This window comes from Haliotis cracherodii, unplaced genomic scaffold, assembly GCF_022045235.1.
Source record: "Haliotis cracherodii isolate W230 unplaced genomic scaffold, xgHalCrac1.p SCAF_4, whole genome shotgun sequence".
NCBI lineage: Eukaryota > Metazoa > Mollusca > Gastropoda > Lepetellida > Haliotidae > Haliotis > Haliotis cracherodii.
The window spans coordinates 7,735,485-7,798,985 of NW_027266297.1; the positions used below are offsets into that span (position 1 = coordinate 7,735,485).

The following is a 63,501-nucleotide window of genomic DNA, read 5'->3' on the forward strand; positions in this document are numbered from 1 at the left end:
GTGCTTGTCAGGCCTTTATATTTCCAGTAATCCCCGTCAGTATGTATTTATAACTTGCAAGCGATTGATACAATGCTAGTTTAGGATCCAACGAAATTACTAAGAGCAAGTATCAACTCGCGACGGAGCTTGGTGCACGAAGACATAGTCCTCACGCAACGGCATCACGCAACGGCGACTCAAACAGAATAAATACAGCCTAGAATGAGTTCTGGTTTATTTTTCAAATATTTTCCACAAGACAATGTTTCATTGAAGAGGAAAAGTAAGGATGTGTTCTGAGTAGGGGAATATCCTCGTAAATGGGCCTCAGCTTCATTACTTTTAAAGGAATGGAGATAATGACGTCACAGATGTGTGTTAATTCAGTTTCGGCGTCAAGACCACGTGACATTCCTCGCTTCCTCCTTGGTCCGTGTCAGGCTTGTGGGTGAGTGTTACGTATATATTGGCCTTGTAACGTTGTTAATGTAATATTTTCATGACTGACAACATTTGGAAGTGTATAGCATGTACACAATGGAGAAGGGGGGTTTGTTGGTTTGCCAGTATTTACCTGTCAATTACTTTTTCGTAGTATTGTGTAAATAAACTCCAAATGTCACTGGAAATCATTATATGTTACCTTTCAAGTGTATTGTTTGTGTAATTTACTTGTTTTTTTGCACCCGTGACGATCCGGGGTTAGAATAGGCCTTTGGCAACCTCTGCATGCCGTAAAACGCGACTAACGGGATCGGGTGGTCAGGTTCGCTGCATGTCATCGTATCCTAACTACGTAGATCGATGCTCATGAAGTCAGTCACATGAATGACTGGTGCAGATGGATTATTTACAGACCGCCATCATATAGCTGGAATATTGCTAAGTGTGGCGTTAAAGTGATGCATTGGCTTGTACTGTAAAACTGACATAAGTTCGGACTGCTGCGTACGAACGCTATATGAGTGAAATAATCTTGAACGTTAGGCCCCATTTCAATTCATCTCATCTCTGACAAATGGCCGATGTACTTTAGTACATAATAGAACAACGTACATGGTCATGGCTATTGTCACTGATGTAAACACGTAGCTCCCCACCAGCACTACAGTGTATGTGTGGTTTTCAAGAACGGTACCGGGTGTTCCGGACGCCTTACTGTCCCGAGTCATCGTTAATGGATGGGAGATACAATCTTCTTTGTGCTGAGATCGCTTTCTGCAACTGGGCCCAAGACCTGGTTCGAGCGAACGATTTCAATTAGCACTACCACTGTTCCATACAAATTCCATACTGCTGCACTCACGACCGTCTTAGTGCTGAGATCGCTTTGTGTTACTGGTCAAAGGACCTGGTTCCACGAAACGACAAACGTCGCTGTCATGCTCGCTGCGCTAAAATCCCTTTTGTGGAACCAGACCCAGCTGGACGTGTGATGATCCGACTTGGTGCCAGTCGAAGTTGTAGGTCAAGGACAATTAAATAAATTCACAGGGGGTAAGTGCTGTCCATGCCATATCGGAAGTTGGTAGGTAGCAGCTACCATTTTCTCGCTGGACAGTAAAAACTTTCACGCGAGCACATGAAGCATGGTTTTTTGGGAGGTTTTTAGCCCTTCTCGATAATAGATCGATCTTATATCATGCACCGAAGGGCTTCCGGATCACAATCGTAACAGTATTTATATGCAACAAAAAGAGTTTGATATTTGTATCTTTACTTTTGATTTCATCTGGAGCTTTAGCGACGAGTCGAAAACGAGGTACTTTTGAACCTGAAAAGGACATGATTATTTAGTTGTACGTACTTTTGTGTCAATTTTAGCTATTTTTAGGATTTGCATCAAGGTATGACCTTTGTGTGATGAACATATGCTGAGATATTTATCAAACCAAAAGTGTACGAGTTGACGGTAGTTGATTTAACACTGTCTAGGTTGTTCATTTTCTATATAAACTGATAGAAATGATAATATTGTTGCTTAATAACATCTCATTTATACCTTGTCCTGCCTTTCAAATTGCAGAAAAGCCGAAAATGACGCCATCCTTAAAATATTTATCCTTCTAGGAATGATGGAAGACAATTTTCATTGCTATTACTGATCACATTGAATTCTGTTTGTGCGCAGTGACAGCCATAGCGATAAACTTTGGGTGGATAATGCCTTAACTTAAGGAAGTGGTAAACATGACTTCAGACTGTGTAGATGTCGGCGAATAGACTCACTGTGACAGGTCACAGGTCTTCGTCATGCTAAATACTACCCATCCTGCTTCAAAGGTGACATTTACTCAGGGTGGTCTCATTTCCCAAGATCACATCTGCATGACTTTCCCTTCCATGTGTTTGTGGCGAGTGTCAAACACCATTACTTCACTGTTTTAATTCTCTTGTGGATACAGGGGATGTTCCACACTGGTTGTGCAAAGGGCGAACAATACTTCTCCCAACGAAAGGTGGTTTGACTGACCCTAAAAACTTCCGCCCTATTACATGTTTGAACACACAGTACAAACTATTTACAGGGTGTCTTACAGAACTCGCGTCAGCGTACTGCGCTTCCAGTGAAATTATCTACATGGCGCAGAAAGGAGCCATAAAGGGATGTCGGGGTTGAAAGGATCAATTGCTGGTTCAGAAAATGATTCTTGAAGTGGCTAAAACTTACCAACGTAAACTCTCAATGTGTTGAATAACTACAGAAAAGCTTATGATTCTGTATCTTACGAACGGAATTTGAAGTCATTGGAATGTATTGACCTCTCCGAGCGCCTTCTTGTTTTACTCAAGTAGGTAATGAATTGCTGGTCAACTCAACTTGAGACGTATTCGTAAGGGCAGGTGGTGACTTCGGAACCCATTTCTATTAGAAGCGAATTTGTTTCAGAGCGAGTCTGTTAGTCCTCTGCTTTTCTGTTTGTCACTATATCCTTTAAGCATTTTGCTTATCGTCCCGGTTCAGCACAGATCCCCAACACCCTTACACAACTCCTTCACATGGATGACCTTGAACTTATTGCCAATGGAGGATCCCCACTAAAAAATCAGATTTTCATTGTCGAGTCCTTTTCTAATGATATCGGCATGTCCTTTGGACTCGACAAATGCAACGTTCTTCATCTGAAACGTGGCAAGGCAAAAGTGGGAGGATCAGTCGGTTTACCTTGAGTGGAGGGGTTATTGATCATCTCGTGGAAGGTCAGGCCAGTTCGTACTTAGGGATGCAGGTTAGGGACAAACTCCAGAATGCTCATGATGAAAACATGACATTCCACAGTTTTCGTAAACGAGCTAAGGGTGTGGGGCATAATTTCAATGTCAGTGTCGATGAGTATCAACCAAGCGAATTTTCATATCAAATCGGCCCAGGCCCAGGTTTTCAAGGAGTGGCTATCTGAACGACTACTGCATCGAGTTTATATACGGTGTGTTGAGAAGATCAGCAACCCTGCAGAGTCCTAGGTTGGATGAGGTCGGCTGGCCTGAAAAGTGAAACAGAAGGCTTTCTGTTTGCTGCTCAGGACCAGTCACTTCCCACTCGTCAATGTGTGATTTTGCATCAACATGTAAAAATGAAATGTAAAAAATGCAATGGATATTATGAGACTGCCCAACACATTGTCAGTTGATGCCCAGCTTTTGCACAAACACAGTATTTAAAGCGACATGATGGAATAGCTCGATCATTTTATTACGGTCTTCAGCATGTTCATGGTTATGACACAGAGGTCAATCCATGGTACGACCCAGCATATGTAGAGGGCGTCATCGAAAATGATAACTACAAAAGTCTTTGGAATATGGCCCGTATACAGCTTCAGACCTAACCATGCTAACAATCCTGATCTTGTCGTTTTTGATAAATCCAATGAAATTATTGATATCACTGAATATCCTGTCCCTTGTGATTGACAAGATTCAGGAATAACATGGCAAATATGCAGACCTCGCTTTCAAAATATCATGCTTGCATCCCAAGTACCAAGTTGTCCGACGCCCCATTGTTCTCGGTGCCTTAGGTTTGGTACACAAAATATGTTTACTGGAATTGGGAGAGTGCCCGGGTTAGCTGCAAAGAAATGCAGCCCCTCTGACAATCTGGTTTATCTAGAATGCTGCATTGTTGGGTAGTCTTCATATTTTCCGAAAGGTTCTGAGGGGTTTGCGTTTTCTGGAAGGAGTCCCATATGCTGTCTGGGCTGCGTTTACAGGGAGCAAGGGCCCTGAGCTTATGATGAGTCTAACCAGCCTGAATGCGCCAGGATCACCGAACCCCTCTTTGCTGTATGTTTAATCTGTAGAAACACTGATCTAATAAGAAATGACAATTGACTTTTTCAACTGACATGATAGTAGGTGGAGAGGAGAGCCGTACATACTTGATATCAAAATAACATGTAGTGTCGACATATCTTTCAAACTGGGTTCGCTTATCCCCACCAACGTTCATGTCCTCTCATCGTCGATTACAATGGAACGTCGTGAGAGGAAGACGTTAGCTGTTAACGTATCTATGGATAATTACAGTAAATAACATGATCTTTACATTTACGCTGACTCCGTAAATAGCGCAATTACTCAGACATCAGAAGCAGACATTAGTCCCAACTACCATCTACTCGTGTAGCCGGCTACAATTGATGCCATGATGACCACTTAGTCCTCTGTAACTTCACTTCGCCACTGACAAGCCTGTGGTATTGGACTAGAGGCCGTGGACAAATCACTGCTACTCTGATCAAAAGAGCCAGCAAATTGAGTACAACTTCATACTATTAGATATAAATGGCCCGGCGTAACCAGGGGCATCATGGCGGCCGAGGTGTTGTCCAGTCAGTATGTAGAATACATGAGTGTTGAGGGTATAATTATTGGAACGGACTTTCTTCTGGGAAACGGGCTATGACGAACGAACGGAGTTTTTTCTCCCTGCATGGACAAAATAATTGAAACGGACATGGGCGACAAGAAATATAAGACTGTATTTTGCTGTGACAAGGTTCAAAATGATTTGGTAACATTAGAAACGTTAAAGAAAACTATCAGGAAACCAGAAGGAGACGACATTTGTAGGTTTTGTTTGTTTGTTGTTTAACGCCGCACTCAGCAATATTCCAGCTATATGACGGCGGTCTGTAAATAATCAAGACCAGACAATCCAGTGATTGGCATCCTGAGCATCGATCCACGCAATTGGGTTACGATGACATGCGCCAACCAAATCAGCGAGCCTGACCACCCGATCCCGTTAGTCGCCTTTTACGGCGAGCATAGTCGCCTTTTACGGCGAGCATAGTCGCCTTTCGGATGTACGAACAGACACCCAAAGTAAACCTGGCATAAACTGACCCGAAACAAGTTGAAAGTTTTTTTTCGCGGTTCCTGAATGTTAGTTTTTTTTAGCAATCGCACTACGATATTACAGTTCTATCATGCCTCAAAGTGAGATTGACCAATCAGAGAGCAGAACTACTAACCCCGTGAGCCCGTATACCGTCAGTAAAAATCCAAGTTGTTTGTTACTCACCTAATATGAGACGGTATACCGTCAGTAACAGCCATTTTGGATTTTCCAACACCCATCTCACGTATTTCACATGGAAATTCTTGTAGAGAAAATCCTTATTTGACACTGTTTTGTGTTTTAGTATCATTGATTGTGATGCGCAAAGACATTTTTTTATGATGTCCTTAGTTGCCGTGTACGGTGTCATATTAGGTTAGCAGAACGCGCCTCGCCCAATATTTTTCTGCTAACCTAATATGACACCGTGCCACGCCTCGCACAATATTTTTCTGCTAACCAAATATGACACCGTTTTCAGCAACTAAATACACCATAACTAAAACTATGACGGCGGTTTGTACATAGTCGAATCTGGACCAGACGATCGAGCTGGAATATTGCTGCGTGCGGTGTTAAACAACAAACAAACAAACAAACAGCCAAGTCAACATAGGTTTTCGATATAAAATAAATCTCTGCAAACAGCAAAGCTAATGTTAACGTCTAAGACAACTAAATACTTGTTATGATACAGATGCTTATCTCTCTCCTACACACTGTAGTAATTATATTGCTAACGTGTTTATATCTGCACCGAATATAGCGAGGTCTCTTGTATGGTTTCATTTCCTAGCGATGGTGGGGTCCTCGCATTAAACCTCTTCAGAAGCATTCGTCTCATCTCCATGTGTATGGGAGGCTGATTGTCCTTTGTTGTCCTTCATCTTCCATGTGTGCCATCAACATCAGCAACTCCACGGTTGACATTATCTTGGAAATATATGGATATCCCACAGCTTGACATCAGATGTCGTTACCAGAATATCAAAGAGATTATCAGTACGATGCAGTATCAAGTTACCTGAAACCGCAGGTATCCGAAACTTGCAATTTGCATATGGTTGGAGTGTTGTGATTGCTAATGACGACGGAAATTTACATACTGCCTTTTGTACTTTCCTTGGCCAGACCGCGTGTAGACAGTGATACTTGGCTCCTAAATGTTTGTGGAATTTGATACATATCAGGCCTATCGGGACAGCTTCTTTCACCATCCTGTTTGCAGACGCAGCAGGTTTCATGGGAATGATGAACGACTTCTCTGTGGAGAATCCACCACCTTAAGCTACCTATCTGCGTCTTAATCACTTTGTCTACTCGGTGGAATTGCTAAAATACGAGCTATTGTTTCAAAATAAATCAATTATGGCTACTTTTACCACGCCAGTTTGACAGCAACTCGATCGCGATCGTGTTGAGGTATTGAAGCCATGCAATTGATAGACCGTCGTTTCCGCTTCTGTCGGTCAAAGAAGATGTGACACTGCACGTGGTAGTTCTTAGGATTATTATCTACTTTGTGAAATCTCTTCATTGGTTTTTATCCCTCATTGGGGCAATGAAAGCGTTACCCATATAGCTTCAAACATGCTCTTTCTCTCCGTCTACGTCAGTTGGAATCTCCGACACAGCAATTGTCTTTTGGTGTTGCTTTGAAGAATACGGGGTTAATGTGGTGGAATTATGCAACAAATGCACGTTTAGTGCAGATCTGTAATGTCACGACAAACAGCATCTAATGACGCAAATCATCAGAAAGTTAGCACTTCATTGGCACTGTTTGGCGGGTTGAAGATGGCGCTGGATGGCTTGTAACTTGCAGATGACACCGTATGGTCTGTAACTTGTAGATGAAACTGTATGGTCTGTAACTTGTAGATGACACTGTATGGTATGTAACTTGCAGACGACACTGCATTGAATGTAACATGAAGATGGCACTGTATGGTATGTGACTTGAAGATGGCACTGTATGGTATGTAACGTGAAGATGACACTGTATGGTCTGTAACTTGTAGATGACACTGTATGGTATGTAACTTGCAGACGACACTGCATTAAATGTAACATGAAGATGGCACTGTATGGTATGTGACTTGAAGATGGCACTGTATGGTATGTAACGTGAAGATGGCACTGTATGATATGTAACTTGAAGATGACACTGTATGGTATGTAACTTGAAGATATCACTGTATGGTATGTAACTTGAAGATGACACTGTGTGGTATGTAACGTGAAGATGACACTGTATGGTATGTGACTTGAAGATGGCACTGTATGGTATGTAACTTGAAGATGACACTGTATGGTATGTAACTTGCAGATGACACTGTATGGTATGTAACTTGCAGATGACACTGTATGGTATGTAACATGAAGATGACACCGTATGGTCTGTAACTTGAAGATGACACTGTATGGTATGTAACTTGCAGACAACACTGCATTGAATGTAACATGAAGATGGCACTGTATGGTATGTGACTTGAAGATGGCACTGTATGGTATGTAACGTGAAGATGACACTGTATGGTATGTAACTTGAAGATGACACTGTATGGCATGTAACTTGCAGATGACACTGTATGGTATGTAACTTGAAGATGACACTGTGTGGTATGTAACGTGAAGATGGCACTGTATGGTATGTAACTTGCAGATGACACTGTATGGTATGTAACTTGCAGATGACACTGTATGGTATGTAACTTGCAGATGACACTGTATGGTATGTAACTTGTAGATGGAACTGTATGGCATGTAACTTGCAGATGACACTGTATGGTATGTAACTTGTAGATGGAACTGTATGGTATGTAACTTGCAGATGACACTGTATGGTATGTAACTTGCAGAAGACACTGTATGGTATGTAACGTGAAGATGACACTGTATGGCATGTAACTTGAAGATGACACTGTATGGTATGTAACATGAAGATGACACTGTATGGTATGTAACGTGAAGATGACACTGTATGGTATGTAAGTTGAAGATGACACCGTATGGTCTGTAACTTGTAGATGACACCGTATGTTATGTAACTTGCAGATGACACTGCATGGAATGTAACGTGAAGATGACACTGTATGGTCTGTAACTTGTAGATGACACTGTATGGCATGTTATGTGAAGATGGCACTGTATGGTATGTAACTTGCAGATGACACTGCATGGAATGTAACTTGAAGATGACACCGTATGGTCGGTAACTTGTAGATGACACTGTATGGTATGTAACTTGCAGATACATGTAACACTGCATTGGATGTAACGTGAAGATGGCACTGTATGGTATGTGACTTGAAGATGACACTGTATGGTATGTAACGTAAATATGACACTGTATGGTATGTAACTTGCAGATGACACTGCGTGGGATGTGACTTGAAGATGGCACTGTATGGTATGTGACTTGAAGATGGCGCTGGATGGCTTGTAACTTGAAGATGACACCGTATCGTATGTAACTTGAAGATGGCACTGTATGGTATGTAACTTGAAGATGGCACTGTATGGTATGTAACTTGAAGATGACACTGTATGGTCTGTGACTTGAAGATGACAGCATATGGTCTGTAACCTGATGATGGCAAGGTATGGTATGTAACTTGAAGATTGCAGCGAATCGTATATAACTTGAAGATCAAGCTTTATCTTAAGGCACCCTTCCACCTGTCTTTTGCATCCGCCAGTTGTGGTAATGTTTTGCACCCGTACTGAGTGATTTCATGCTGCACCCCAGGCGTTGGTACCTCTTGCACTATAAGGTGTTAGTGCTTCCTGTACTCCATCAAACGTCATAGTTATGGACTTGTTGATGCTCTTAAACATTTTTACTTCTAGTTAGTCGCATGTTAAACGTCGAATTACACTGTTTGGAAAAGCAAAAAGCATCAACAACAGAGTGAAATAAACAACACAAGAAAATAACTTGCATGATGCAGTTGCAAATTCAAACTTGCAAAAAACATTAAGTGCTCGACAATAAATGTTTGTGTGACGGTTTTTTACACATCATTAATACATCCAACCTTTTTATATATAATTTCAAGAATCGCCTTTCAAAACCTGTTTAGAGAGGATATACAGTGGAGAAAAACGGACGTTTTTGGTCGTGTACGTGAAATACCTCCGAGGTATAGCGTGTTAACGTACCGTATGTAGCAAGCGTGGAGTCTCCACGCGTACACATGGTACTTAAAGTTGATAACGTCGTTGTTTAGCAAGGAGCGGGAAGGCGTTAATGGCGCTAGTGGTGTGTGTCTCCCTCAAAACCGGCATATTTGTAGCCAAACCGACATATTTGTAGCCGAGAAGCTGTTACATTTGTTACATTTGACCACTTCCTAAATTGCATTGTGTGTTCACAGTTGAAGAAATCCCGTATGTGCGTCACCATGGCGACTTTGTTGATCCCTAAAACTAAGAAAACATTTTTAAAATTATATATTATGGGATCATATAAATTTTCTGAAAGAATTCATAAAATGGTCACATTCAAAGGCACCTGAATGAGAAGTATTCCCGGTTGAAGGTACATAATTCGTGATAAATGCAGAAAGCATGGCTTAGTCACCCATACATCACCACGTATCCTGTAAGTAAATGGGCATTCATTGTTTGAAATAGTTGTTATTTTGTTTGTTTTGTACACACCTGTCGTCACGGCAACAGACATTTTGCCGATCTATTTAATCTCTGCAATCCAAACACCTTTCAGCGAAACGGCGTCTCGTAATGAACATTAACGCTGACTTTGTTGCACATGTCGTCAGGAGCTCACCTAGCAATCAAAAGCTTTGCATCTCAATCTTCGTTTATTTTCAATTGTAAATGATGATCATGGCGGGAACATAAATTCGTTGCAGGCTTATCTTTCGGCGAATATGTCTTGATTCATCCTCTGTGCGGCGGTTATTTAGCTGTTAAAGTTACGTTATCACTTCTATATATCCGTAGTATTCCATGTGCGCTTGGGGTTTAAAATCCAAGCGAACATTCATAAAGTCTCTCTATGGATATACCTCAAGCAAATGTTCATATTCAAAAGCATACGCTTGGTCAGGCTGAAAGGTTGAACAGCGACCTAAATTCGAGAAATATGACTTACATGATAGGCATTTTGGGGCTGTTTATTTGTTGCCTAACGCCGCACTCAGCAATAGTCCAGCTTTATGACGGCGGTCTGTAAATAACTGAGTCTGGATCAGACAATCCAGTGACTGACATCATGAGCAGTGATGTACGCAATTGGGATACGATGACATGCATTGACCAAGTCAGCGAACCTGACCACCAGATCCCGTTAGTCGATTCTTAGAAGCATCGGTTACTGATGATTAATTCTAAATCGGATCTACTTTTTGTAGGGCTGTCGGGTAGCCTAGTGGTTAAAGCTTGGGCTCGTCACGCCGAAGACCCGGGTTCGACTCCCGACATGGGTACAATGTTTGAAGCCCATTTCTGGTGTCCCCCGCCGTGATATTGCAATCGTATGCGTATCGTAATGCGTATCGTAATTGCGTCACGTGTTGCTTTAGGTCTTCCAGTCTTTTGGAGTGGGTCGATAACTATCTTTCTACTGATGGCAGCGTGATTGAACGCCGGCAGAGGTAAAGGAAACCTCCTGATGTTGTAAAGCCACTAATGTTAAACGGAAGTTCAGTAATAACAAAACCAAGAGAATCAGTGTAGGGCTTTAATGTCCTGTCCAAGCTTAATCCGTGGTTAACGACTCCTTCCAGGTCACAGTATCCGGATAGGACGCTGTACACTTACAGGTCTACAACAGTCGCTATCGATCATCTGTTGTGAGTAGGGTCTTTAGCGTAGAATGCATACGCCATTCGTCCATCCCGACGCCGTTTAAAGCATTAGCCATACATTATTTTAAGAAAATAACAAATCTTAGTATACATGAGAGTTGGGGATGAACCGGTGGTATAGGCGACTAAGGCGCTGCAATTCGCTGTGCAGAGTTGCGTCCCTTAGGCGGGCCAGAATAATGTGATCTGTGGTTCGATTACAAGTACCCTGATTATGGTACTAGTGGGTTTCACCAAAGCGTTAAACATCTAACACCTGCACTATTTCGAGTTTTCCGCCCACAATACACAAGCCGTGTAGTAATGGCCAAAGCGGTGTTCAGTCGAATCAACTCAAAATCCCACCTATTCCTCATTATTTTCATACAACCCATGCTTGTCGGAAAAGGCAACTATGCTTGTTGAAAGAGGCGACCATGGGATCTGGTTGTCGGGTCGCCGACTTGGTTGATGCATGTCATCGTATCCGAATTGCGTGGATCGATGCTCATGATGTCAATCACTGGATTGTCTGGTCCAGACTCGATTATTTACACTCCGCCTTCATATAGCTGGAATATTGCTGAGTGCGGCGTTACACAACAAACAAACATGCTAATTCTCAAATTTCACGTCACTGCCTGAGGAAAAATGGACGAAAGTTGCGTTGTCAATATGGCTAACTAAATATAGAAACTAATACAAATCGTATGTACCCAATTTCAAAACTATATCGTTAAGATTTGTTTACGGAACTGTACTTGACTGTGTAAGGGTATAGTCATGAATTACTAGCCACCCCGTTTGGTTGACTCGTTAGTAAAGGTCCAAAACGTGTGCCTGTCGTACGAGACGACGATGTGAACTGGATGGTCAGGCTCGATGACTTGACTGACGGGGGCACGGGTAGCCCAGTTGTCTAAGGCGCCGCGATTCGCTGTGCAGAGTGACGTCCTTCGGGCACGCGAGAAACCTATGATTGTGGGTTCGAATCCCGGTTCGCCCCGATTATGTTTCTAGGTTTGTCAGCACCATACCCGTGCTCGTGGGTTTCACCGAAGTAGCAAACGTCTGAGACCTGCATCACTTCGGGCTTTCCTCCCACATTAAGCTGACACGCCGCGATATGACTGCAATACTGTTAAAAGCGGCGTTAAACCCAACTCACTCACTCACTTGATTGACGACGGTCATCGTACCCGTCGGCGTGAATCGTTGGTGAAAATATCAATCACTGGATCATACTATAAGGTGTATCAATACCACTCGGGGGTTTTACGAGTCCCGCGTGAGGTTTAAAACACCATGTACCCCGACATGTAACTCCAACGCATTTATCCTACTGGCATGTTTCAATCTGCTAATCGTGAAGATCCGGGGTAGAATAGGCCTTCAGCAACCCATGCTTCCCGTAAAAGCCGCCTATGCTTGTCGTAAGAGGCGACTAGCGGGAATGGGTGTTCATGTCATCGTATCCCAATTGCGTGGATTTGACCCCACACTTGCCAGAGTGAGGCACCGATCGCGAATCAGCGATCTAACCCACTCAGCCACCGAGGCTTCCAAAACATGAAAGTCCGACAACTGGTAGTCTAGATCACGTACTTTGAGTACCCCTCTGACAAGTGTAAAAGCTAATTGTAAAAGAATATAAAACTGAAAGAATACAGCTGTTCGATTCAGCCGGGGTGAGGCTGTGCTATGTGACTCGTAAGGTTAAGTTTTTTTGCTTCGTGGTGAGGAAAAGTGGATTTATTCTCCCGCTCAAAAATGTATTTCCCTCCCAGGGGATACGTATTTTTTTTATCAAGATCACGTGAAGGAGTCAGATCGCAGCATTTTGACCTGGGGGTACGATAATTGGTGACACACAGACCGAGTGCGGCGTTGAATAACAAACAAGTTATTATCAAGAAAAAGCATGACTGGCTGGGGTGCTGTGTTTGACCAGGAATCATCGGCAACATCATTCCACATATAAACCGAATTCGACCTACAAAAGGTATTCGACCTACAAACAGTATTCAATATAAGGCAGTGTACTGCAAAGATTACACCAACTAGGTCTTAACTGTATGTTGTGCGGTTTAAAATGATTTTATTATGCGCCTATAGATCAATGGACGGTACTGCATAGCTAACAGATTGGGATACAATTGCGCTGTGACGTCATAGCTAACACATTATGATACTCTATTGTGTTTATAATTGCATTTATTTCTTTTGTGATTTCTCCGTGCCGCCATGTGCTGCACATGGAGCACACGTGTTTAACGATTACACTGTTTAGAATTGTTTGGAATCTTAGCATGGGATTTAAATTATTCTAAAAAAATAATCTAAAACGGACATCAGAGGCCCAGTCGTCTGAGGCACTGCAATTCGCTGTGCAGAATTGTGTCCCTTTGGCATGCCAGAAACCTCTGATTGTGGGTCAGTTTAACCTCTGATTATCGCCCGATTATGTTTCCAGGTTTGTGAGTTTCAAAATCTCTCTCAGACAACCAGTTTCAACCACACACGGAAATGAGAGCTAAAAGGGAAAAAATCTGACAAAGTGACTTTGTCCCTTTTGAAACTTGACTTTGGCCCTTTTATAGAATTTTAAGTAGCTATATTTCAAAAACGCATCAGTGAAAACATACAATATTTTTTCTACAGGTACACAAGATCTCATAGATGTTATTTATGCAATAATATGCAAAAAGGGCCAAAGTGCATTTTGGCCCCTTTTAGCTCTAAGCTCTTAATTTGAATTGCGTGGGTGTAGAAGGCAGATAGCCGTTTGAAGTATCACAGTGACACAGATTAGAGTGGGTTCCCAGTGCAGTATTCATAATTTATATCCCTGGCTGGTCTGGTTGAGACGTTTTATAGGCTGCAGTATCAACAACAACAAAAACAACAACAAAAACAACAACAAAAACAACAACAAGAACAACAACAACAAAAACCCAAATAAGACAGCCTAAACTCCAAGTACGTCCAACTTCGATACACTGCCGGGCAAAAGAAAGTATGTTCTTGAATGTTGGATTTGGCCAGTAGTACATACGTTATCATCGGCTGAAAAACAATCGCCAAAACACTGCAGACGTAAGGTCTTAAACACAACCATGATACCCGTATCAAATCACCGTCGAATAACCATTTCTTGTATGTTTCATTTTTAGCCACCATCAAACATTGGTGGATACCTTCTTTTGTCCGGCAGTTTATAATTGTAACCATCCGGTAGTTAAAATCCGTGATCAGGTAATCGATTTTCAATATGAGTATTTCAGTTTGTAAATAAATGAACCGAAAAAAATACACAGTCAAGCCTTATAATTAAATTTGACAACGACAACATGTGTTTTGTGTGATAACGTATTCAAAATAGGTTGTATAAATCAAAGAAGGCAAAAACGTCGATGTCGCTAAACATCCAGGCGTAGGAATACATACCGTGGCGTGACATGAATTCGGCATTCGTGACCAACTCGTGTTATTCCGGGACAAGCTGAATAGCGACTCGTGCCCCTCTCGTGGCCATTTTGCGACCGGGTTCCGTCTTAGCGCAAACGGACATACCTAAAACAATTGTCAACTCGTTGCGGAATGGTTACACATTTTCCCCAGATATTATATATATTTCAGATGCAATTCAAAGCACATCGGGACGAGCGGAATTAAACAGCATGATTGAATACATTTAACTGTGTCTTTGGGATATTTTTAGATGCAAGGCATATGTAAAATCAAAAAATATTTCTGAGTGATTCTTTGACGAAGAACTTGAAATCATACGCGCATTCTGATTGGTTTGTCGTATTTTCGAATATAACATTCATCGATAGGGGGACGAGTCTTCTTGTAGTTTACGGAAATGGGCGAGTGGTGACGAATGATGAATTCGGGTTATTTTTTTAATTATGCACATAACTTGACACGCCCACAAATCAGTAGCCAATCAACGGAAAGAAGGATCAAAACAAACTTCATAGGACCTGTCAATCAAGGCAAGAGGCGAGAAGCACTGCACTGTGTTGGGGAGAAGGCGGCTTTTTTTCAAAACACATGGTCAGATACCGCCAGATTCAAACATTAGTTCCATGAGAACGGGAAGACACAGTTTGAAATATGCGGGTTAGAACAAAAAACCCAAAGACATGAAATTTTGTGGAACCAAAACGAGCGGACAAAAAACAGGCGAACGAGCCTGCGCGTTTGCTGTTTCATTCCTTCTCGGCCTTCGGTCTCAAACGGTTGTTTGGAAAATGAAAATACACGTGAGCAGAAAGGAAATTCCCTTGTCTGTCATATTAGGATTCCCCGACATTCCGTATGTAGTAATAAAAGTAGTCCGCTTCGGTGGGCGTGGCTTAATGTATTACATTCACTCGGAAATGATTACAATAACACGTGACCACTTCAGCTAATCAGAATGCAGGAATTACAATGAACACAACAAAAATATAATAATTCAGTCATGGCATAATATGAAAGAGGCGGTATCTGGAAAACAGGACAGATTTACTATAGTTATGTTACATAATCGGGTGTTCTTAACTGTTTTTGAGCAGTATGTATTGTAAGCGATGCTTAACTTTATTCCAGATTTATTTAAGGACAGTTATACCAAACCTAAGTCTAAATGAATAACCAGAAACACTACTATCAAGTCGAGTTACTAAGGAATTAGACCCGTGAAGGTCCGGGTTAGAATAGATCTTCAGCAACCCATGCCTGCCATAAGAGGCGACTGTGCTAGTTGTTAAAGGCGACTAACGGGTTTGGGTGGTCAGGCTCGCTGACTTAGTTGATGCATGTCATTGTATCCTAATTGCGTGGATCGATGCTAATGATGTCAATCACTGGACTCGATTATTAACAGACCGCCGCCATATAGCTGGAATATTGTTGAGTGCGGCGTTAAACAACAAACAAACCAACTACAAAGGAGTTCCTCAAATGAAATAGGTGACCCACCAGGGGAAAAGGGACCTAATGGGTGCTAGGATACAATCGTGCTGTGACGTCATAAAGAAATACGTTTGACGTCAACTTACTTCCGTAAAAATCGCATCGGACTGTACACAAATATCTTTTATAACTTCTCCTGTTAGTTCGTAATGTGATAAAGACATTTTTTCAAAACATTTCAGCAAACATGTCTATTTCAATTAATCAGATAAATATAAAAACTGCAATCATGACGTAAACAGTTATGAAAATGGGAATTTTTACAAAGCGAGTCTAATTGTTTGATGCTATGTATCACTGGAATAAATATGAATTGAAGCTTATGAATTGCATTTTTGTGGCCCTGAGGTACTGTAGTTTTAAGATATATAAGAAGTCAAAATGTCCTTTTTTACCCATCAGGTCCATAATCTCATGGTGGGTCACAATTATTTTTTTCATTATGAAAATATTATCCACTTTTGTGAACATGTATCTCATTAACATGGACGAAATTCACAAAAGAATAGGGTATATTTTGTTTCATTCTAATTACAGCAACTACAGGCAGTGTGCATCAACATGTGTTAATGAACCATCATTGGAGCGATAGATCTCAGCGCGTCTAGCACGGCCTTCTCTGCGAATGTGGCCGCGTGGGAGCACCAACCAGAGGAGTTGAGCTGTACGAGTGGCTGAGAAGGCTTCTAGGCACCCTACTGACAGCGTCAATACCACACCGGGCACCTTCTGGCGAACACCATTCACTAATGGTAAAGCTTCAAGTAAACATGCATGCTGCTCGTGTCTCGTTCACCAGAATTCTCATGCAGATCTGAATCTTAAAGTCAAACATGCGCTATACTTGGAACGTCAAATCGAAATGGAAAATAACGCCTAGTCTTCAAAATCTTAATTGGAACTGACTTTTGTTTGTGAAAACTATTACATGTCGATCGGATCGAAGGTTTTTGCGACGGATGGGTTTAAAATACCAACCCAAGTCCATTTCCGTGTTAAATCTGGAATGTTTATTTTTTTTTGAAACCTGTTTTAATTCAGACTGGATTCAACGGAGCCGTCATACGCCTGAATTGAATGGAAGCCAGTGCGTCATATCCTCATCATTGATTTGATGAATTGCTCTGACATTTTAAACAATAATATCAGTATATTCCTGGCCAGTTACAAGTCGACAGATGTTGTGATTCCTAAACCGTCTGATGTGTGGCATAGCAAACGCCGGTGCAGTTGTTAAGAGCATGACGGGGTATTGGTGACGTGCTTCTGGGACAAGTACAGAGCAGTGAAGGGAATGTCTGTCACGCAAACAACAATGAACAACACGACGGATGAATACCAATACGACTATTCGTCGTCGGTGGAGACTGTGCCGCCGTTGGCGGAGCTGATACCAGTAGCCACGTTGTACAGTCTCATGTTGATGTGCGGTATGCTTGGGAACGTGCTCGTAATCTTCTCCATCTTACGTTATCGACGCATGCGCAACATCACCAACACCTTTCTTCTGAGCTTAGCGTCGGCTGACCTTTTGCTTGTGGTCATCTGCATACCTGTGAAGGTAAGAGAGAGAGAGAGAGAGAGAGAGAGAGAGAGAGAGAGAGAGAGAGAGAGAGAGAGAGAGAGAGAGAGAGAGAGAGAGAGAGAGAGAGAGAGAGAGAGAGAGAGGAATTTGCTCATCAACAAACGTATACGGTTTTACAATCTGCATACATGAACGTTTATCATAATGGCTACGTTTCTCGGAGGGGTAAAGCCAACCGATAGCAAACGTATCCGTCATTTACAGTCATTATGCAATTATAAAAGGCCAGGTAGGTACTACTTTCAGAATGTACAAACAAATATGGCGTCGCACTTGTCTGTCGGGGATCGAGTCAGAATTGACGATCGGTCTGAGATACCGAAAATCGGTTTTTAAAATCGGCGTAACTGACGCCTTTCACAAGTGTATGCAACTCTGCAGGCCATCATTTAGCGATGACGGCCGGGTTTTCAATTCCGATAGTGGGCCGTACCTGTGCCTTGAGACCGCTGTGGCTTGATATCTTTTCACGAACTAAAACCAGTTGGATTTGTCCGCAATATGTCCGACATTCACCTTGTGTTGTTTTGTCGATGTGTAGGACATCTGACGGCATTTCGTAATCCCCTTACGAAACGTTATCACAGTACAGTCAGTCTTAAAAACCCCGTGACGTTTTACTCTTGTGGGAAGAACGATGGATTGCCGCTAAAGGCGATCACTGACATTGCAAAGTTATCTTTAGGCAATTGTCTTTTTGACTATATGGTAATATGATAATTACGTCACTTCTAAATGACAATTATAAGTTGGAACTATATTGATTGTTTTCACTGTCCGACTGACATTGTGACGTCACGTATAAACTTATTTGGATGATAGAATTCAAAATGACATTATATGATTAAAGCGGTTACTGCACTTATGTTTTGGGATCGTAGATATCTAGTATTAGATATCCTGTCATGGTTTGCTAAATACAATGTACGTTTCTAATACACGCCGTTTACCATCCCCAAACACAATGTAACCTCTATACATCGTCATATGAGCCATAAAACTTGTAATAATAATAATAATAATAATAATAATAATAATAATAACGGTAGTAAATGTAGGCTTAAGAAAATATTGAGCTCAGTGCTGAATGCTCGCAATAAAGTTAATGCCACAAATACTTATGCTGTACATACCAATATTCTTTTGGTGTTGTTGATTGGTCGAAAGAAGAAATTCAGGCTGTTGACACCCTCACACGAAGAATCATGTCAGACAATAGATCCCACCACCCTCGCTCTTTCCTCAATCGCTTATATTTACCTATGATTATGTTTTGTTTTGTGCACTTTTGCACACATTTATTTGTCTGATGATCCTCTTGTGAAGCATGTCAAGACTCATGATGAAAACAAGGCAGTCCATTGTTAACTTAAACGAGCCAAGGATGTGGGCCATAATCTCAATGTCAGTGTTACTTTTGTTGATGTTTCTGGTCGGTACGGAAATGAGTGTCGACCAAGCGAAGTGCCATATCAGAGTGCCCAGACTCTGTGTTTCAAGGAGAGACTATCTGAACGATCACTGTATCGAGTTTATATGCGGTGTTTTGAGAAGATCAGCAACCCTGCAGAGTCCTTTACTTAAATGAAGTCGGCTGGCCTGAAAAGTGAAACAGAAGGCTTTCTGTTTCCAATTGCGTGGATCGATGCTCATGATGTCAATCACTGGATTGTCTGGTCTAGACTCGATTATTTACAGACCGCCGTCATATAGCTTGAATATTGCTGAGTGCGGCGTTAAACAACAAACAAACCAACCAACCAACCAACCATGGTACGACCCGGAATATTTGGAGGGCGTCATGGAAAATGATAAATACAAAAATCCTTTGGAATACATCCTCAGACGCATCAAGGCAAACAAACCTGATCTTGTCCTTTTTGATAAAAACAATGGAATCATTAATATCATTGAATTTTCTGTCCCTTTCGACACCAATGTGATTGACAAAATTGATGGAAAACATGGCAAATATGCGGACCTCGCTTTCGAAATGTCACACTTGCATCCCATGTACCAAGTTGTCCGACTCCTCATTGTTCTCGGTGCCTTAGGTTTGGTACCTCCCAATCTGTTGACTGACATTGGGAGAGTACGCGGGTTTGCTACCAGGAATACAGCCCTTCTGACAATCTGGGTATTGCAGAAGGCTGCAGTTTTGGGGAGTCTTCACATTCTCCGAAAAGTTCTGGGTGGGTTTGCCTAGGCAGCGCTTCCAGGGAGAAGTCCCATTCGCTGTCTGGGCTGCGTGTAGAGGGGACCAGGGCCCTGAGCTTACGATGAGCATTACCAGCCTGACTGTGCCAGGATCACCCAAACCCTCTTTGCTGCATTTTTTTATTTTAATCTGTAAATAATAATAATAATAATAATAATAATATACAACCATTGATGAATATTTTAGACATCTTATTTTTGAAAAATAAATAAATTTGCATTCTTTGCACAAATTTACATTTCAAACATGGAAGAGGTCATTCTCAAATTTAGCAACAGTCCCTTCAATTTTCACTTATATGAATAAACAGGGTATACTTTCCTTTGCCCCCCAGTTTATATTTCACAGAAAGTTTATCTTGCCAAGATGCAAAATACGAAATTCAATGAACATATGATAAGCCTCTGAAATAGAATACCAATGAACCCGGTTGAAACAAGTTTCCATTAAAGAGCTTTTAAAATATCTCTTTGAACGGTCCTGTATCCTCGGCTCTAAGAGAATATGCTTCATTGTATTCGTGACATGTATTAAAATTTCACCCTCATTAAAATCAGCTCTTAGTTCTCGCTACCACTAAACAAAGATCTGAGGACATTCCATTAAGGGTCATGTAAGAACGACCTAACATCCATCCAAAAAGAACGCCGCTTACCATATCGGTAAAGTGACAGTCGGGATGTGTTTTCTAATCACACAACCATAAAAAGGTTAACACGGGGTATTCCGAACGACGGTTAAGGGCTTTATGACTGAATCCGTCAAAACCATAGGCTATCTGTCGCTTCCATGGGATAAACATTTGAAAGGGGAAAAACTTCCCATAACCCGTGAGATGTACTACCATGCAATATCGGCCATCTGTTAGACATTACGCAATTTTGTTTTGTTAAGTTTTAATATTTTGAATCGATATTTTTCAAAGCGTAGTCTGGAATGGTAGTCGTCAGTTTGAAACTAGTGCCGTAAAGCATGAGAAATTGCTTTGTAATTGGCTGGTGTCGATTCCTTGTTACAAGTCATTTCATTGGTCGGTCAAAGTTCGCCAAAGTTCGTTCTGACGTGGCAAATAGACGTCGTCAGATCTTTGTTTAGCGATAGCGAGAACTAAGATCTGATTTTAATGACATGGTTAACATTTATGGTGGGGGCACGGGTGGCCCAGTCGTCTAAGGCGCCGCGATTCGCTGTGCAGAGTTGTGTCCCTTGGCTACGCCAGAAACCTATGATTGTGGGTTCGAATCCCGACTCGCCCTGATTCTGTTTCTAGGTTTGTCAGCACCATACCCGTGCTTGAGGCTTTCACCGAAGTGGTAAACGTCTGAGACCTGCATCACTTCGGGCTTTCCTCCCACATTAAGCTGACACGCCGTGATATAACTGGAATACTGTTAAAAGCGGCGTTAAACCCAACTCACTCACTCACTCACTCACATTTATGGCCGGGCACGTTATCCCCCTTTATTCTCAGGATATTCACATTGCACTAAACTCAAACCTGTGGTTTCAACTTATTGACAACATTGCACCTGACATCAATCGTTTAGGGTTGTTCAAAATTGTGGCAATTTCGGGCACAGTAACCATACCAATATTTGTAAAAGGTAAATAGCAAAGATCAAGGACTGAGTTGGAAGTGGATTAGGGGTGGGCAAAAATATCTTGTCCAGTGAGCCCCTTTCCACAAAGTGATCGTAAGTCTGTGTTAAAGTATTGTAGTTTAGACTGTCGTAGCGCTAAGAACGAACAAAGAAACGGTACCCAATGACACTTTGGATAACTACTAGCGTATAAGTACATGTTAAAATATGGAATTTAACGTCAACGTCAGAAGTAACCAGTCTTGAATACAGACACACAGTGCGTCAAAAGGCACAACAGTTATGAATTCACTGAAAATCAGTGAGTGAGTGAGTGAGTGAGTATGGTTTTACGCCGCTTTTAGCAATATTCCAGCAATATCACTGCGGGGGACACCAGGAATGGGCTTAACACGATTCTGGCCGTAACGCGGCCAACGGAATCAATAGGGTGGTAAGCCTCGCTGAGTTGGTTGGTGCATGGCATCGTATCCTAATTACGTGGATCGATGCTCATGATGTCAGTCACTGGATTGTCTTGTCCAGACTCGATTAATTACAGACCGCTGTAATACAGCTGTAATATTGCTGAGTGCGTCGTTAAATAATAAAGAAAGAAACAAACATAACCGAAAATCAGTGATGACACCAGGTGCTCGCGCAAATGGTAAGCATTCCCTGCTCTATCGTTAGGACCTTCCACGAACACTGTTGTAAGTGTCAGTGAGTGAGGAGGTGATGACGTGTGGGAAGTTATTATAATTCTTTGAAGGTCTACCAGGAAATTCCCGGAATGACTTAATCAGTCCTTCATTAAGAACGTACGTTTTTATAACTTTCGTTGTGTTTAAATGAAATTTAAATAAATTGTACAATCTCCTAAGTGCCTAAGCAATTAAGAAAAAGTTGACGACAAAAAATGGAGCTGATGGTATATTGCCCGACACATAAGGGACATTTTCGGAAAATGAAAAACGAACTTTACCTCATAAAGCGTGGTACAGACGCTGCCATCATTTTGAATTACAATACACAGATCCAAATAGGACACCGAGTTGCTGCTTGTACTAGTCCGGACTAATGGCGATTTATAGTGCTAGCTCACTGAGTTACCATGTCGCACTTTAACATGAATACCCCACTCAGACACTGTATACTGACTCAGGGCAGACCAGTCCTTATTTTAGCCCCTTAATGCCGATCGGCAGGCAGGGTAACACCAAGTACCATTTTTCAACGACTTTTGGTATGACTTTATAAGAATCGAACCCCGGACCTTCCGCTCTCCGGGCGGACGCTGTACCACCAGACCACGGTGGCGGTCTGAAGCACTTCAGACGCCGTGACGAATATAGGTCAGAGGCGATATGAAAGTGAGGGGGAATCCAAGTACGGTATTGATGGCAGTCTCTGTGTGGGGATTACAGCACGATGGCGGTGGTTCATTATTTCCTCCACATCAATACACAGTAGCCACTTAACGGTGTTTCTCAGTGTCACTGGCGACACATGTGAGTTATGGACGTTTCATGAGATTGCCCTAAGATATATAGAACCACCCAAACAGGTAACCCGGCCAAGTTTAGAACAGCTAGTCCACATCCTCATCTCACATAACCTTTTAGGTGTCGTCACATTAAGGTGGAAAGAAGCTTCCTGTCTCCATGATTGAAAGGAATTGATTCTGTCGTTCTTGTTGTCATGGATAATTATGCTAATAAGGTGGTTGTTGCAGGCGATAGCACAGCTGCAACACGGGGACGGTATATAACGTATAACAAACGGATAATGGATATATATAAACTGACGTCCAAAAGAAACTGAAAATATAAATTTCAGACAAAGTATAATTTTTTTTCGATGCAGTCTATCTAAAACACGTAACCTAAATACAACAATAGTGTATGCAGAAAATGTTAATCGTCTGTTACATGTTTGCGAGATAACACGCGAAAAAGTGAAAAACACGTGCACCACGGACAACTGCAAATGCACGTGCGGGTAAAGGTATAAAACGATTGCAACGGCAAGTCAGACATCCACAGTGATAAAAAAACACAAAAGAAATGCCACGACTCACAGTCGAACAACATGATCGAGCCTTGGGTATGGTACTGATGGGAGCCACCCACGCCCATATTGCACGAACCTTCGGTTGCTCCCGTGTTGCCGTTACCAACTTGATGCAACGTTACGGACAGACAGGGCGGACCGCTGACAGGCCAAGAACAGGCAGACCCTGGGTGACCACGCCCCATGATGACCGATACTTGCGTACCTTGTACCTCCGAAATCGCTTCCTGACAGTGACGTCATCGGCGACAAATGCCTTAGGTCACAGGGTTAGTCGACAGACAATGGCCAGGAGACTCAGGGCTCATGGAATCAGGGCTTTTAGACCATACAGAGGACAGCTATTGACAACGCAACATCGTCGTCTGCGATTGAGATGAACCCGGACTGTGCGACGTTGGCAACGACGTGACTGGCAGAGGGTTGTCTTCACTGACGAAAGTCGATTCTGTATGTTTAGGGCTGATGGAAGACAAAGGGGTGAACGAACAGCGGCGTGTTACGTGCAGGAGGTCGTACCATATGGTGGAGGGAGTGTCATGATGTGGGGAGGGATCTGTGGATCAGGAGAGGACACCGCTGGTCATCGTTGACGGAAACTTGACAGCTCAGCGTTACATGGATAACATTCTTCGTCCAGTTGTCCTACCATTTCTCCAACAGCAGCCACGTGATGTCATTTATCAGCATGACAACGCTAGAGCCTATACAGCCAGAATTGTCACTAACTTCCTCGCAGCCAACAACGTCAACGTCCTGCTGTGGCCTGCACGCTCACCCGACATGTCCCCCATAGAACACCACTCGGACTTGATGGATCGTCGTGTTCGACAACGACCACACTCTCAAGCCAACCGTCAAGAACTGATCTTGGCCCGCCAAGAAGAATAGCGTCAAATCCCACGTGACCTCATCAGACGACTGACGTTTTCTGTGCGTCGAAGAGTTTTGTACCACACCCAACTTTGGGGGGCTCTGACGTCATTCTCGGTCGCGGTATGATTGTCATTTTCAATGTTGATTATTTTGATATATTGATCTTCTCATTACACTTTATTTCATGCATGTATGTTTTGTTGTTTTTGAGCAAGAGTGATTTCAAACTCTGGTAAAGTTTCTTTTGGACGTCAGTTTATATCAAACAAAAGGTTCCTTTCACACGTGTAGACCTACCGTCACCAATCACTGCTGCTAACACGGCAGTCGTTAAAAGTTCCATAACTGTCTGGTGGTCCAAGTTTGGTGATGAGGTTAAATCAAGTCAGCAGTGATTCCAAGTCAATAAGAGTTCTTGTGGTCAAAGCGGCCTCTCGGTACAAGTCAACACTTTTGTTTATATTCTTATTTCCTCTTCATCCCGAACTGTGTGAGAGGCACACTAAAAACGCCATGAACCTCAGGGACATGTTTTTGCGTATGCCTAAAAACTCTAGTTACTTCTTGGATGGTAGTCCACAATCTATGCACCCAGGCTTCAATTATACAGCATTTCAAGACATCCATTCTAAAAGTTGTAATGAATTTCCTTTTTAAAAAAAACATCATATTCTTTGAAATCTTGCCCACTTTGCAAGCAAGAAGTGAGTGAGTGTGGGTTTAACGCCACTTTGAACAATATTCCAGTTATATCACGGCGTTTGAGCTTAAGTGGGAGAAGGTCTTGAAGTGACGCAGGTCTTAGACATTTACCACTTTGGTGAAGCCCACGAGCAGGCGTGTGGTGCTGACAAACCTAGAAACATAAGAGGGACGAAATGGGACTCGAACCAAAAACCAGAGGTTTCTAGCGTGCTCAAGGAACGAAACTCTGCAGAGCGAATTTCGGCGCCTTAGACAACTGGGCCACCAGTGCCCCTTGTTGTGACAAAAGGATCAACGAGAGGTCGTGATTGTAGATGTTTCAGTGAAGACCAAGTAACACCACTCTCAACACTCGTCAGTTGCCCAGACTAATTGTAAAGTTAATGACACAATCACATTACTCTAGGTCTTGGTAATTTCATTTCGTCTGTCAGTGTGAGATCATATTTCCAATAAATGTCGGAGGAACGGGTGGTCCAGTCGTCAGGTGTCCGAATTTTTTCGTGCAAAGTTGTGTCCTTTGGGAGTATCACAGTCCAATGATTATTAGTTCGAATCTGAAATCGCCCTGAATTCTCAATTTGTCAGCACTATACCCATTCTGGTTGGCAAAATAAAGGTCAGATATCTTAGTCGCATTTAGTTTCTCCTCGTTTTAGCGAACAAGTCGGTAAACAAATGAAATACTGTTCACAGCTTCGTTAATACAACTCCCATATGTCAAGGGTCACTGAATGGTTCACAGAGAACTTTGGTGTTTGTTTCCTCAGTATTCCAACTATATGGCAGCGGTCTTAAAAAATAGGGGGCACGGGTGGCCCAGTCGCTGTGCTGAGTTGCGTCCCTTTGGTACGCTAGAAACATATCATTGTGGGTTCGAATCCCGGTTGGCCCCGATTGCGTTTCTTGGTCTTTCAGCACCATACCCGTGCTTGTGAGTTTCACCAAAGCGGTAACGTCTAAGACCTGCATCACTTCGGGCTTTAAACCCAACAGACTCACCTTATATAATCGAGACTGGACATTCCAGTGACTGACATCATGTACATCGATCTACGCAATTAGGATACGAAGACATGCATCAACCAAGTCAGCAAACCTGACCATCTTATCCCGTAAGTCGCAGGGGTTTCTGAAGATCAATTCTAACCTGATTTTCATCTGGAAGCTTTGTATCACGGCGTGTCAGCTGTATGTAGATCTGTCCATTCCAGCGATTTACAATACTTAATGGCCAGTTGAAGGGACAAAAACGTCATATTATTGATAACTGTATTATACGACGTCATCCATTGCAATGACGTCACACATTGGAATGATTACGTCATCTGAACAGTAGTTAACTCAGCAACGTGTTGACATGTGTTCACAATCTTCTTCATATTCTATGTTAGCCTCTGATGTCCGAGTCATATTTCTGACGCACATTTTCACAAGATCAGGACTTTGAGCGGGAATTGCGCTCGGGCTGCACTGGGTCTACCGACTTTAAAATAATGTAGGGTTATGGAATATTAAATTGCCGATCTGATAATTTAAATTTTACTTCAAATATTGAACCGGTACAAAGCGCTTCCGAGAATTTCTTATTCGTAAAATACCAAATATTTTTTCCGAGAATTTCCTGCAGAACTGAAAACAGTGAAGTGTATGCGTGTGCGTGGCTTATTTTGAGTGTTATCCGACTTCCAGCGGGGATTGAAGAGGAGGGCTTTATCTTATATCAATCACTCTTCGGAATTTCATTTTAAATTTCACAATCGGCAGTCATCACGAACGCAACTGGACAGATTTCAGGAACAAACTCAAGCTTTTAGGCTTTGATTGCCAGAGTTCTTTATGTCGGAAAAACGCGAGATTTAAAACAGAAGCCACTAAAAAACAAAAACCGATGCCTTATGCCGAACACCCATTGGAAACGGAATGTTTACTAAGGAGACTTGTGTGTCAATTCATGATGACAAATTACAGTTGCGACTGCTCGGTTCAAACATTTGCTGCATCCCCATATCAACTTTTCGGTTCAAATCGTCTATATAACCCCACATCTGATGTTATCGACAAGTATACATAGCATATTAACTCCCCAACATGTATAGTCAGTCTCCTTTCCTTGGTTTCCTAGGCACCGTTCGCAATGCGATTTCGCGCTACCATTATCGGAAGGTTTGTTTGTTCCAGTGCCGTAGCCATCCTAGATTTTTAAATATAGAAAACAGTTTTATTTGAATCAAGTTGGGGACAATTGAAACTTGTAAAAATACTTGCACCCCCTGTCAAAAAAAGTTAACTACGACCTTGTGTTCGTTTGTTGTTCAACGCCGCACTCAGCAATATTCCAGTTATATGACATCGGTCTGTAAATACGCTAGTCTGGACCATACAATCCAGGATTGACATAATGAGCATCGTTCCACGCAATGGGATTACGATGACATGTATCATCCAAGTCAGTGAGCCTGGTGCACGACCACGTTTGTCGCCTCGTGCAAGCATAGTCGCCTTTTACGGCAAGCATGGGTTGCTGAAGACCTACTCTACCCTTGAATTTTCACAGTTGGGCCCATCATTGATATTCTCGGCTGGTGGTGATAGTAGGAGGGGACGGTGAGTGTGTGTGTGTGTGTGTGTGTGTATGTGTGTGTGAGTGTGTGTGTGTGTGTGTGTGGTTCATATTTTGCTGTTTCCTTCCAAACACCAAATTCATTCTCTGATAAGAACCGAATATTAAGGTCGATCCGGAACGAAATTTGTTTTCAAATACTCCCAGACCACTCTACCCTTACCCAAATTTCCATCGGTCTGTCCACGACATATAATTATGAATATCCATGGTTGCCTTCTCCGCCTTCTCCATCGCCCTTTAAATAATTGAGTCTGGACCAGACAATCCAGTGATCGATATATGTGAGCAACGATCCGCGCCGTCGGGGTAAGATGAAATGCTATCAATTGAGTGACTGAGCCTGACCACCCTGTCCATTTGTTCGCCTCTTACGACTAGCACAGACTGTTGACCAATTCTAACCCGGAATCCTTCGGTGGATTTTTAGATTGGTTTGTTGTGAATATGGAAATGGGCTTCCCGCATTGTATCCATGTCGGGAATCGAGCCCGGGTCTTCGGCGTGACGAGCGAACGCTTTAACCTCTAGGCTACCGGACCGCCCCTGACCTACATGAAGTTCGAGATGCACGCACTGCTAAATATAACCGCTCGCAGCCACCTCTCTGACGATCTTTATCCGGATTGTAACGACTTGATTAAAACTCAATCGTGATTGTTATCGCTAGCAAAATAGATGTTCCTTGGATTTTTGTCATTACTGTAAAAATATTCCTTTCTATCGAAATTGCTTGTTTTCACTTGATAATTACACGTATTAGCGCACATGCAGCTTTTTTCGTTAATTAATTATTACGTTATTTCGTGATTCTATTTCATGTGGCGAGGACTGAAATACCCTACGGCGAGGGCTATGGTATTGGAATTGTGGATTTGATTAGTTCGATTTGGGTTTATTTCTGGCGCACAACAGAATTTCTGCCAAAAGCATTACATGTCTCATACTTGCATGTAAAGAGAAACTTGGATTTGGACCCTCGCACAAAGCGTTCTTAGCGCTACAACTATTAGAAATAGTATGGGAGCTGCGATCATCGTAGCGCTGAGATTCCTTTGTGCAAGTGAATCTTGGTCAATAGGCGGAACTGACCACTGTGTCTCCACTGACTCAAACACTTTGTTGTATATCAATAAAACATTTAATGATCGAAGACAAAGGTTCACTCAAGACTCTTATTATAACGACGAGCTTGGTTAGGCCTTCTTGCAGAGAACCTTTTCAGCGCTACGACTAAGTCTATGTTATAGTATGGGAATCACGATCGTCTTTGTGCAGTAGGTGCCGTAAGTCTTTGTTGAAGAATAGGGGTTACGATCGTCTGTCTTAGCAGTGCTATTGTCGTAAGTTCATGTGAAAGAGTGGGAGTTACGATCGCTTAGCGCTAAGCGATTGTCGTAAGTCTATATTAAGAGTAGTTACGATCGTCTTAGCATTATGGCTGTCGTAAGTCTTTGTTAAAGTGTGGATGTCAAGATCGTCTAAGCAGTACGATTGTCGTAATTTTGTGTTACAGAATGGGAGTTACGATCGCTTAGCGCTACCATTGTTGTAAGCCTACGTTAAATGTAGTTATTAGCATTGTGGCTGTCGTAAGTCGCTGTCAAAGTATGGCGTGGGTGAGTGAGTTTGTGTTTAGCGCCGCTTTTAACATTATTCGAGTTATATCACGGCGTGTCAGCTTAATGTGGGAAGAAAGCCGGTCTCAGACGTTTCGGTGAAACCCACAAGCACGGGTATGGTGCTGACAAACCTAGAAACATAATCGGGGCGAACCGGGATTCGAACCCACAACCATAGGGTTCTGGCGTGCCCAAGGGGCGCAGCTCTGCACAGCGAATTGCGGCGCCTTAGACGACTGGCCACGCGTGCCCCCTGTCAAAGTATGGATGTCACGATCGTCTTAGCATTATGGCTGTCGTAATTCTATGTTAAAAGTATTGGAGTTAGGATCGTCATTGAAGTAAACGCGTTTGTGGAAATTGGCCCTGACCGCAGAGCATAGTCCCTCTTAGGAAAAATGATGGCTGGGTTAAATCATTAACGCCAATCAATTATCAACAAGAACCTGGTACTTGGCATATTATTGAAGCTGAATATTAGAGCAAGAACTTTGCTAATGAATTAATAGTATAAGGGTAACGCCATTTTTCAAGGCGTTACCATTTGCAGAAGCCTGAGATTTTCCATTAACTGCCCGACGAAGGACCGTTATTATAGGTAAAAGGTATGGAATTTGTTATCAAATAAAAAGAAACAACAATATCGGTTTTGAAACATTTACTGCAATCAACACAAATGTCACTGACCCACTTTTACAAATATGTAAACCTCATAGAACAAACCAGATGACGCCACTATTGAACGTGACGTCACATATCCCTACCCTATGACGTCACTTAACGGGCGTGAGAGTGGCCCGTCGTCAAGCAATATGAGGGCGTTATCAAGTTACATGCGGGCGATTTAATGATAATTCTATCCATTTTAGCTATAATATCAGTTATACACACCAAATACAAGTACCCGCTGATCCATTGACCAGCTTTATTACATGTAAGCAACGCTTTGGGCATACGTTAGAGTGTGGACTGGGCCAATTATAGATATAGACATGAGTATTATTATAAGGGTAACGCTATTTTTCAGGGCATTAACATTTGCAGAAGCCCGAGGTCTTCCATTAACTGCCCGACGAAGGAGGGCAGTTGAAAAGAGCGAGGGCTTCTGCAAATGATAATCCCCTGAAAAATAGCGTTACCGTTATTATAGCTAAAATGGATGGAATTTGTTATCAAATAAAAAGAAACAACAATATCGATTTTGAAACATTTACTGCAATCAACACGAATGTCACTGACCCACTTTTATAAATATGGAAACGTCATAGAACAAACCAGATGACGTCACTATTGAACGTGACGTCACCTATCCCTATCCTATGACGTCACCTAACAACGGGCGTGATAATGGCCCGTCGTCAAGTAGTATGAGGGCATTATCAACTTACAGTGGCCCGCTCATTTCTGATAACATGCGGGCGTTTTTATGATAATTCTATCCATTTTAGCTATAATATCATATAACGGACCGCCTCCGTGGTCTAGTGGTAGAGCGTCCGCCCGGAGAGCGGAAGGTCCGGGGTTCGATCCCCGGCCGCGTCATACCAGCGACGTTAAAAGATGGTACTTGTTATTACCCTGCCTGGCGCTCGGCAATAAAGGGCTAAAACAAGTACTGGTCGGCTCGGAGTCAGTAAACTGTGTCTGAGTGGGGAATTTATGTTAAACTGCGGCATGGTATCTCAGTGTGCTAGCACTATAAATCGGCATCAGTCCGGACTAGTACAAGCAGCCACACACACACGTGCAATAATCTTGGACGCGACGTTAAACTCAATTTCACCTCACCTCATCTCATATAATAATACCTGTGTCCGTTTGTTTGCTAAAGAACTCTAGGTTTATCGTTAGTGACGACTACATGGATTTGGTGATCAGGCTCGGTATGGCGGGGGGGGGGGGGGCGTTGCTCATAATATCAATCACTGGTTTGTCTGACTTGTTTATTTACAGGTAGAGGTGAGTTTGAACATTGCAAATAGAAATAATTAACAGCCAATGCAACGTAGACAGAACTCTTATATACGGATACAAACACATTGAAGAGGATATCTTATGTTGGAAAATCACTTCATTCTTGTATCTTTGTAAGCTAACTGTAATTTCCGTATAACAAATGAGTCATGTGGTCACGTGTGCCCTTAAACATCTTTATTCTAATGCTTGACCATTATATCGGTTAAACTCTTCAAAAGAAGAAACACACATGTAGATTTTTAGTAAATTTATTGTACCTAATGAAGTCGATATAATTTAATTCAATTGCATAGATACAATTATGAAATTTTGGAGCTCGATAGTCACATGTTGTCGTTGTACAAAGGCATTGAAAACTGTTCATGCTCATGTCAAATAAGGGCACAAGGTTGCGCTTAACTCGTGTGTCCGCCCCGGGCACCAATCTCGGCTCTGATAAGAGCCGACTAACGTGATCGGGTGGTCAGGCTCGCTGACCTGGTTGATGCATGTCATCGATGCCAATTGCGTGGATAGATGATCATGATATCGATCACTGGATTGTCTGGTCCAGACTCGATTATTTACAGACCGCCGTCATATAGCTGGAATATTGCTGAGGGCGGCAACAAACCAGACCAAACCAAAACCTAGTGGGAACACCTCTCAACAAATCAATTAAAATATACTGTGTTTATGAATACAGATCCACCTGGTGGACAATGTTATAATGGCTGTAGTCAGAACATGACCCCGAGGCTCCCTGTATACTCGTTCCAAGACGTCGGTCCACATTTTACAATATGTCACTTGGTACTATCTACTATCTGTGGTACTACTTCATGCATAGCGTGGAGCCCTTGTCAACATGTGGCGCTACCTTTAATGGCTGACATTGATTAGAGGGAAGAATGTGGCGGAATTACGGTAATTGGTCAATTTCTGAATCATTTGTTACTTGTGGTCGGCGCCCGTCACAGTGGTCATCAACTGAGTAGATGGTCAACATAAAACATCTTGCAGAAACTAATTTTCGATTTTGAATTGTAGTAATGAAAGACGCAGTTAAAGGATGTTCTCTCACTTGTTTTTTGACAGTGAAGATGGTTTCAATGGTAGATCTGCCTCCTTGGTTGAGTACTTCTGAACATATTCAGGTTATTGACAGCCGAGATGGACCTTGGATTCGTCTCTGTTGTGTTTCTGTGGACATTAATCACACATTTACGTTACCGTTACTTAAACGTTATCGTGCTTGTAAAAAAGCACCTGCTGGGTAACTTTAAGACTAAAGTATGTGAGTTAAAATTTAATGTCTCATCTGCATTATTTCAGCCATATAGCGACGATACGACTAAATTTGCTTGTTTGTTTGTTGTTTAACGCCGCACTCAGAAATATTCCAGCTATATGACGGCGGTCTGTAAAATAATCGAGTCTGGACCAGATAGTCCAGTAATTGACATCATGAGCATCGACCCACGCAATTGGGATCGATGGCATGTATCAGACAAGTCAGCGAGCCTGACCACCCGATCCCGTTAGTTGCCTTTTACGACAAGCATGGGTATGGGTTGCTGAAGACCTATTCTACCCCGCAATCTTCACGGATCGATACGACTAAAACATATTGACGACCAAAACATATTGAACAACACCCGTTGGCAGGAAACTCTCACCTTTTCGGAAACACCTGTTGTCATCACTATCTCATCTCTGCTTTCAGTAGATATTTTTTTGTGATTATGGAGAGGATGTTTTCGCTTCTATTTATAAATACAACAAACACATTGGTGTCTCCATAAACCAGACAATGCTGAAGTTGTTTGTTTGTTTGTTGCCGCCCTCAGCAGTATTCCAGCTATATGACGGCGGTTTGTAAATAATCGAATCTGGACAAGACAATCCAGTGACTGACATCATGAACATCGATCCATTCAATTGGGAAACGATAACATGCATCAACAAGTCAGCGAGCCTGACCACCCGATCCCGTTAGTCGCCTCCTACGACAAGCATGGGTTGCTAATCTAACCAGGATTTTCACGGAGCACAAGTTGATATTGCATGTCACTATTTACGTGACTACTCAAAGTATATGTTTATGAAATTAATGTATCTCTACAAATGATGTAACATTAACACTGTGCGATAAGCTTCGGTTTGACAGCGATATTCGGAAAGAAATTAGAATCAGAAAACGATTTAGGAAAAATACAAAGTCAGGAATGATCAATGTTTTGATAAAGTCAAGAAAACATAGAAATATAGTTGAAGATAGCAATAACTACTGGAAAATTCTTCGTTATATCATAGAAGGTTCTTGCACTAGTATCCCACTCATTCGGTCACTGATAACTCAGCTTAGAGCCATAAGGGCCAATGTCATGTGGAGTCTGTTTTAAGTGAGTGAGTGAGTGAGTGAGTGAGTGAGTATGGTTTTACGCCGCTTTTATTCCAGCAATATCACGGCGGGGGACACCAGAAATGGGCTTCACACATTGTACCCATGTCGGGAATCGAACCCTGGTCTTCGGCGTGACGAGCGAACGCTTTAACCACTAGGCTACCCGACCGCCCCCAGTTTTAAGAAAATTAATGAAAACACATACTATTATGCATGTTAATGAACTTTTTTTTCACCGATAAATTCCTAGACATGAATGCATTCTGACAGCAGAGATATAAATGTAGTTATAAAAAAACATTCAAAAAAGGAATTAAACTTATGTTTTAAATTTGTGTGAGTGTGGAAAAAGCCAGTGTCTGTATTTTGGCCCTTTTTGACCCTCAGGCAGTTGCATGAGATTTACCATGTGAAATTGATAAACTACTACTAAAAGTACAAAACACATGCTATTGAAGTACTTTTAAATGATTTAAACTAATGCCAACTTTGTTGAAATAGTTGAAATATGATAATAAAGTTCCAAACTTTCAAAATCTCTCTCATCTCAGACAACCAGTCTCAACCACACACGGAAATGAGAGCTAAAAGGGACAAAATCTGACAAAGTTACTTTGTCCCTTTTGAAACTTGACTTTTGCCCTTTTATAGAATTTTAAGTACCTATATTTCAAAAACGCATCAATGAAAAAATACAATATTTTTCCTACAGGTAGACAAGAACTCATAGATGTTATTTATGCAATAATATGCAAAAAGGTCCAAAGTGCTTTTTGGCCCCTTTTAGCTCTAAGCTCTTCAAGTGTATTTTCAGACAGTGAAAAGGCTGATTATTTTGTCTCAGTTTCTAGCGTAGATACCGAAAATCAATCTCACCTCGCTTTGATGAACGCAATAACACTGAAATGGGATATTTTATTATATACAAGAATTAAGTTACAGATCCCATGAAGCAATTATCCAGAAATAAGGCTAGTAGACCAGATAACATTATTCATGGACTAAGAAACACATTGCAGTATCAGTTGCAGCACCATATTCTCTTTTATTCGCTTTATCATTAGGCACGGGTCCAGTTTCAAACTGGAAACAGGCAACTGTAATGCCCCTACTTAAGCAGGCGACAGATGGCACCAGGCTGCTTACAGTGCTATGCACTTTTACCATGCCTTTGGAAATATTTGCACGACTTGTTTGTTAAAGAATGCTCAAATGTTTCATGGATATTGGTCGACTAAATATCAAGCTTTGTGTCGGGCCATGCCACAACTTTTCAGTTAGTTGTAATATACTAAATATAATGTACATAATCAACAGATGGTAACCGATTGTTCAAAATATGCACTGACCCAGGTTCATTATGGCACACTTGGAACAGTAGAGTTTCTAGATGAAGGTCATATATGTGCTCAGTATCCTGTATGGCCATCATTGGAGTCCAAAACTGACTGGCATCGTCGTTCCATGGAATCAATCAGATCCCGAATTGTGGCCAGGGGAATGTTCACTCATTCTTCCTGCAGTCTTTGTGCCAAATGTCGGAGTTTCTGTGATATCCCATAAATGTTCGATTGGGTTTCAATCTGGAGACCTGGAGGGCCATGGCAGGAACTGGATGTTGTGATTCACCAAAAATGCTGTGGTCAGTCTTGCCGTGTGAGGTCCGGCGTTGTCTTATTAAAAAGTGGCCTTTGCTTGTTGCATAATGGGAAGGACGCCTGGCCGAAGAATCTCATCCGTGTAACGTTGTGTCGTTAAATTCCCCAAAACTTGCCCCAAGTCTGTTCTTCCAGTTTAGGAGATGGCAGCCCACATCATCACGCTACCACCTCCAAATCTGTCCACTTCTTGTACACAGTTTCGGGCATAACATTCCCCGCGACGGCTTTAATCACGATGTATCCCATCCTTACGGCGAAGCGTAACACTACTCATCACAACCAAAGTTGTCTCCATCGCAGTTGTGGCCATACTCTGTGACCTTAACACCATTGAAGTCGCAGTCGACGATGCAGGTCCGTCAAAATGACCCATCGAACTGGTCGTCTAGGGCGAATACCTTCAGCACGTACACGGTTCCTCACTGTGTGGGCTCATATCCTACACTATCCCGCTATTGCCGTAGTTGTAGCGGTGGCTGTGGTGGTTCTTTACGTTAGTGGCGTAACCGTTTGAATCTGTCCTTTGCTCTAGTAGCGATACGTGGTCGATCGGAAAATCACTTGTTCTGTGTGTCTGATAACGGTTCCACAGTCTTGTAATGATGCTTGGTGCTACATGGCATGTTTTCGCTGTTCACTTGCTGGAAGATTGTGATGGCATGCAAATGAAAATCAAACGTCTTTATGACGTTGCACGTGCATGTCATGTTGTTTTATTCGGCGCCAGGCTCTCACGTGGTGGTGTTTTTGCAGTACCTCCTTTTTCCACACAAATCAATCCCAATCCAGGCAGAAATGACGAATTCATTTTTGATATCAATATTGTATGGATATCAGATAACACTGTCAGATATTTACGATTTTACTACTTTTGCATTTATTTTTGTTCAGATTATATATCACCACTTAAACGCATGAAAACGGCATGAAATATTCTGCATGATTATTTGTGATGTGTTAAAAGTCTTCGAAGCACAGGTATCAGTTCTTGGCCTAGTTTTCTTTTATTATATATTAACGCCATCTCAGATAATATTACTATTACTATATATTATTATAATATCATCAATATTGCTGATAACAAGTATAGGGAGCTCATCGAATGATGTGCTCCTCAATGAAACTTGTCTCAATAAATATATCAGTCCGCTTAATGACTTGGCACAGACAAGGATAATCAAATTCAATCCATCATAAGCAAAAATCATTTTATTCAGTCGCAAATGTCTGACAGATTATCCTGTTGTTAAGTTTAAGACTTCTATTATGGAAAGTTTATACCTATCATACTAAATGTACTAAATAAATTAATAATATTTCACAATCTGCCTCAAAACTAGTATCGTCATAAAGGTGGGTCAAATTCAAAGTGAAGAAGTCAGCATTATCAAAATATATGTATCGTTTGTTTGATAAATATTCGTCGAAAGTCTGATAAAAAAGCAGTAACCTTAATGAAACTCTTCCATTAACTACAACTAGAAGCCACAAGGACAGTGACTCGCACTACAAATTTATGGGCACCACTTAGAAAACGACTATTGATACATGAAGTTGACCATAATCAATGTCTATCATATGTGTCCGACTTATAACTCCTAACATTGCTTTTGTTGCTAACTATAACTTGCTTCATAGAAAACAGCATCCTTCTGAATTTCGCTAGGATAACCACGTCTCAAAATTCCTTATATCAACTGAAGGGATTTACGCCCCCGGAACATTAAAAAAAACATAATTAACTTGAAACCAGCAAACCTCCCTGATTACTTCGACTGCGGTGAAAGTCAACATTCTACATTCACGGTTCAAACATAACACTAATAAAATCAATGTTGCTTAATACAGAGTATAAACTTATCTTATCTAATCTCAGGCTGTTCAGTTGGAAATGGATATCACTATTTCCCTGAATGTACAAATTAATCCTTTATACAGACAAACTCTGTGGAAATATCTAATGAAGGAATTCTTCCAAATCATAAATAATTATAATCACCATATGACATCAACATTTCGATTTTTAAATCTGTTAAAAGACAGTATAGAAACCAAACGATTCTAATAATCATATAGCATACTGTATTTACACAGTTGAAGTCACTCTCTCAGATACATTGCCATTGGTATAGCTATTAAATTGTTAAATATTACCAGCACTGCATATTCTACATACAGACCCGTGAAGGTTCCGGGGTAGAATAGGTCCTCAGCAACCAATGCTTGCGGTAAAAGGTGACTATGCTTGTCGTAAAAGGCGACTTACGGGATCGGGTGGTCAGGCTCGCTGACTTGGTTGATGCATGTCATCGATCCCAATTGCGTGGATCGATGCTCATGATATAAATCACTGGATTGTCTGGTCCAGACTCGATTATTTACAGACCGCCGTCATATAGCTGGAATATTGCTGAATGCGGCGTTAAACAACAAACCAAACCAAAACATATTTGCATATTTGATATTGATGTTATCAAGCCGAACATTTCATTGATATCAATAATATTATGCAACAGATGTTTACATCAACATTTATACCATTTTACAGCATACACTGACATCAACATTTATTATACAACAGACATGTTGACATTAACATTCATAACAAAATACTAAATGTACTGACATGAATATGTATAAGGCAATATACATGTTGACAAACATTTAGAACATATACAAGATATGTTGACATTTATGACACTATACAACAGACATTGACATCAACAGCACAAACATTATATAACATACATATTGACATCAACGGTAATAACCCTACACTGTACAACAGACATACCGATAACAACAGATAGAACGCTACACTATATAACATACTTATTGACATCTACGGTTATAACCCTACACTGTACAACAGACATACCGATAACAACAGATAGAACGCTACACTATATAACATACTTATTGACATCAACGGTTATAACCCTACACTGTACAACAGACATACCGATAACAACAGATAGAACGCTACACTATATAACATACTTATTGACATCTACGGTAATAACCCTACACTGTACAACAGACATACCGATAACAACAGATAGAACGCTACACTATACAACATACATATTGACATCTACGGTTATAACCCTACACCTTTCAGCTGACAAGTTGATATCAACAGTTATAACCCTACAACACACAGATCGACAACAACAGGAGGCCTCGGACAGCTAACAACACGTCGTTCTATGTGACAGCTGTGATGGCCATGCATACATTGATAGAATTTAAGATAAATTGGTGCATAACTGATGCCCAGTCGTTCTCAGTGAATCGAGAAAATAAACAGTCCTTCAGCAGTAGGGTTTAGGACACCTGCAGTACCGTTTAATTGATGGCAACAGAAGTGTCACGCCTGTTTAGTTGACCTCTTTAAAGAGTCCACAGCAATGAGTGAGTGAGTATGGTTTTACGCCGTTTTTAAACAATATTCCAGCAATATCACGGCGGGGACATCCACAGCAATGAAGTTAAAGGAAACAAAAAGAAAAAGTTCAAATGAATTTTGATTTCTTCGTGTGGCACTAACACTTGGCAACCTGTCATGTCAAACTAGAAACACCTTCTGTGACACTGAATGTGGAATGAATTATGTTGGGAAGACATTCAACTTTTAATTTGAGTTAAAAATCTCAAGACATGTTCATTACTCCTTGGTACTGGATTCCAAAGCTCCATAATATCCCTTCAAAGACATGAATATTGTAGGGTCCGCCAAAGGTACCGCCAAATCCCTGTCTCAAAGATACACCATAGTCCTTAATACAACGACGGAATGATTTTCTTCATATTCACAGTAAGTATTTGAGACAAATGAAATTAGTACTTTATGGATTCTCAAAAACAAACAGGGTTTGACTGAATTTTTGCAACCTCGTAAACGAACCAAGTTCAATTCTGTCAAAACATTTGACTTTTCAATTTTGTACATCACACCACGACAAACTTAAAGGAAAACCTCATTGGGTGTCGTTAATAGGTGTGACCATGGATATAATTACATGTCTATCGTGATGTATAAATGTTGTGCAACTTGTATTTATAAAGGTTTTATATAAAATTTAAGTTTCAGTTATTTCGGTAGATAATTAAAGGCAAAACTCTTTCCATAATCAAAGGAAATCTTTCCTGAAAGACCCGTGAAGATCCGGGTTAGAATAGGTAGGTCTTTGGCAACCCATTCTTGCCGTAAAAGGCGACTATTGGGATCGGGTGGTCAGGCTCGCTGACTTGGTTGATGCATGTCATCGTATCCCAATTGAATGGATCGAAGCTCATGATGTCAATGACTGGATTGTCTGGTTCAGACTCGATTATTTACAGACCGCCATCATATATAGCTGGAATATTGCTGAGTGCGGCGTTTAACAACAAACACACATAAACACTCAGACAAGCCTCCGTGATCGTTCCTCAGTGTAGTAGACGTAGATACGTGGATATATACTTATCATCAACGCAGTCGGCATTATGAAGGTATCAGTCATTAATGATTCATAAACAAGAGTAACATTGCGAGCATTGGAAAAAAATAGTTTCTAGACCTTTAAGGCGTATAAGGGGACAAAGACGCAATTAGTACGAAATGCTACAAAGAAATAATGCATTCTTTAATATTTAATATAAGTAATCTAAAGAACAAAGAACGTGAAATGGAAAAGTCAGGAATATTGTTTTTCTTCTCGATTTAATTTTGTAATGCGTAATTGAATTATACAGTGTTTGACGATATGTGCAGTTCAAGGAGACATCGTTCGCCTTGGTGTCTAGGTTTAGGTCTCAATGTTACTTTATACCTTTTCAATAGGAAGGTGGGAGGAAGTAAAAAAAGGTAAACAAGACTCAAAACAATGACACAAAACAGGCCGCTAGGGGAGGAATAGATAACACGCATTGCCCTGGAGGTTGTTTCATAATAAATCATCTTTCAAGTTCACAATGTTACTTTACTGATACTTGAAATGTATTTTCTTGTATTTCTGTCCCTCACACATCCTATTACAGGGAAGTACAAAGCAAACAAAAGCAATGTCATCACACTGATTATTTTGTTTTGGATTTACACAGCTTCACTGTTCGAATTTTTGAAGCAAATTGCAGTTTTCGTCCTGTGAACACTCAGTTCTGGTGAGAAATACGCCGATATCCTCTTTGCCACTCCATGAATGAACTAGGAGCTCATTTAATGCATTAATTCAACTTATTTGTTGCTTCAACAGTCGCTCGTCGGACGAAATCATTTTGCCCAGAGTGAAATACCAAAGGTGTTCGAGTACCTTCAGCCAAGGAGAGTTTTGCACTCATCCTTCTTTTCAGTTGTGGAAGTTGTTGAGTTATTCCATAACGAGAAACATTATTATTATTATTATTATTATTATTATTATTATTATTATACCTCAGGTATCAAGGTACCTTTATCTACTGAAATGCGGTTTTATTTGTTCTCCGACAAATGGAGCGTCCGCCCGGAGAGCGGAAGGTCCGGCGTTCGATCCTCGGCCGCGTCATACCAAAAGACGTCAAAAGATGGTAAATGTTGTTACCCTGTCTTGTGGTCGGCTCGGAGTCAGTATACTCTGTATACACTTCGCTACATAAGTGCAATAATCGTGGACGCGACGCTAAACCCAATTTCACCTCACCTCATCTCACCTCACCTCAAATCCACCTGACATATCGGTCCCCAATTCCCTGCTGGGTGAACAGAAGCATATTTGAACTTGTCCAGGTTGTTTATTATTCTTACATCCCGAGAAGATCCAGACTTTGCTTGTCGTGAGAGGCGGCTATCGGTATCTGGTGGTTAGGATCGCCGACTTGGTTGATGCATGTGATCGATCCCAATTGAGTGGATCTATCACTGGATTGTCTGGTCCAGACTTGGAGTGGGTTGAGTGAGTGAGAATTTTTACGCTGCTTTAAGCAATATCATGGCGGGGGACACCAGAAATGGGCTTCACACATTGTACCCATGTCGGGAAGCGAACCCGGGTCTTCAGCGTGACGAGCGAAAGCTTTAACCACTAGGCTACCCGACCGCCTCCTCACAGCTTGGAAGTCAGACGTCATATATGTAAATATTGTGTTCATCGAACAGTTTAGACATTTAAACACAAAACGGAGTTGTTTTTCGTTAAATCAAATGAATCAGTAGATGAATCCGGTTTCATCTGACGTTAGCATTTGACAGACGAGCTCGAGGATTTGAAAGGCAACATGATGACAGGGGTTGGCTCTGTTGCAAGTACCATTACCAGTAAAAATATTGACTTCACCCGAGCACATGGACCATGATTTAGACATTTTTAGCCCTTATAATGTATATTTTTGAACCAACTCTAACTTATATCATGAACCGACGGGCTACCAGACAATAATCGATAAAGTATTTTTAAACGACGCTCATAAATCGTTCAATACTTGTTCCTTAAGTTTGATGTCATTTGGCCGATACATTATTATTTCTTTCAAGCGCACGTATGTGTCAATATTAGCTTTGTAAGGTTATTTTAGGATTTTTATCAATGTTTTACCTCAGTTGATGTGTATATATTCCGAGATATTTAAAACAAAAGAAAACTGTAGAAGGTGATGGTTGTTTGTTCACAATGTCTAGGGTTTTGATTTTCTAAATGAGCTGTCTGTATTGGTAATTCCAGCTTGACAAAATCTCATTTATACCTTGTTCCTGCCTTTCAGATTGCTGATAAGCCAATCGCGACGCCACGTTGAGGATATTTATCCTCCTAGCAATGACGGAAGGCATTTTTCATTGCTATTACTGATTACAGTGAATGCTTTTCTTATGCTGTGATTGGCCAAATTGCATTTCTTCAGATCAGAGATGATTCTCATGCCACGGGGCACTTGTTACTAGAACGCAGTGACCATAGATATAGTTTCAAATTGCTGTCTTAAGAGGTTCAGGACAATTTGAAACTGTAAATTTAATCAAATGTAATCTGGAGTTGAGAAAGAAATATGCGAAATTGATAACATCTATGACATTAAGATAACTAGGCATCCAGTGTGCTCAACTTCTTGTTGAACTGTTTTTTAAAACAAATTTAACGGAATATCTGCTTGGGTTGTTAAATTATAAAACCAAGGAATTTGTCAAAGATATTGAAATTAACCAGGCATAGCGAAGATCTGATATAGTTAAATGATGGTCAAAAAGTCAATTCCCTTCCACTGTTATACCCACCATAGAAGTAAAAGTTACCAGTGACTCTGCTTTACCTGTTTCATATTTTGCTTTGGGCATAAATATCTCTCCGCAAGATGCTCTTGTATGGCAAGACGGATGACTTCAACTTTTCAACAGTCAGCCTTCCCTTTATGTTGAGCAATATTCAAGAAGATCCAGCCTTTGGTGTCTAAATGTCACAATTTGCAATAAAGGTACAATCGACTATACTCTTTATACGAAGATTTCAAAGAGCATCATAAAAATCTTGCTCAAAAGTTGTGAGGTCAGTGCTACAACATTAAAGGCCTCATCAAAGCTTTCAAAAAGTGCGATAGTGGTGGACATTGCCAAATTTGACGCAGCAGTGACCATTATGTCAAATGCAATTCCCCATTTTGACTTGTACCATGTGTTTACGTGTTCCTTCAGGTGCACAATTGATTTGCCTTTGCATGTGTTTGTGTCGGGTGCCACCGCTAGGCAGGACACAAACACCTTTTAGCGAATATCTGGTATCATCTGTATTACGTTTGATGATCACTATCACCATGGTCTATTACTACATGCATATTAAAGTGTCGGCATAAAGCTTAACGCCACAAGATGACGTTGCAGCTATTCGCAGCTAAAACAATACTACAATACTATGAGGGAATAAGTGGACTAACAAAACGTCCTTAATATCTTCAACAAGAACAGTTTTCATTAATGTCCCTGCTATTTTGATCTGTCCAAATCAACGTAATATTCTTATACTATCAGACACTATTTCAATAACCTTTAAAGTAAATTTGATCATGCAGTCAACCACTATAAACCAACTTTAAATTGAGCGTTGTAAATAAATACTGTGTTGATTACGATCCGCATATACGTTAGATTTAGTTAGAAATAATAATTAAAAGCGCTTTGGGACTGACCTTAGGACTGACCAAATCCCACTTATTACTGTCCCGAGAGATAATTGTCGTTGCCATATACCAACTTCCGTGTGGTCAGGCTCGCTGACTTGGTTGATGCATGTCATCGGTCCCAATTGCGTGGATCGATGCGCATGATATTAATCACTGGATTGTCTGGTCCAGACTCGATTATTTACAGACCGCCGTCATAAAGCTGGAAAATTGCTGAGTGCGGCGTTGAACAACCAACCAACCAACCAAACCAACCTCCGGTTTGGCATGGACAGCGCTGACGCTCATATTATCGATCAAAGTATTGTCAGGTCCAGACACGATTATTTACAGGCCACCGTCAGGTTGTGGGATATTGCTGAGTGCGGCGTAATGCAATACATAAACATGCTTTCGTCTTCACAGCCCCATACATATGCAAAACATCCATGTATTTGACGTTTTGTCTGTTTTGTTTTCTGTACTGAAACGTGAGAGTGAACTGATCGGTGGACAGATTTGGTGACTTGTTTCATTGCTTGTCATCATTAAATTGTTCATAACTAAAGTCACTAGTGTGTCTGGTCCAGTTTCGATTACGTGTAGGTGATATATGTTCACTCCAAACAATGGAAATAATAATAACAAGAATAATAATAATAATACCCTGAGCTGATGGTGAGTCTTAACCAGCCTGACTGCCAGCATTACCCAAACCATCTTTGCTGCATTTTTTATTTTAATCTTTAAATAATAATAATAATAATGATAATCATTGTAAAGCGCCCAATTTCCATCTCACGGTGCTCAACGGCGCTGAGAAATGCGGTAAAAGACACACACACATTGGAGATGTACAGTCAGCCCTGTGAGAATTGTTGTGCAGAGATGTTCAAAAAGCAATTTTGAATAAGTGAATTGTTAGAGCTGTTGAAAGGTGGTTCTGATGGAATTGTCCAGATTGAAAGTGTGAGAGTGTTCCAGAGGGTTGGAGCAGCTGCAGCGAATGCTCTCTGTCCCATATTGGTTTTGGTACTCAGCTGAGTCAAGCTGGAGTTGTCCATAGACCGAAGTGCACGATTTGGACCATGAAGACCTAAAAGATCTCTGAGGCACTAAGGTCTTGATGCTGTTTCAAAAATGTTGTTATGTTGTCATCAAAGAAGTGGATGCTCTACTTGACCGGCAGCCAATGCAGGGAATGTAGAACAGGTGTGATGTGTTCAGTTCGACGAGTCCTGGAAACAAGAATAGTGAATTGTAGATCGTCATACAGTAACATCATGTTGGATGATGGCAACGTTTTTAAACTGCTTTAAGTCAGCGCACCCAGTATAGAATCCGGGTTGGATTTTGTCCCGAGCAACGTATGCTATGGTTCCATTTGATCAGGCTTGGTGACTTGGTAGGCGTGAGGCGTTTCTCACTTGTTTATTTACAAGCCACCGTAACCTGCGTCGATAAATACGCAGCTTAACGGCTAAAAATCAACCATCATCACAGTGACAAAGGTTTTAAAGAGTGAAACATAAGTACCTTAGAAATCCTGTTTCCAATCTCCGTATCCATGTAATGTTTAATCACTTGAAGGTCCGGGTTAGAATTTGCGTTCAGCAACCCATGATTGGCGACTAACGGGATCCGGCTGGTCAGGCTCGCTGACTTCGTAGATGCACGTCATCGTATCTCAATTGCCTACATATATAGCTGGAATGTTGTTGAGTGCGGGGTAAACAACAACAACAAACAAACAAACATTGTAGTTCATTCTTCTTTGTTTTGTTGCAGTTAGCAGCGTTCTTCTCATTCACCTGGACCTTTGGGGAGTTTCTGTGCAAAAGCGTCCACTATCTTCAGAATGTGTCTGCCATCTGTTCTGTGTTTACCCTGACCGCCATGAGTCTGGAGAGGTTTGTACAACTGCAGAATACTGATACTGCCCACAGAAGCCTGGTGACACCATGTTACCGATGTAGCGTGGTGTTGATATGAAATAATTGACTGGTTGACCACTTTCAACCTATCGGTCAATATTGTTATACTTAAACGTTTTCTTCCTGTAATATTAATATGTTGTAGTTCGCCAGACAAGAAATGCAAATATACGGTCCTCAATGAGGACACCAGGTGTTCAAAAGAATACACTGAAAATGTCTGTATTTTAACATAACCTGCTGAACGGTTGTGGGAGTTGTATAAGAAAAGAGATGGCAGATTACTCAGTGAATTGTTTGGTTGGAAATATGTTTAATTATCATGATGTACTGCTGACATGGGCAGAAAAAGACTTCGTTGTGACGTAGTAAGGTCACGTGTTACTTTAGGTCTGCCAGCCTATTGGTGTGGCACGTTGACTATCCTGAAATTGATGACAGCGTAATTTAATGAAAATCGCAGGCGGCTTTCATGAAAAAGGGAAGCGGTAATGGAAACCGCCAGGACTGTTCCACAGTTCGGCCACAGTTATTTTGAAGATTGTGTAACCATTTAGCATCTAAACAGTTTCCTGACCAAGACTAACAGTCTTTTGTAAGAAATGGGATGCATTTGTTTTATTCTGTGTGAAATTGTTTTGCGTACGTATGAATACATAAAGGTCATCACATATTATCTTTTCAACATGTAAAAAAACTTCTCGATGGTAAAAAGGAAAGAAAAAGGGAGACCAACTCCTGGATGGAACGCAAGCTTCTTTGCGCGGCGCAGGTGCAATAACCTCCATTATTCGTGTTATCTTTGTTTGTTTGTTGTTTAACGCCGCACTCAGCAATGTTCCAGCAATATAACGGCTATTCGTGTTCTGAAGTAATCGAATCATGCACTATGTACGTACATGTCTTAACGCAGTGTACATAGATGGAATGCCACTATCTAAAAGATACGTATTCCTACATGTATGAGAAGTATTTTCGTTCCATCGAGGAGTTGGTATCTTTGTTTTCTTTACTTTTTACAAACAAGGAGTTTATCTTTGGATTTAGATGTTTAAAAACATACTGTGTGCTGAAACTATGTCAGTTCTGTTGCTCTCAGCGTAGTATTTTTATTAGTAAATTCCGAATTGGCTGCATTACCGTTATATATATATATATATTTGTTTGTTCCTTGTCATTGCAGATATTACGCCATCATGTTTCCGATGAGAGCCAAATTTACATGCACTGTGGGGAAGGCCTGCCGGGTTATAGCCGTGCTGTGGTTGTTGTCAGGTCTCCTTGCTGTGCCCATAGTTTTCCAAAGAGTGAGTAACTTTCCTTACGATTGTTTCCAGTGCCGCCGATTCACCTCAGTTTTAATATTGGCCGATTATGTTCGAATTAATTTGTAATTACAGTAAATTACGGTTATAACGAACTCAAAGGGACCACTAATTTTAGTTCGTTATAACCGTTGTTCGTTATAAGCATATATAAAACATATACACAGCAAATGTCCAAGACAAACAAACAGTTCGTCATATCCGCAAGTTCGTTAAAATCGTGTTCGTTATAAACGTAGTATAAACGAAAACAGGGGAAGCTGGGATACTCCGTACCTAGATGGTGTACATCAGTTAAGTGACTATGGCTCTGCAGTTAATAACAATACGGACGCTAATTTCCTTTCGTTAGTATACGTTTGTGCGATGCGGACAAGCACTCTATGTTTGCGGCTAAAGATCTACACGCCTAAGTTTCAGGTCACTTGAAAAGACGTCAAGACCACCCTGCCAAGTGCAGCCACTCGGAGATACGTTATGTGACGAAACTTGCTGCAACCTAGATTCTAAGGATACTTTGGACATGCTCATATCATCTTAGTGTTATGCATTGTGGACGAGACCCTAGGACAACTGTCATAGCCGACTCACTCCCTCACTCACGCACACTCTATCGCTCTCTCTCTCTCACACACATGAAATACTCAGCTTTACATGTACAGTGAACTACGGTTTTAACGAACACGCTTATAACGAACTGACGGATATAACGAACTTACTTTTTGGTCCCGACTGCTTGCTGTAGTTATGCTGTATATGTACCTATAACGAACTACGGTTATAACGAACTAAAATTTGTATTCACTTTGAGTTCGTTATAACCGTAGTTTACTGTAGCTACCTAAAGATCGGATGTGGAACAGATTATGCCATCTGTTCTGTGTTTACCCTGACCGCCATGAGTCTGGAGATACGTATCAAAGTAGTTTTTCAGCGTTGTCGCCCAAATCTTTCCTCTCATCAAATTACGGAAGAGCTTCTGGAACGAAAGACCGCTATGAGGCAACCGCTAGCAATTACGTCGAGCATGAAGAATAAGCTAAGATGAAGGGACATTGAACTGAATGTTTACCACCAAAAACTGTTTGAAAGCAAATTAAGTATCGAGGTATCAGACGTGTGTTTTTAGATCGATAAGTCCTCTCTTTGTCTGTGGACACACGGTCAAGTCAGCACAAATTCCATCATTTAGTGTTGTCGACAAACACTTAAGAATCGTAGGAGAAATGGAATTAGTTCTTGCATAATCTTTCAAAATTGGATGATTGTGACCGATTCCGTAAGGGACAAGGATAGAGGGTTGGTAGCTATAATTAAGACATAATTCGTGAGAACAGCGCTATTAGATATCTGATGTCGAGATTCGGAATCAATTTATTGTACCAAGGTGTCCACAGTGATAAGGAGAGTCCAAATGGCACTCGGCCTTAACTAGGAAACAGAAATAATACGAATTACCACACTTAACACGAGTGCGTCATCTTGATTGGAATAAATCATTGAAGACAGCAAATTAGTACCAATTTGCAGATTCGCGATGTGTATTTCCGCAACAACGACTTTTCTCAGGTACCTTGGGACTGCTTGGAGAGAAATGTGGGAGGGTGATTTCCTATATTACCACAACCTAATGACATATTTTTTTTAGTCAATATTGTTTGGTCGTCAGTATTTTCTTTCAATGAAACGGCGTTTTAGTGATTTAAGAGGACAGGAATAGGACAAGTCATTACATGATGGTGTTCCAATCATTTTTAACTTTCTACTCCGTCTTTCTGTCTGATATTTCTGTTGCTGGCAGTCCCACCGGTTGATTCAAGTCAATCAAAAACCTCTGCTAGTTCAGTTGTATGATGTAAAGCAATCTATCGGTTAATTACATGGATACAATGTCTCAGATTTACTCACAGACTAACTTTGACAATGGCTTGAACTAGGCAGAAATGGTCCCCAGCCTATACATAGAACAGTCTCCTTTATAATATTCATGCGCATGTATTTGAAGTGAACGTGTACGAATTCGGTTGATGGAAACGGAAATACATAATTATTATTTCTATTACTGTTATTATTTTTGCTTTTCATTGGAGCAGGCCATTACTGTTTCATGAACATTGGATCGATGACAAGCGCTACCATTTCGAAGAATATATATATTTGGACACATATCGTTTCTAAAACATATAAATACTGTTAATGTCAAAACAGAACATTTTTGTAATTTCAGATTCCAGCGAATGAGACCTTCTTTGGTGTTCGTTCCTGTGTAACTACTATGACGCTGTTTTCAGCTTCTTCGGCAGAAAAGAGGATACCCTGCCTTTAAATCTCGCAACTACAGATATAACTGAGATGTGTTTTTGTGTCGTGTAGATCCACAAGGAGGTGGGAGTGTACAGGAAGGGGTACTGGTGCGTGAAGGACTGGGACCAGACGCTCTACAGCAGGCTGTACGAGCTGTTCATGCTGTGCATTATGCTAGTGTTCCCTGTAGCTATCATGACTTTCGCCTATGTCAGCATCTGTCTGGAGTTGTGGATAATGACCACCAGGAGATCCGCCATGAGGAGTGGCTTGTGAGTATACTGTCAGTAGGGGACCAGCCATTTAGTAATCGGCTTGTAGGGTGGGGGGGGGTCCGATTATTCGACACAACTTGTTTAGGTCACAAAACTGACATATGTTTTTCTTCACGAAGTAGTCATCCCACCGTCCTGTATTAATTCTTGAAGGATGTTCAGTAATCAGATATTTTGTTTAAATGTATAGCGGTGTTTCTGATTACACACTATTGCAACACTTGGGCATTTCTGGCAAAATACCATCCGGTCCTGCAGATTTTCCGTTCTTTTAAATTGTAATAACATTTTGGATCTATGTTACTGTAAAGAAGATTATCTTATACCCATCATCGCATATATCACAAGTTGAGCTTCTATAGTCAAACTGTCCACAATAGTAGAGGTACAGTTGTCAAAATTAAAATGGTATTATTTGTGATCTGTTTCGTCTGTTTCCAAAATATTTTAAAATCCTTGCATTGTTGAGTTAATGTATCGGATTAATCTTCGTATTCTTCCATCTAATCGCAACTAATCTGTATGTAAAAGTTCCTGAAATGTTGTTAGAAAAGCACATTCGTGATCTGTCCACGTTGTTTCCCCTCAAAATGTAAAATGTGATCATATTATAGCTGCAGGCCGCTTTCCGTAGCTGAACCGGCCAGATACAAAAGACATTATGGCTGAATCAATGTTGTGCTTAACATTAGTGGTGAATTCAGTAACAGGGTAATGAGATAATTTCCCTTCTAACCTCCAACTATTCTTTGTATACTTCTGATAATCTATGAATCCACTGACATCTCTTTGTGTGAGACTTGTCTGAAGAAATTCTTCTTCAGGTCTGTTCGGCGGATAACAAAGACTGGCTATTCTCTTGTATTGACATCTTATCTTAGAGCGTGCAGTGAGATAGTGGATGATAGGTAAATGATAGAGATGGGTAAAAGATAGTGATAAGTACAAGATAGTGGTAGGTAAATGATAGGCCAAAGATAGTGATATGTAAATGATAGTGATGGGTAAATGATAGTGATAGGTAAATGATAGTGATGGGTAAAAGCAAGTGATAGGTAAATGTTAGTGATGGGTAAAAGGTAGTGATAGGTAAATGATAGTGATAGGTAAAAGCAAGTGATAGGAACATTATAGTGATGGGTAAAAGATAGTGTTAGGTAAATGATGGTGATAAGTAAAAGATAGTGATAGGTAAAAGATAGTGATAGGTAAATGAAAGTGATAGGTAAAAGATAGTGATAGGTAAATGATAGCAATTATTATAGGTAAAAGATAGTGATAGGTAAAACATTGTGATAGGTAAATGACCTGAGTCCCATCAGGTTATTACTCTGAAATCTATATCTGAATCAAACACCACAGTGGAACGCAGACAGCAGTCAAGTATGTAGTTCCATCTGTAAACTCGTCCTGGTGGTCACTGATATTCCTTCCGTTCATGACATATTCTAATGTAGTCATCCATAGTTCAATATGTTCCATGCGACCACGTCATGTTTATTATTTCTAGGTCTTTGAAACGTATCAGCATGATATCCCATGACTTCCAGAGATGGGAAAAAATGGGAACTTTCAACTTTAAAATAATCCTGCAAATTTCCTGATAGTGCATTAAAGTCCCCAATGATGATGACAAGTGCGTCAATCAAAGTGACGGATAAAATACACGTAAGACAGCTGTCCAGGAAATCAATTCCTATTTAAGAACTTTTGTCAGTTTTGACAGGGGAAATGTGAAAATACAGAAATGCAAGAAGAATATCTCTTGGTGTGTCCATAAAACAATTATCCAAGAGTAGGAATAACCAATATGTAAATTTCAGATAGGTTTTCTTTATATCTTTGGACATATTATATTTGACCGATGAGCCAAACCACCATTGCTATTCTAATCCCTTTATATATACTCACCGACAAAAGAATCGCGAACCATAGAAACAAAAAGAAAAGTATTTACCTAAAGAAGAGATGTTTCCAATGCGTACCACTTAATGACAAAACTAACAATCAGTCAAGTGTTACACAGAGTGTCTATATTCTTATGACGATATGCTGCACATGATTTCCACGCTAATCCTGCATGAGACAAATGATGCATCTCGACGTCTCTGACGTCACATGTGATGCGTTCATGATTGGTTGGTTGGTTGGTTTGTTGTTTAACGCCGCTCTCAGCAATATTCCAGCTATATGACGGCGGTCTGTAAATAATCGAGTCTGGACCAGACAATCCAGTGATTGATATCATGAGCATCGATCCACGCAATTGGGATCAATGACATGCATGATGCGTTCAGGAGCGTCAATACACACAACATTTCTATACAAATACAAACATATAGAATTGTTCCCCAAATAATATTAACTAATTGTCTGATGACTTATTTTTTCAATCAACTCATATCATAAAGTTTAAATACTTGTTCAATCAAATTCGTATTTCATACGTTATATTTCTTGAATATTGCTGAGTGCGGCGTTAAACAACAAAAAACAACAACATATCAGCGTTTGAGAGATAACTGCTATAATAAGCCGAGGAACCTCGGTAGATCGTAGGAAGGACAAGTTATATATGTTAATATTGTGTTCATTTAACAGGTTACCGTGCCACCATCATTGGATCAAGAACTGTCTCCTTAAGAATCCAAGATAATAGTTCAATCTTTACCGCTGAAGCCAAAGCTATCTTAACAGCTTTGACCTATATTCAACAACAAAACTAATCTAAAAACTTCATCATCTTCTCCGATTGATTGTCTTGCCTTTGGGCACTTAAAAGTGTCTCCTCAAATCATCTTTTTTTATTCTAGACATAATATAACTTTTCAATGATCTTTCTACTGGCCAATCCAATGTGACATCGTCTTTTGCTGGTTACCAACTCATGTAGGCATCATAGGTAACTCAAAAGCCGATGCTGCAGCTGAAGTCAGCTCTTGACAAACCGTTATCTCCACACACTTACCCCGCACAGTGATTTCAAACCAACCATCAAGAGGTAGGAATCAATATACTTCACGAATTTAAACCAACAATCGGTCATACATACTTTGATTGACAGTCAAGACATGATGAGGTCGTCTTACGACGATGTCGTATTGACAACAGTCGGTTTACCCAGGAATATCTGCTGAATAGGATAGGTGAGGACGAACCTCCGAAGTGTATCCCATGTGATGAAAGGTTCACCGTCAAGCATATATTGCTTGAATGTGTGGACTTTGCAATTGCATGGGATTCACATTACCAAAGCGTAAATCTGATAGATCTCTTCTCCCGTGGAAGAGGGCATCTCATCTTAAGTTACTTGAAAGAAATTGGTCTGTATAATACATTTTAAATATGCATGTGAATAATAAATTGCTTGTTTTTAAATTTGCTGTTATGATTTTACCAACTGTCCAGGAGCTTAAAGTACCATAAAATGATTGTCCCCCTGTGTGACACGTAATCCAATCATTGATGAAACTATCATCAACCAGTGATTTTAAACCAACTCATTGTTGAATATACTTTAATATGGCTAGTATTGTTCTCAACCACCAATGGCTAAAGTGATGACACCTTTAGAATACAGTAAACTGTGGTTATAACAAATTACTCAATAAGACCACATATTTTAGTTCGTAATTACCGTAGTTCTGGTTACAACATTTGTACAGCAAATAGTTGGGACCAAAAAATAAGTTCTGTCAGTTCATTATAAATATATTTCACTGTATCATGTTTACGTCTTTTATCAGAGAGCTTGGCTATGATTTGAATGTTTATATCGGGGCAGAATAGCCAAATGCTGTAGACTGACTTGCGAGCGACCTCTTTTGGGGCAGATCACATGATGATTTGACGCACGCATGGTGGTTGATGAATGCCATGGCGATCTGGACCCATACTGCAACAAGGGCTACACTTCAGCTGCCTTTGTCTTGGGTGCACCTTACTAATCCTTCTCTTTATCTCGTCCCATGAGTGTTCAAGTTTGTTCAAATCCGGACAGGGCACTCCAGGGCATGGTTCCGATGTCATGCTGCTGAAGAAACGCCTTAATAGCTCTGGCAGTGTGGGAAAGGACGTAGTCCTGCTGGGAGTGAGATTCGGATGTCACGAAAATGTGCACAACATGGGGTCACAAAACCTTGTCAATGTACCAAAGAGCCGTGACCCAATGACCCCTGCCTTGACCGATTCTGTGGAAGACCACAGACCATGCACAGACCAATTGCTCCCAAGACCGTGATGGTTGGTCCTAGGGGCCTCAGTAGATAACGAAAGCATCTGCAAACCGTTCGCGTCTCCACACCCTGGGTCTGCTATGTTGCCGATGTTGCCGATGGCCCATTGAAGACCTTCCTGACAATGACAAGCTGGGAGTTACGTACCCCTGGCTGAACGATGACATGTCAAATTGTTGGCAGACAAACACTGTCATCACAAATGAGTCGCTCTAGCAAGCTGTTTCCGTTTCTCTCGGGAATTGGTCGTGAAGGTGTTGGCGCCGTATTTTACGATCCTGTTCTGGCATTTTGACCCTGGGACGACCACATATCTTCACTTCTTCCTCATGTGAATTGTGATGGACTTGCTGTTTAAAGAATAAGCATATACTTTGAAAGTTGTCTTTCTCGTAATATAGATGTTGACATCCATACATTCTCTAACCTGTCTGTATCACTTCTAAAATAAAGACTTTTTGAGAAGTACTCTATAAGCGACAGTATTGTTTGTTTTTTTATATGATATTTTCATTTGAAGATGAAACATGATAAAATCAACTGAGAGGTATAGTTTCCTTTTCTCCACAGTTTACTTTCCTTGACCTTTGGCAAGTCTACAGCAGTCACAGTGACTGGCCATTTGCAGAGAGTTGAGCACTTGTATGTAGGCAAATCTACAGTAGTAACCGTCGTGATTGGTCATTGGCAGAATACAATAATAGTTGTTTTATTCATCGGTTCAATTAGAAGAGTACCGACACGTGAGTGTTTGCAAGTCGTCAGTATTCACTGTTCTTTGACAGAGTGCTGGAAACAGGGACGTGCCGGACATCGCACTCAGCTGACAACAGCCCCTACCATGTAACGTCAGAGAAGACCCCGGTTGTGAAGAAGCAGAAATTCTCCACTGATGATGATGCCACAAGGAAACAGGTAGATTAAATCATTTATATTAAAAAGATACTAGTTTTAGAAAGGGATATATACTGTTAATGCAGAACCCCGAACACATATTAATCGACAATTGTGGTTATCTGAACAAATCGTCCGAGGGGTCCAAATATAAACGTAATAAGACTGTTCATCTCTGGAATCTGATCTATTGTTTTTGAAAGACAGTCAATGACTTCCCTTATTGAGATTCAGGTGAGGCAACCATTTCCTTTCCATCGAACAGGAAGATGGAAAGATAAACCACAGCTGTGTTCTTTGTAAAAACAACGACATTAGTGATGAATTCCTCTTTTTATGTGTCCAGTTTTTGTAACAGAAAGAACACTCCAATTAAAACTTGTGAGTTAGTGAAAGGTGTTTTGCAAATCCTTCACCAATATTCCAATACCGTTATGGCGGACGTTGGCTTCAAAAATTACACCCATATTGGGGATCGAATCCGGGTCCTTGGCATAACGAACGAACGCTTTATCCGCCGTGCTACCCACCAGTCCCTAAAATACTTACATTTAACCGACCCAAAACATTTTGTAATGCATGAATACCCGTGCAGGACCGATCATTTGATAGTCTGGAGGAGGGGGTGGGGTGTCTGGGATTTTGTGTAAACACTGGACATCTTTCAGCTACAGTTGTCATTCCAGATATTTAAGTAACTATGAGCTTACGTAAGAAAAAATGGCAACAATGTAAGATAAAAAAAACAACCTCAAGCATTTTCTGGGACAATATATTTATTTTGATAAAATCCGAGGACACCCTCACTAATTGTATGAGTGGATCACTGAAAATCTGTGATGACACCAGGTGTTCTGTTCTGTTCCGTGCTGACTTATAATCAGTCAGTCTGGTCTGACTTACTGATCTGTGATGAGTCCAGTCTGGCCAACCTCTAACCTTGCTAAACTGCTTCATCTTTAAGCACTCTTCAATCTGGTCCGGATTTATGTCCGAATTAGTCTTAAGGGTTGACAGCTCAGTATTACTTGTCGCCTGGCTGATTCATTCGTAATCATTTTTGGCTAGTTTTATAACTCTTGACAACACCGTTGTTCAGTGGACTTACTATTTGAATCATTGCATGTGGTGTCCGACATAATTAGTCGTCCATCTTCGCCAGTTATTCTTTCCAAAGTTGAAAAGTAATACAGTGTGCAGTCGAGAGATTTCGGATTGCAATAGAATGATACTGTACACTCTAGAAAGGTTGCAACACAATCAGAAACAAGCATGGCGTGTGAAGGACCGACCAAGAGAGAGCTAAGAATCGAATGCTGAGAGTAATATGTGTGTTTGAGTGTTGTTTTCGTCATCTATTTTATAGCAGCAAATTGTCAATAGAATGTACGTTTTCAAGTTGTTTTAAAAGTATATCTTTTTTCGGTTTTATTAAACATGAATGTACCCTTTTCTCAATAAAAGTAAATGCTTTATTAAAGTATCAGAACCAAACCAAATAAGATACTTTGTCAATTACATCCTTTGTGAAAGAAAGTTCGAGATTATTCCACTTTCGTTACATTCCCAAAAGACAGACGTTCTCATTGACAGCGCTACAAAAGCCACATACATAGATTCGTTGTAAATGGTTCTTTCTTTGTGTAGATATTTCCATGTAGAAATATGTACAAGATAGACACAATTTTATGGATAACAACTTCTTTAATACTGTAAAAGGCGACGTTTCGGTATAAGGATCTATACCGAAACGTCGCATTTTACAGTATTAAAGAAGTTGTTATCCATAAAATTGTGTCTATCTTGTCATCCGTCAACTTCTAAGTAATGCCTATCAAACAATTTAGAAATATGTATTGCAAATTGAAAACTTTTGCATCCTTCATGACTTTACATCTATCGACAGAAATATATTTTCAATTAAACTCACAATCAAATATTGATCGCCATTATTCAGACACTTATATTGATTGATATTAATTGATCATAAAATATTCAAGAGCCTTTAACAGGTTTCCTTAGGTCACTTAAGCAGCTGTGATGTTTCTACATTTATTGATTGTTGCTTTCCGTGAGTCTGGTATATTAAAACTTAAATATGTTTTATCTAGTATTTTACCTTTTATCGGATAGGTTTATTACTTTATAAGGGATTAATCTGCACCACTGTTGACCTTTTTCGTTCCGGAATCATCACAAGAATTCGTAAAGAAATAAATTGGGTAAGGCTATCTGAAGAATGAAATTCTGTGTTTCTTTTGCAATCCCGAACCAATAACGGTCTGGTGTCCAGGTAATTACCTGTCACAGCGAGTTTCTTCAGGGATGGAAACCCCTGGTGCCATCACAGAAAACGTCCAGTCCAGCGTGCATGGCGTCGTGTGATACTGCTTCGGGGGTAGGATGCACCATTCAGCAGGAAGCACTGAACACGGAATTTCAGGCCCCTCGGACAATTTCTTTTTTGTTTATTTTTTTAAAACATATATGTCTAATACAAATATAATTTTTGGGATAATACTTTCTCAGTAAAGTACAGATTCTTGTACTTTTTGTGGTTGAGTCCTGCATCTGTCCTTTACTAAGAAAGTGTTATCCCAAATATAACATTTGTATTAGACATCTTTCTAAATGGCATTGTATGTTCATATATGTATATACTTATATTTTTATTGGTGTTCTTTTCAATATCAGGTCATCAAGATGCTGGTAGCAGTCATCCTGATCTTCGTCGTTTGCTGGGCCCCTATCCTCATCAGCAACGTCTTGACTGCGTTCCGCGTAATACACCATCTCAACTACGGTTACCTGAAGCCAATGAGACAGACTTTCTACCTTTTAGCTTACGCAAACAGTGTTATGAATCCCTTCATCTACGGTTTCATGTCGAAGCACTTCCGAGACACGTTCTACCAGTCTTTGTGTATGTGCGTCAAAGGCAGGGAGTTCAATCGGAGGAGTCGTTTTCTGCGTCAAAATTCCCAAATGACACGGTCATCACACGCGGCTTACTGTGTTCAAGACAGTGTTCAGATGACGCCACTCGAGTCGCCTTATGGAGCTTGTAGACCAGAATTTGTATGAACGTTGTCAAAGGATTGTTGCGGACGTGTGATGTGGTCATAAATTGGACATAGATGAAAGAAATGTAACGCTTTGATCTTTGGGGATCATCTCACAGTAAACTTGATAGCTGGGTGAGACATTGTTCTTGAAACAAGCGACCTCGCATGTTGATGAGAGGAGACTTCAATGCAGAAAGAGATTCCCAAAAGAGGGGAAGTCTTATGGTCCACGGACCTATGTTTCTCGTAGGCAGTATTTTGGTGGATGAGGAATGGAGAATATTCTGTCTATTAATCATGTAGTAAGGATATATTGGCAATATTTGATTGAACCACCTTATGTGTAACAAGGACACCCCGAAGAACATTTTACAGATTATTTTACAGAATATATGACCAAACAATTGTGTTTTTAATGTATCAAGAATGAAATGTCCCGAGGATTCATTATGATACTTTTTGACGAAGCTACATGTGTTGTAATTTGCACCTTTTTAAAGGGTCTTGCTCTTGTCATAGGCACTCTAGCCATGACATTATTTGTACATACTTGTTAGTATAAGATTCGTATTGGAGAACCATGATGTGAGCATACACTCATTTAAAATTTTACTATGTTAGCATTATAAATTTCCATCCATAATCATTATGTGATTTTATCATTTCTTGTGAAGGATAACACATTTTTTTATATCTATATGGATACAACCTTTTTACCTTAACGGTGGGATAGCAAGGTGGTTTTGGCATTGGCATAAACTTGTTTCGCTGCACACCCGGTTTCGAATCCGCACATGTGTACACTTTGTGACGATTATTTTCCTGTAATGTTCCTGGAAGCGGTGGATTCGAACCTACCTGGTGGGGCAAAACCCAACATCATATGCTTCTCGTAAAGGTCGTTTGAAGTTTGTTCCTTTTTTTTTGTTTAACGCCGCACTCTGCAATATTCAAGAAATATGATGGTGATCTGCAAATAATCGAGTCTGGACCAGACCATCAAGTGATTGGCATCATGAGCATCGATCCACGTAATTGGGATACGATGACATAATAGTATATCAATCAAGTTAGAGAGCCTGACCACCCGATCCCGCTAGTCGCGTCTTATGACAAGTATAGTCATCTTTTACGGCAAACATTGGTTGTCGACTAAAAAGGAGTGGTCATACTCGATGACTTTGTTGATATGATGTCAGCCCTAATGGATTCGAACGTTGGTGGCCAAATCAACCGCTGGTTTGTCTGCTCCAGTCTCGATGATACAGCTAAATATTTCTGACTGTGGAATAAATAAACAAAATCACAATCCATCACACATTGCTGCCTCTGAGTTGTAATTACAATTGTCGTTTTAAACAGTATTTCAGTCTTATCAGGACATGTCAGGAATATTTGAGAGGTGCCAAATTTGAAACAGGTCATAGGTTATTCACCTGTATTGAATAGAATAATAATATGTTTGACTTAGTTTCCGTTTTTCTGAACCGCAGTTGTTAAGAATATCATTTTCACACGCCACCATGGAGGCAAGGGTGCTCCAATAATCATTGGCGTCGGAATTCGCTGTATAAGTAGCCTCCCTTAGGCGTGCCAGAAACCTATAATTGTGATTTCGAATCCCGGTTCGCCCGTATAATGCTGCTATGTTTGACGGCGCCATACCCATGCTTGTGGGTATCACCAAAGCAGTAAACGTCCAAAGCCTGCATCACTTCGGCCTTCCTCTCGCATCAAGCTGACGCCCTGTGATGTAACAGAAAATGAGCCGTGTTCAAAGCGGCAATGAACCAGACTCACTAAATCCGTCATAAGACATAGCATTTTTGTAAATGAGAGTTTTGGACTTTATATTCTCACAGAATACATTTTTAGAAGATTGTTTCGTATGTCACACATATTATTCTGAAAGGGCGTACACGGAAAACACGGAAAACCAGATATTTTTATGCTATAATCTTGTGCTGTGAAAATCTCTCCACGATACATGTATCTCACGGGAACTTTCCGTATGAATCAATTTCCTTTTAACAGGGAATCAAATTATACATTTAGTACCCCACAAGCGTGTGTTTTTGCTTCTTCAAATCCGATCCACTAACGACGTTTTCGAGTTCTAATAAGTACGGATTTTGATCTTTGAGTCTAAAAGAGTTTTATCGAACCCCACATAATGCGATTTAGTTGAAGATTTTACACAAAGAAAGCAGATGGATATTTAGTAAGCATCTCATCGTGTCCCGAAAAAAACTATCACTCAACATAAATTGCTGTCGGAATCAATAGTCAAACCTATTTGAACAAATAATGTACACATATGAAACAATCAACTAAAAATTAATAGAGTGGTTTCCTTATCAGCACCAAATTATAAGGAAATGTCCGTTCGACGTTTCTAAAATAGAGTTTTAGAAACTGCAATTACGAAAATGCGGACGCACCCTCTTCTTCCGGTCTACTGGATGACCTGTGTTTGAGTGAGTGAGTTTGGTTTAACGCCGCTTTTAACAGTATATCACGGCGTATCAGCTTAATGTGGGAGGAAATCCCGAAGTGATGCAGGTCTCAGACGTTTACCACTTCGGTTAATCCCACGAGCACGGGTATGGTGCTGACAAACCTAGAAACATAATCGGGGCGACCCGGGATTCGAACCCACAATCGTAGGTTTCTGGCGTGCCCAAGGGACGCAACTCTGCACAGTGAATCGCGGCGCCTTAGACGACTGGGCCACCCGTGCCCTCTTCAAGAAAGAATATCTATGTTTCAGAGACATGGTCCAGACAAACACACCACAAGAATCGAGTCAAAGGCAAAAGGCACCACTTCAGCCCTTGATTAATACATATACCAAGTTTGGATGAAAAATGTTGAATAGTTTTTTAGTTCTGCTCCGGAAACGACACCGTGACCTCTGAAACACCGTGACTACTTTTTTCATTCATAAAAAATCGCATTCTGTATTAGTTATGCTTAGCGTTACTGTAGATCGACATTATATAATCGAGCCATATCCATATGCAATGTCTACCGATGGATCGAGGGTCCCAGTGAGCGTGAGGCACCCGACCATTTATTACACATTCCAGAATGATATTTTGTTCAGGTTTCAGAATATTTAATCGAGAACTTTCTCAACATATTTTTCAAGCGCTGTCTGAAATGAAGTTACCAGTTTGAAACTAGTGCCGTAAAGCTCAAGAAAGCGGCTTTCTGATTGGCTAATGTCGAGAACTGAGAACTAAGATCTACTCTTAATGAGATTGGTATTTTAATTCCATTACCTCTTCTCGTGGCTACCATGTTGAAATATGTGACGTTTCATTCTACCCCAATCTCGCACTCGCTCATGATGAGCTATTCCCAAAGACAATCTCTGCTTTTTATCTCAGAGAAACTATTGCTGGCGGCGACCAGACTTCTTAATTAACGTTTGCAACATGTTATTCGGTGTTCGATGTAGAGGATCTTTCATGATGCCTCAAATTGGTAACTACGTATGACCCTTGTCATTCACAGGAGGTATCCGCTCTGTTGACTGTCTGATTGGTTTGTTGTTTAACGCCGCACTCAGTAATATTCCATCTATATGATGGCGGCCTGTAAGTAATCGAGTCTTGACCAGACAATCCAGCGATTGACATCATGAGCATCGATCTAAGCAATTGGGATGCGAAGACATGCATCAACCAATCCATTGAGACTGACCACCCATTCCCGTTAGTCGTAGCCTCTTATGACAAGCATAATCGCCTTTTTTACGGCATCCTGGGTTGCCGAAGACCAATTCTAACCCATTGAGTGTGTGAAAGGGATGAGGGATGGGGGCTTGCTGGGTTAGTGCTTATGTTATGAAAGGATACCACAAACAGTTAGGTACAATTGACTTTCAGTGCTTTATTTAAAAATAACTTTTCTCAGCTAGACATTAGCAATACAGCCTTGTCGGGTCTCTCACTATAAAATCGTCGTTGGAAGACACATGGACATTCTTCAGTTCAACACTTTCAGCTTAGGTAATTAAGGGCGATATTCAAATATTGCCAAAAGGCTCGTACACGCGCACGGACGCTTGCGTGCTGGTTTTGAGCATGCTACTCGCGTGTTCTTTTAATCTGTTATTTAACCGAAAATAATGGTTACGCAATTCTTTAGCTCTGTGAAAATCAACGTTGACGCGCCGTGGGTGTGCTGCAAACAGAAATGACGCAAAAAGAAGTTGCCAGACATTTTAATGTTCATTGAAACACAATATCATCTCTTTTGAGACGTCATCTACAGCAGAGCAGCGCTCATAACATGCAGCGGACCGGTTGTCCATGTCTGACGTCACGTCCACAAGATAAATACATTCGGATGGTGCTTCTGCGGTATCGATATTGATACATTAACAGCTCGGATAATTTCTTGGTTCCGACCAATTAGTGGCAAAGTTGTACGCACCCGGTTGAGGGAACTCAACATCCGGCCATGGCGTCCTGCGATATACATAATTTTGCTTCAACGCCAGGTACGCCTAGCTTGGTGTAGACAGCATCTGGGGTTCAGAAGACAAAACAACGGAGACAGTATATTGTTGATGGACTCATGTTCACAGATGATTCTTGGTTTCATCTGAACAGCTCTGATGGTCATGCAGGGGTCTACTGGCGTCCAGGAGAACGTGTTAGCGAAGCTTGCGTTACTCTACGTCGTCAGTTTGCGAATGGAGTGCGTGAGTTGGGTTTAAGGCCGCTTTAATCAGTATTCCAGTTAAATCGCTACGTATCTGCTTAAAGTGGGAGGAAAGCCCGAAGTGATGCAGATCTCAGTCATTTACCACTTCGGTGAAACCCGCGAGCACGGGTATGGTGCTTACAAACTTTGAAACATAATAGGGGCGAGCCTGGATTCGAACCCACAATCATAGGTTTCTGGCGTGCCCAAGGGACGCAACTCTGCACAGAGTATCGCGGCGCCTTAGACGACAGGGCCACCCGTGCCCCCCTTTGGGAGTGGAAGTATAACGGTATGGGATGGTGGCATCACCTTCATTGTAAATGAAAATTTGAAAGGCGTACGCTGCGGGGACGGCATCCTGGGTGTTCTACACTTTGTGCAAATACAGGGAAGTACCGTCACGTTGCAGCAGGATAATGCCAGCCCACGTCTTGCACATTTTGTATCAGACTGTTTGGGGAGAATAATATAACATTGCTGTACTGATGAATGGTCTTAGAGTTCGAGATGGAATGGGACGTTTGAGGAGTGATGATATGATGGAGTCTCCAAGAAAGTGCAAATGATGGTCACCTTTACGACCGCTGTGTTTTGGATAACCTGAATACGTTGTGACAATGGTGTTGAGATGCCGTATAGCAAAGAATTTACATAATCTGAAAGATTGATTGGTTGGTTTGTTGTTTAACGCCGCACTCAGCAATATTCCTGCTATATGACGGCGGTCTGTAAATAATCGAGTCTGGACCAGACAATCCAGTGATTGATATCGTGAGCATCGATCCACCCAATTGGGATACGATGACATGCATCAACCAAGTCAGCGAGCCTGACCACCCGATCCCGTTAATCGCCTTTTACGACAAGCATAGTCGCCTTTTACGGCAGGCATGGGTTGCTGAAGACCTATTCTTACCCCGGAATCTTCACGGGTCTAACCTGAAAGGGAACTGACAAGAGCTTCTGCCAGTGTTCTGGATGTATCCGCAGACATAATAGATCATGCCTTAAATTTGCCGATTTCAAAGAAGATCGAAATAGGCTGACTATCACACACGATGATCTGCTTATTCATGGTCTTAACTGAGTCAAAATACACTCTAGACTTTTTTCCGAAGATACTGTTACAAGACCAATGCTGACAGAAAAAAACTCATCATTTTCTGGCGGAGATTGTTAGGACCTGCAACGAACACTTCCGTCTTGCTGCCATTCAGCTTGAAAAATGTTC

The 63,501-nt window shown here is 40.9% G+C and overlaps 1 protein-coding gene across 1 annotated transcript; it reads left to right on the plus strand.

Moving 5' to 3' along the window:
* Positions 1 to 16,813: 16,813 nt before the first annotated feature.
* On the plus strand, positions 16,814 to 58,852 carry LOC139479710 (QRFP-like peptide receptor). Its single transcript, XM_071262560.1, has 7 exons — positions 16,814 to 16,859; positions 17,149 to 17,668; positions 45,308 to 45,429; positions 46,637 to 46,760; positions 49,152 to 49,354; positions 54,378 to 54,507; positions 57,181 to 58,852. The coding sequence occupies exons 2-7, from the start codon at positions 17,402 to 17,404 to the stop codon at positions 57,568 to 57,570; spliced, it is 1,236 nt and encodes a 411-aa protein (XP_071118661.1). The 5' UTR covers positions 16,814 to 16,859; positions 17,149 to 17,401; the 3' UTR covers positions 57,571 to 58,852.
* The last annotated feature ends 4,649 nt before the right edge of the window (positions 58,853 to 63,501 follow it).

Coding starts and splice junctions, on each gene's coding strand:
- LOC139479710 (XM_071262560.1), top strand. CDS start 17,402: ATGTCTGTCACGCAAACAACAATGAACAACACGACGGATGAATACCAA. Junction 17,669..45,307: donor TCATCTGCATACCTGTGAAG/GTAAGAGAGAGA, acceptor GTTTTGTTGCAG/TTAGCAGCGTTCTTCTCATT. Junction 45,430..46,636: donor ACCGCCATGAGTCTGGAGAG/GTTTGTACAACT, acceptor TTGTCATTGCAG/ATATTACGCCATCATGTTTC.